Genomic DNA, 72089 nt, shown 5'->3' on the forward strand with positions numbered 1-72089 from the left:
TACTTTAAGTGTGATTTATATCTTATACATTTGCATAAATTTTTTGAATAAGACGAATGGTCAAACATATGAGAAAAAGTCAACGGCGTTATCTATTAAAAAACGGAGGGAGTAATTAATAACTTAAACGTAGTGTCTAGGTTAGAGATTACCTTTGTTTGTTGTGCATCCCACCGATTTGTCGGAGGTAGACGACAGGTGGTGACAGCCCTGAATCCCGTCCTAGTAATCCTCCACGTTCAGATACATCATAGAGTTATAGCCGGAACCACGTTGGCAGACCAGCAGGGGTCGGTGTCCAAAGCTACTGATAGGAAATTACCTTTACTTAGTTTAGATAATAAAAACACATAGAAAGTTCTCTCTAGCCTAGCCAGCCTACCTATAATTGTTGTCCTTAGATCGTCTTAGCCTTAGGCAGATTAGACACATTCCTGAGTTTGATTTCCTTTTGGGGTCACCCGAAGGTGAAGTGCTACAAATGTATTCCGTGCGTTTGCGGATTTATCTATGGTCATAAGAAATACTAGGCTTAAGCTTCATCTGTTTTTCATCTATCTCTTGCTGGCCATTAAACGATTTCATCACCTCACAATTCTCCTTTTGGTCCTGCCCCATATTTATTAGCACATGTGGTAGTTGATATTTCAAGGCTGCTAATTGCTGTATAGAGTGCAAGCCATGTTATTTATCCTGAGATACAACGATGGAAGGTGAAATGCCGGTTGCTGGCTTCATATTGTAATCACGAGCTAAACTTTGCAGTAGAAATCACTTGACCGTGCTGAAATTGCATGAGTTATATGAATATTGATGGTAGGAGACTTGAAGCTTTACCTCAGGTTTGATTCCTTGATCTTCATTTTAGTCCATTGCTTGTTAGCTTTATGTTGTGATGAAAGTTTTGAGCATCATTTGTAAAATTATGTATTTTAGAAAGTTGCCTTGGACAAGCACTTCTAGATATTGCTACCTTACTATATCCAGGAGAAAAGAAAAATTGAATGAGTAGACCATGATTTGGCAAGAGGCCTTCAGACTACCTAACTATTTTCAAGCCGATTGAAATCCAGAAATGGGTCACAGAGTGCATGTCGCAGAATAAGAGCTAAACTTTTCATTTCAGAACCCTGGCTGTGACACAGGGTAGCTAATGAAATACATCACATTAGTTAATATGCCAAGTGCAGTAGAATCTTTTTCATGTGGCCAGAAATTTTCTCGGTAGTAAAAATATTCATGTGCCTGGAGCATGAGCTTTCTTTTGCGGCCAAAATGTTTATATGCTATACTAAGCACCATTTATTGGTAGAAGTTTGGCTAATGGTGATGAGGATACAACTAGCTCGGATATAACCATGCCTGCCTTATGTATTTGATACCACATGATGTGCACTAGGGTTCCCGATCATCCGAAAGGTTCTGATAAACAACGATTTGGGCGGAGTCGCGACACAAATCGATCCGGCTTCTTGAACGCGCACGCTCTTGAGCCCCACAATCACAGCACCACGTCTCCTCTGGTTATCACCCATGTCGAAACGCGGATGACCTCGCCGAGAAGACTAATCCCTATTTGCCAATTGAAGAACACAAATAAGAACAAGATAGAATACAACCAAAATTGCAGATGAATGATTAAGCTCACAAGTTGGGATCTTACAAACCGATCTAGCGGCGAAACTGTTCTCGACAGAATAATCTAAGCAAAACCCGACTCTAAACGATGACGGGTACTGAATAAATATGATTAGGGATGTCCTAGGTTTGCCCTAGGGCGCACACCCCCATGGGCTAAGCCCACGACATAATTAGAAGACCCAAAACCCAAATCAGATTCGGACTGGATGAGATACGTGGCTTGTTTTGCAGATTCCTAGCAGCTCGGTTGGAATTTTGACGTGGGACCAAAACCATCTGAAAGTAGACTCCATAAGCTTTCCAACAAGTACTCATGAGACCCAAAATTTCTTCTAGATCAGAGGCTAGGTCCGTTTGAAGTTGATGCTGTCAGGAGGCCCGAATCCGAATCCAAAACGTGTAGAACTTCCTCTTGTCTTCTATGCACCAAAAGTGACGTGGTGAGGTAGAAGTAGACTTGGAGAAGGTCTTGGTTTGGTCCTCAATCAACTTCTTTAATTATCCATGCATTCTTTATGCACGGTTTCTGTTCTTTCTCCTAAGCAAGTATCTCTGCAAATGAAAACACACAAAATTCGTTGTGTAGCAACGTTTGTTCAAATATATAACAAGTAAATCTAATATAGAACATATGCACCTTTGGTTGATTAATACATAAGATAGTCATGGTTATATCCGAGCTAGTTGTGTCCTCATCAAATGAAACTCATATGCTGAAATATTCCAGGATCTTCATTCTTCAGAAGGGAATAGATCTTGGTGTAGTCTCACCTGAGATGCCACCGAATATTTATTTGACCTTGAGATTCCCTGTTACTGATTCACAGATTTCAGGTAAGAAACTGTTCTATTATTTTTGTTTTCCTTCTTAGATCTTACCAATTCTTAGGCTTGTGAACCATCATGTTTTAAACATATTTATGCCTTCATTTTCAGGCATAATTCCTTTAGGTTTGTGTGAACGATTGCTGGGCAGACCCCAAATTCTCTTCTTCTTTTTTTATTTTGGCTCTCCTGTTCTTATGCATTGACAAGGTTCTAGGAGGGAACCAATCCTTTCCTTGGAAGTCCGATTGTAGGGATCTAAGTTTCTTTCTTCTTGTTATTCCTTTTTTTTTTTGCTAGATTTCAAAGAGTTCGATACATAGTTCCTCACATAACTGTATATTCTCCTACGTAGATCTAGGCTGGTCAGTATTGGATATAATTACATGGTCAGTTCTTCACTTCTATGGTATAATCCTTGCTTTTCGCAAGTTCATTTTTTTCCAAGTTTAGCAAACCTTCTGACACAAGGAAAACTAAACTGCATTCGTGGCAGGTTTATATTAATAAACATGAATATGTCTATACAAACCACTTGGTGTTTATGATGAAAATCCCACATAAAGATGTCACATGTTTTATTATTACACATAGCAAGGATTTATTTTTTCTAGATTTAGCAAAGTTTATGTCTAATGTTTAGTGCTACTACAATTACCTAATTAAATCCGTAAAACTCTTTGTCATAATCATAATTAGCATGGTCGTACTGAATGCTCATAATTCATTTATCTATCCCAGTGCTCTCTATTTGTTTAAAAACTATTCTGATAGCGCATGGATTTCTTATTATTCAGGATGGTGTCTTTTTGGGAAGAAATATCAATACATCTTTTTGCTGCTTTAGCTATGTTTTTTTAGTTTAATTCAGCGCACAGTAAGTTTAAGATACTTCCATTTGAATGCAAGGAAGTAAAGTTGGAATCTTTTTAAGTTATGTAAACAGACCTCGGATCAAATGAAATATGATGTAATATACTAATTATGTGCTCCAAAACGATAGCTTCACAAGGACAGTTTGGCATTATTATTCCTGTTAGCAAACCATGGCGACCACTATAATTGCCCCGAGACTCTTGGCTGTCTAATCTTTTTGTTTGGTGCATCTTGAGCAGCAGTCCCTTGGGTTTTTTTAAAGCTTGTGCGAAAACATGGATGGGGGCATAATAACTTGAAGTAATTATGGTTTATATATTCAATAAAAAATTGTTTGATGTTAACGTTAAATCTGGAAACTTAAAGCAGATTTCTGAAAGTGTATCTGGATTCCTGGATGTCCCTCTGCTACAAGTATCCAATATATGGACGGTACATTGCATAGTAGTACATTTTATGGCAATTGCTTCATGCCGTACATGCTACCAGCCACAAAATCATACGAACTGTTCACAGGCGGCGCACCAAGGCGCGCGCCCCAGCATCTAGTCATGATCCAAGACCTGCACCGGCACAAACACCTTGATCCTCGACAAATTAAGTGCAGGCCATCCAGTCCCTATGTGACGCTCATGCTTCCATTTCCTACACAACCAATGCCGCACTGCTCCATCTGCATCTCTACTTAGCAGGCTATTAACCAGCTATAAACATATTTTAATGAGATAAAAGATGAGAGAAGAGCAACGGCCTACAGATTTGTAGCCAGCTGCAGCGCGGACTTCAAGACGCAATGTGTGTATGACAGGTGGGACCATATATTAGTAGTATAGTAAGCAACTATTGTATGAATTGGCTATTAGATTGGCTATAGATGAATTGGAGCTAGTAGTGGGCTATACTACTAAACTTGCTCTTAAGCATACAATCGATCAAATGCATTGGTCCGCATCCAATGTCAAATGCTATCACTACTGGAGAACTCCTCATCTCTCCCAGTTCGCAACCCCCTCTACTCCCGGGTAGCGAACCGGGAGGGAGAATCCGGGACTAAAGATGACGGCCTTTAGTCCCGGTTCAAATATCTGGGAGTAAACTGGGACTAAAGATGGCTCAGCTATCTACTAAAGATATTTTTTTATTTTTTTAAATTTGGTTGTATTGTGTGCTACCTATACATATATATGCATAATATATAAATGTATATATTACACATATACATATATGTGTACACTATATGTATCTATACATATATATGTAATACATATATATGTGTACACTATATACAGTGTACACATATATCTGTCATATTTTTTTCTCCTATTTTTCTTTTATTATTTGAAAATAAAAAAAAGCATGCATATGCACTTAAGTAAATATGGCCATTTAGCCGTGTGCATAGAACCAGTTCCTTGATCGTTCATGCCATTTAGTCGTGGCCAGCTTGATACCCTTTTCTATCAAGTCGGCTTCCAATTTTTCCCACTTGGGGATTGCCTTACCATATCCGCCTGACCCTAGCCGGTGATGGTATTGGTTCCTAGCGGCATTGGCTTTGTTCTTTTCTATCGACCCTTGTCCTTGCGCTCCTGTCTTGTATGCGACAAACGCATCCCAGTGATCCCTTAGCTTCGGATGCTCGTTGAAATCAGGTGTCAAGCCCTTAACGATGTATCTCTTGTACAAATCTGATTTGTAGCTCTAGAACTGTTTTGCCATTTTCTTCAGTGTCCATTCTTTGCATCTGGGCCGATCTGCCTTAGAGACCGTGAATGTCTCGAGCATGGTGGTCCACAGCGTCAGCATACCGGCCGGGGCTACTAGTTCAACGTCTGGGGCAATATCAGTCACAATGTGCCTTCCCTCCAGCTTTCTCGCGGCGCCTCATTTTCCGCGTGGCCTTTCCTGTCCGGCAGATGGTTGGCTATCAATCCCCTCATCGTTACCCTCCTTGTTGTCCTCGTCGTTCAGGCATTGGTTGCCCTCCTCATCCACCCAGTACAGACTGCTGCCCTCTGCTATCTGGTCTAACAGGATTTGTTCGTCATCGCGATTTGCCATATGTTCGTTCAAAGAAGAAAAAAAAGGTAAGCAAAGGATACCACAAAACAAATATACTCAGAGGAATTAAATAATGTAAAACATTGCCTCTTCTTTTGCGTGGAGGTCTTGGAACAACTTATGTTTTAGCGAAGGTGGCGGACCGCAGATGGAACAAGTAATTCTGAGAATGACAACAAAAGACAGTCAGGACATGTACATAGAAATGCTAATACAATTGTAATAATGGTCCTATGTCTAAATTCGACAAATATAGATATATATGTATTAAGTGGTTCAACCCGCTAAGTCGTTAAACTCGTGAAAGTCGCTAAGTTGTTAAACTAGTGAAACTCGCTAAGCCGCTAAGTCATGAAACTCGCTAAGTCTTGAAACTCGTGAAAGTCGTTAAGTCATTAAACTAGTGAAACTCGCTAAGTCGCTAAATCCTGGAAATCACTAAATCCTGAAACTCGCTAAATCAGGAAACTCGCTAAGTCCTGAAACTCGTGAAAGTCGCTAAGTCCTGAAACTCGTGAAAGTCGCTAAGTCGTTAAACTCGTGAAACTCGCTAAGTCGCTAAGTCGTTTGTTTGGTCCTAAAACTCGCTAAGTCGCTAAGTCGTTAAACTCGCTAAGCCGTGAAACTCGCTAGGTCGTTCGTGACAGTCGCTAAGTCATTAAACTAGTGAAACTCGCTAAGTCGCTAGGTCGTGCAACTCACTAAGTCGCTAAGTCGTTAAACTTGTGAAACTCACTAAGTCACTATGTCGTTCGGGAAAGTCGCTAAGTCGTTCGTTCGGGAAAGTCGCTATGTCGTTCGTTCGATCGGGAAAGTTAGTAAGTCGTCGTTCGTTCGGTCGTGAAAGTCGCTAACTATGGGGACGTTCGTTCGTTCGTGAAAGTCGCTGCTAAGTCATTAAAACGTTCATTCGTTCGTTAGACCGTTTAGGGTTTACGTCCCATCCACTAAGTCGTTTATTCGTGCTCATGGCGGCGACAGTTCAAACAGCGGCTGCGGTGGCGGCACCGGCGGTGGCGGCAGAGGCGTCGGCGCGTGGAGTCCAAGCAGTATCGGCGATCACGGCTGTGGCAGCTGCGATGTTGGCCTGGTGGTGGCGATAGTGTAGTGGCAGGTGTGGTGACGGCGGCGGCGGTGGCGGCGGCGATGACGATGGGGCCGATGGTGGCGGCGACGGCGATGGGGTAATCGTTGTGGTGGTGGTGGCCTGGTGGCGCGCGGGGAGGCGGAGTCTTCGGCGGCGGCGGCAGCGATGGGGGTGATGGTGGAGCGACGGCGTTGGTGCCGGAGTCATCCAAGAGAAGAAAAGAGATAGAGAGATTGATCTAGATCGATCGGAGGCGCAAGATTGGCGCCCCTCACCTTGAGGGAGGAGACGACGGCGGTGGTGTCGGCAACGGCGGCTAAGTGCGGCGAGCACGACGACGATGACGGTGGCGGTGGCGGCAGCGTCTCGGGCGGTGATGGCGCGCGCAAGAAGAAGATCGTGTAGGAGGTGCTAAGTGTGGTGCGGGGCATCTTTAATCCCGGTTCGTGGCTCTAACCGGGAGTAAAGATATCATCTTTACTCCCGGTTGGAGCCACGAACCGGGACTAAAGATGTTTTCCCGCTATCCAAAAATTTAGTTTGGTACCGGCTAGGGTTAATTGCAGGACTAAAGATGTTTAAATGTAGTCATATATAATTAACATATGGTCGATTTAAATGGTTTAAAAATCCTAATAAATACCAATAATCATATATATTGTCACGCCCGGAATTTGTATCCAAAATTCCAAACGCTTACATGTGTGTAAACCCTCGTCCAGGAATCAGCCGAGGCACACAATAACAAATTGATAATAGAGTACAATTATTACTCTAATTAATAAGCGAATATAAAGTCATTACAGAGGTAGATAGTTCCTCTCAAACAATAAAAACCTAAGCAGCGGAAAATAAGATAAACGGCGCAGACGACTCCATCCCACAAGCAACTTGACCAGGGCTACGCCTAATCCTCCACACCTTCAGCATCACTGTAGAACTACTCTTCTGATGAATGATTGCAAGGTGAGTATATGACATATTCAACAAGCCACGCAGCAAATATGCAAGTGCAGGGGATAACAAAGGATGGCATAATATAGTCTCATTTGCATAAATGGCATTTAATAAATACTTCATAATTTAATAAAACAATAAAGTATTTAATTAAACAACATTAATCCAACGCTATACAACATACCCGTTGCATAGGCCCAACCATTCTGGACAACCATTTCCGGCTGCACAGTTCTATCTCCAAACCAGAAATATACCATTCCAAACCAGGTGCTAAAAAAATTTTTATCATCATCATTTATTATGGTGAGAGGTTTGAAACTAATCACGAAAGACATTGTTAGACCCGCCCATAACCGCGGGCACGGTTATTCGAATAGTTTTACTCTGGCCAGAGGTGTACCACTGTATCCACAAGACACAACCTCAACATCATGTCAACCGTGCGTCGCGATACTTAACAAGTACCTGAATAGAGATTGTGACAATACCCTTCGCATAACACAATTCAAAGCAGTGCACTGTTCCTAGATCATAATCACCCCCTTATAAACAAGGCATGGACTCCCCAGCGACCCCCGTGGGCTTATCTCCGCCACTTCACAGTCTGGTGCTCTACAATGAACCACATTATACAAAAGGTAAAGCCGTTGCCCACACTGGCTTGTGGTTGGCACGGTTAATGTTTCACAACCGAAAATCGTGAACCGGTCCTTAATTGTCATGAGCACGACCATCAAAACCATGTGCTCACAACCCACCATTATCAAGTTTTAGTTGACAAATTAATTAATTAACCAATCACGATTAACCATCGTGAGCTATGATTAAGCCATCATTAAATAATAGTGAATCATAAATTATCCCATTTATATGAGCTAGTGTCTCTAAGCATGGCTAAGCATCCTAAGCACTTTAGCTAAAACCATATAATGTTCTAGCTAATCCAATTATTAACCAAGTGACAAAGAATAGGTAATCAATAACAAAAGGCTATAACAAGGCAATAGGTTATTCCCACCCAGTGACATTCAAAAATAAATGCAATAGTTGAATAGAAACCATAGCTTTAAACGGGATCAACATGCGGATCTGTGTGACTTGCCATGCTGGCCTTGGAACTCTTCAAAGTCTTCTCCTGCAAAATCGGACTCTCCGGGAACGTCGGAATCTAAGCATAAAAGAGCAAAATCACCAAAACAGCACATAAAAAATCATGAACAGTACATGTGGATATTTTTAACATGTAGATCTCAATTTTATAAAAATTTAGGGACTTGAACCAACTAAATCCGAGCTAAGATGAATTAGTTATGAATTTTTAAAGATTAAATCGGATTAAAACATTTATTTAAATTTTAATTGAATTATGACGCAGTAAAGAATTGTTTTTGAAAAGGAAATAGGATTTATTGCGTCAGCGGCTTGGGTTCACGGTGGACCGGGTGCACGGGGACGGTCTACGGAACGAACGGCCGAGATCTAATGTTATCCAAAACGAACGGCCAACATCGAACTAATCCACCACGGGTTAACGGATGACGTCATCACCGGCGGCGGCTCAGCAACTCACGCTCGCCAGCGAACGACGGCGCGGCGGTGCAAACGGAGGGCACCTACGTGTAGAGGGCGACGCGGCGAACTCACCGAGGGCTCGGACGACGGCGGACGGCAACGGACGGCGACGGCGACGAGGTCGAAGCGGCGGAGGCGTTCGGGTCAACGACGACGGCGGTGCTCCGGCAGTCTTCGGCGGAAACTGAGGGCGGGACGAGGACGGCGACGACTTGGCGATCCCGACGGCAGCCTTCCCGAGCGACGACAACGACCGGAGCGGCGGCGACGCACGGCTGGACTCGCGGCGGCGACGGCGGCGCACGAGTTGTCGTGGAGGCGGCGCTACAAGCGGCGGCTAGCTGAGGCAAGGGTGGTGGCGGATAGAGGAGGTCACGGGGGTCTTTATATAGGGGCTAGGGGCGGCGATGGAGGCCCACGGCGGCCGGCGACGGTGATGGAAGGTTTAGGGTTAGGAGAAAAAAAACGAATCCGAATCGAGCTCGAATCCAACAATTTCCAAACGAAATTAGCGAAAGATTCCAAAAGAGAAAAGGAAGAGGAGATCCCAAGGATCATTTCCCCTCTATTGATTTGATCGGAGGTGGAAAGACGCGGGCGAATTTTGGAAGGGGCGGCGGTGGCTTGCGCGGCTAGGGCGCGGCTGGGCGGGAGGAAGACGACGGCCCTGACAGGTGGGCCCCACCTGTCAGCGAGAGAGAGGAGGGGGAGCGGGCAGCTCGGCTCGGCGGGCTGGTTGGGCCGGCGCAAGCAGGCCGAGGAGAGAGAGGGAGAGAATTGGGCCGACTTTCGGCCCAAAGCCAAAAGGGAGATTTTAAAACCCTTTTCTATTTAAATTATTCATGAAATGCAATTCCTTTTATTAAAAATATTTTCTTGGCTCAAATAAATCCTAGAAAAATCTAAGAACTATACAATCAAGTGAAGTATTTAATAAAATTTTATCTGGCCCACTTTTATATTGGAATTTATTATTTAAAATTAGATATTTTCTTCTAGGCTTTTAAAATCATTTCTAATAATTCCATTTAAATAACAATTTATAAATTTAGGATTTTTAGGGTGTGACAAACCTACCCCCCTTAAACGGATGCGGATGAGCTGACTTTAATTCATCTTCTTGTTCCTAGGTAGCTTCTTCTTCCGAGTGATTACTCCATTGGACCTTGCAGAAACGGATAACTCGATTTCTGGTTCTTCTCTCATCTGTCTCCAGGATACGGATTGGTTTCTCAACATATGTCAGATCCTCTTGGATTTCTATCTGCTCAAGATTGGCTTCTTCAGTGGGTACCCTTAAACACTTTTTCAACTGTGACACATGAAACACATTATGAACACATGCCAAGGATTGAGGTAACTCCAACTGATAGGTGACCTCACCTCTTCTACTGACAATCTTATAAGGTTCCACAAAACGCGGTGCCAATTTCCCTTTGGTGTGGAAGCGATGAACTCCCCGAAGAGGCGTGACACGAAGGTACACATGATCTCGTTCCTCAAAACTTAAATCCCTGCGGTGATTGTCAGCATAGCTCTTATGACGAGACTGGGCTATATGCAATCTCTCTTGAATGATCTTTACCTTCTCTTCTGCTTCCCTCAGAATATCAGTCCCAAAAACCTGACATTCTCCCGTTTGATCCCACAAAAGCGGAGTATGGCACTTCCGTCCATACAATGCTTCATAAGGAGCCATTTGAAGACTAGCTTGATAACTGTTGTTGTATGAGAATTCCGCGTAAGGCAGATTCTTATCCCAACTTCCACCGAAGTCTAAGCACAAGCTCTCAACATGTCTTCCAAAATCTGATTTACCCTTCCAAATTGTCCGTCTGTCTGCGGATGATAAGCGATACTGAAATTCAACTTAGAACCCATCTCTTCCTGAAGCTTCTTCCAAAACTTTGAAGTAAACTGGCTACCTCGATCGGATACTATTTTCTTAGGAACACCTTGCAAACAGACAATCCTTGCCATATACAGTTCCACCAAATGACTTCCGGAATATGTTGTCCTCACAGGGATGAAATGAGCCACTTTGGTAAGCCTGTCGACTATCACCCAAATAGAGTCATAGCCCGATGACGTTCTGGGCAGACCAGTGATGAAATCCATCCCAATTTCCTCCCACTTCCATTCTGGTATCTTTAAAGGCTGCAGCAAACCTGCAGGTTTCTGATGTTCTGCCTTGACTCGCTGACATACATCACACACAGCTACATATTCTGCTATCTCACGCTTCATATGCGCCCACCAAAATTTCTCCTTGAGATCTTGGTACATCTTGGTACTACCAGGGTGAATGGAGTATAAAGTGTCATGAGCTTCCTTTAGGATTGCATCTTTCAACTCCTTGTTCTCTGGGACACAAATTCTCTCGCCCAACCATACGGTTCCTTGCTCATCTTCCAAATACCCGATAGCCTTTCCCCTTCTCATGTTCTTCTTAATCTCTTGAATATCAGGATCATTGATTTGAGCTTCTCTAACCTGGTCGATGAGAGTGGGCTTCGCTTCTAATGCTGCAACGAAACCTCTACTGACAATTCCCAAATTCAATCTTTCAAATTCCTTGTATAATTCCCACGGCAACTGTCGTCCTTCCGTAGCATTGCAATAGCCTTTCCTGCTGAGAGCATCTGATACAACATTAGCCTTTCCTGGGTGATAATGAATTCCCATGTTATAATCCTTAATCAGTTCCAACCATCTCCGCTGCCTCATGTTCAGATCTGGCTGGGTGAAGATATACTTCAAACTCTTGTGATCCGTGTACACCTCCGTACGAGTACCAAATGTAGTCATATATAATTAACATATGGCCAATTTAAATGGTTTTAAAATCCTAATAAATACCAATAATCATATACAATTAACATATGGCCTATTTAAATCGTTTCAAAGTGCAAATAAATAGAAATAATCATATATAATTAACATATGGCATATTTAAATGATTTAAAAGTGCAAACAAATAGTAATAATCGTATATAATTAACATATGGCCAATTTAAATGGTTTAAAAATCCTAATAAATATCTATAATCACATATAATTAACATATGGCCTATTTAAATGGTTAAAAATCCTAATAAATACAAATAATCACATATAATTGTTTGACCTTCAATACGTTACAAATAATTTACATCGTCCATACAACAACGTATGTCACTGTCTTCCTCACATGCTTTCTCCTCACTATTGTTCCTTCGCTATCATCGTTTCGTGAGTAAGGAATGTCCTCCTTTGGTAGGAGGATGCTCGGGTCAATCGTCACTACGAACGGAGGTTGACCCTCAAACAGGTCGTAATTTTCGTCAGTCTTATCCTCGACTCCATCTATTTTCCTTTTGCCTTGGAGAACAACGTGGCGTCTTGGCTCATCGGGCCCTTTCCCCTTCTTTGGTTTGCTAGCCATGTCCTTCACGTAGAAAACTTGCGTTACATCATTGGGTAGGATAAATGGTTCGTCTGAGTATCCAACGTTGTTAAGGTCAACCGTTGTCATCCCGCTATCATCAATCGTTACGCCTCCACCAGTCAGCCTAACCCATTGGCACGGAAACAGAGGGACCTTCAGGGGTCCATACTCTAGTTCCCATGTGTTGTCGATGATACCGTAATACGTGCTAGTTGGACCATCTTATCTTATGGCATCGATACGAACACCACTATTCTGGTTCATGTTCTTTTTGTCTTGGGCTCCTGTGTAAAATGTGTATCCATTGATTTCATAACCTTGGAATGTCGTTACCTAGCCAGATGGTCCCCTAGCCAAGAAGGCTAGTTGTCGGTCAATCGTCTCGTTACCCATGAGGTGTTGTCGCAGCCAAGTGGGGAAAGTATCAATATGATGGCGTGTAAACCAGGTATCGGACTTGCCAATGTTTTCTGAGCGCACAATCACCAGGTGCTCCTCAATGTAAGGAGCAACCAACGAAGATTGTTGCAAAACCGTGAAATGTGCTTTACGGAATAAATCGTTGTCTACAGTCAGAATTGCTCTCCTTCCAAGAGTGCCCTTTCCCTGTAGTCTCCCCTTATGGATTAATTCGGGTACCCCGATTGGCTGGAGGTCTTCAATAAAATCTACATAGAACTCAATGATCTCCTCTGTTCCATACCCCTTGGCGATGCTTGCTTCCGGATGAGAACGGTTACGAACGTACTTCTTTAGAACGCCATGTACCTCTCGAAAGGAAACATGTTGTGTAGGTACATAGGACCTAGAATACCGATCTCTTTCACAAGGTGGCATAGAAGATGCGTCATTATGTTGAAGAATTACAGTGGAATGATCAACTCAAAGCTGATAAGGCATTGCACCACGTCCACCTAAAGAGCAGCTAAACTTTCTGGATCGATGACCTTCTGTGAAATTGCGTTCATGAAAGCACAAAGCTTCGTTATTGTTGCCCGGACATTATCAGGAAGGATACCATGAATTATAACAAGAAGCAGCTGTGTCATCAGCACGTGACAGTCATGAGACTTTAGGTTTGTGAACTTCTTATCCTTCGTGCTTCTTATTCTCTTTATATTCGAGGAGTATCGATACAGTACCTTGATGCTCTCTAGGCATTCAAACATACTCTCCTTCTCTTCCTTGCTCAGAGTGTAGCTCGCTGAACTCAAGTAATGGCTTCCTTTCTCAGTCGGTTCCGGATGAAGGCCCTCGCGTTGTTCCATATGCTTGAGAACATTGCGTGCTTTGAGTGTATCTTTAGACTTCCCATATACACCTAAGAAGCCTAGCAGGTTTACGCAAAGGTTCTTAGTGAGGTGTATCATGTCGATTGTGTGGCAGACGTCCAAGACTTCCCAATAGGGTAGCTCCCAAAAAATAGAGTTCTTCATCCACATCGTCGCGTGACCATCTTCGCTCTCTATAGATTGGTTGACAGGCCCATTTCCAAGTACTACTTTCGGATCTTTCACAATAGCAAGCACTGCTTTCCCGTTGCGATGTTTAGGCTTAGTACGATGGTCTACCTTCTGTTCAAAGTGCTTTTCTTTCTTCCGTACAGGGTGGTTTGCAACAAGGAATCGACGATGGCCCATGTTTACAACCTTCCTGCAATGCTTCAGATACGTACTTTCAATTTCATCCATACAGTGAGTGCAAGCCTTGTAAACCTTGTTTGATTGTCTGGATAGGTTACTAAGTGCAGGCCAATTGTTAATGGCAACGAACAGCAACGCTCGCAGATTAAATTGCTCCTGCTTGTCCTCATCCCACACGGGGACGCCCTCTTTCCTCGACAGCACTTTTAGATCTTCAACCAATGATCTTAGGTACACACCAATATCGTTACCAGGTTGTTTCGGGCCTTGAATAATAATCGGCATCATGATGTACTTCCGCTTCATGCATAGCCAAGGTGGGAGATTATAGATGCACATGGTGACTGGCCAAGCACTATGGCCACTGCTCATCTCTCCAAACGAATTCATTCCATCCGTACTTAAACCGAACCTCACGTTTCATGCATCCTCTCCGAAGTCTTTAAATGTTATGTCAATATTTCACTACTGCGACCTGTCAGCGGGGTGTCTCAGCATCCCGTCTTGTTTATGTTCTTTTGCGTGCCACCGCATCATTCTAGCATGTGATTTGTTCCTGAAAACCGCTTCAGTCGTGGTATTATAGGGAAATACCATATCACCTTAGCAGGAACTCTCTTCTTCGAAGGCTGTCCGTTAACTTCACCTGGATCATGTCGTCTAATCTTGTATCGTAGTGCTTTGCAAACAGGGAATGCTTCTATGTTCTCGTACTCCTTACCACGATACAAGATACAATCGTTCGGACATCCGTGTATCTTCTGTACTTCCAAACCTAGAGGGCAGACTGCTTTCTTAGCTTCGTACGATAAAGAATGTTCTTTACAACTTTCAATAAATCGCCAAATGCCTTGTCACTCACACCATTTTTAGTCTTCCATTTCAAGAATTCCAGTGTGGTACCCAACTTATTGTGGCCCTGCTCGCAACCTGGGTATAACAATGTTCTGTGGTCCGCTAACATGCACTCCAGTTTCTGCACCTCCTTTTCACTTTCACAGTCCTCCTGTACGTCCCACAACATTTGACCAAGTTCATCAGCACCGTCATTACCTTCAACATCCACCTCCGCCTCGCCCATTGTTTTTTCTTCAAATCCCCGTACTAAGCCCAGTCTGGAATGTTCTTGTCTTCTACTTCATCTTCTTCCATTGCAACCCCTAGCTCTCCGTGCGAGGTGCAACAATTGTAGCTAGGCTAGAACCCCCACTGAAACAGGTGGGAATGAATAGTTTGTGTAGTGGAATACTCCTTCAAGTTTTTGCATTTGTCGCATGGACAGCTTATAAAACCGTTACGCTTGTTATCATTGGCCACACCCAAAAAATAATGCACGCCGTCAATAAACTCTTTCGACCGCCGGTCTGCATATATCCATTGTCGATCCATCTACATGAAATGCATATAAATCGTAAATATATAAAATCCATGAAATACAAACTCATTAAATAATCATATAATAATTGAATATAATTATTCATACAATCATTATTATAAAATAATACCACATATTATTCATGTTTTAATTATATTTAAATTTGTAAACAAATATTTAGTATGTTGAACTTATTTTAATTTTAAATTAACTTAGTTTTCTAACCAAACAATCATACAATAATTATATGTAATTATTCAAACAAGTATTTATAAAATTCTAAATAAACAAATTGTCTATATTCTTTATTCCCTACATATACTTTCTCTCTCATCATCTTCCATCACATTTTCTAGAAGGAAAAATATGTAAAAAAAACCTCTAAATGTAAATGCTATGCAAAAAAAATATAGGAGGATGAAGTTGCTAACCTTTTAGAAACCTCAAATTTTTTATTAACACAAAAAAAAATCGCTAAAAATTTTGGCAGCACCTCCCTCCCTCAAAGGTTTATTTTGTAGCAATGGCTCGGGCTGGAGGAGGAAGAAGGGGGTATATAATGTTGTGTCACCTAAAAAATCGCTAAAAATTTTGGCAGCACCTCCCTCCCTCACATCATTGCCTATCTCCTTGCTTCTAGTAGTTTTGATAACAACCTTCAGATTATCTCTATTCTTCTTTGGCATATTTGGAAAGCTAGAAATGATCACTTCTTTAGAAAAAAAGATTGGGAACCTTTACAAATTTGTAATGCCTCCAATGCCATGTCTAAAAACTACATTACAGCTTTAACCAATAATGAAGATAATAATGACACTCCTATCATAAATGAAAATCCTACTGTCTGTCTAAACTTTTTACCAGGAAACAGATGCTTCTTTGAAGGACAATCTGACATGTGTTGGCCTTTTTCTTCATAATCCGGTTAATCATCAAGATATCTTTGTGCAGGGCAAATCAAGTCTCTACAAATCACCCATGCAAGCACAACTTGCAAGCACAACTTGCAGCTTTCAAACTTGCTCTCATCATCTGTAATTTTCTTAATATTGCAAATCCTCTTTTTCTTTCAGACAATCAAGAGCCAACACTCTTACTTCAAAATACGTACTGATTACATCAATCAGAATTGCCACGAGCCTTTTCCTCTTCTTGCACATTTAAAACATTTTCGCAGGTGATGGCCCATTCAACATCAAATGGATTCCCAGAGACATGAACAAAATGGCTGACTACCTATCTAAGAAAGATAGAACATCTTCTGAATCTGAAGTGCTGAATTGTCAAAATATTAGTCATACTTGTAATAACAAAACTTGTCCTACAAAGCAACTCTTAGAAGCTGCTCTTTGGAAAGACAATCATGTATCTACAGTGCACATTTTGTGCTTCTACTGTTTAATATATTGAATGTTAAAAAAAAAGCAAATACACCATCTATTCTAATATAATTTGGTCATACTCAAATTGTGGAGATTATGGGTACCCCATACCCACACGGCATGGTTATCCGACTAGTAATAGGGGATAACATATATGTATGGAATATGTAACAGATCATGACTTGGGTATTACGTTTCCCTGTATATTATGGAACGGCCTAAAGTCCTGGTTTGATAAGATTGTAAAGTAGATTTAGGAAACCGATACCGTATTGGTTAAGGTTTCTATCTTGTAACCCTGCCCCCCAACCTATATAAGGAGGGCAGGGAGCCCCTCTAGGGGCATGAGACAACCTGATCGTCAGATCTATACTACACCCGGCGGATTCAAATCCCCAAACAGGAGTAGGGTATTACCTCTCATTGAGAGGGCCTGAACCTGTCTAAATCCTTTGTCTCTGCATCCATCCACTTTAGGTCTCGTACGCTACCCCCTTTTATTATTGCCGAATTCATGTTTCGACAGTTGGCGCGCCAGGTAGGGGTGCATCGAGTTTCTATCGACAAGTGCGATGGAATAAATTTTTAGGAGTCGCCGGCATCATCTTCGCATCTGTAGCGTGAGATCCGCTGCCGTCGACACACCTTCATCGTCAGATTTGAGTCAGTCGTCAAGTTGTCTCCCTGATCATCAGAAATTAAAGTTATCGGCCTCTTCTTCGCTCTAGCCTGGGAGGATTAATCTCGGCAATTCTGATGGATTTAATTTCCGCCACCGCTGAGCTCTTTTCTTGATCAGCAAAGACCAGAAGCCTCTACAACAAGCATGCAATGCAATCTGAATTGTTCGTCAAAGGAATCATTATCATCAACGCTACAAGCTGCACGTGCCCACAGACTGCAGACGAAAGCCACACGTGAATTTCTCCATCAATTGCCACAGGTCCCTGATGGGTGTCACTGCATATAAAGGAGATCAGACAATCAACGACGAATACATCGCCGCGGCGTCCTACCTCGTGGTGTCCATACACGATCACCACGCCGGCACGCCCGAGTTTCCAATCTATTCAACAGCAAGATATCGTGCCGCCGCTGATATCAATACCGACGGCAGCCGTGCACATGCGGGTCAAGCCACCTCACACAATGATCACAGTTTGATCTCCGGACCAGCCCGACTACAAATCGGCAAACTACGTTCATATCCAGGAAGAATCTTCGCTTCAAAGAGTTGGATTATGCCACGGCAATTAATTTGAGACTATCAACCACGATGCTTCAGATTGGAAATCTTGAGACAACTGCCATAGTTTGTCCAGGATGCCGTAGCCCACCGAGCAACCGTGCCGCCGAGTACCAGAGCGATCCGTTTACTTGCATGTGTTCCAATCCGGCACTGTCGCGTTCTCATGCAAAGCAAGGAGCTATGCCTGGAGGCTGGATGTCACGTCACGATGCTAAGTCTCATATATCATATACAGGATCACTCCAAACAGTACACATCAGGAGTAATATGTTGGCTGAGAGGGGAGATAGGCTGCTTCTATACTGGAGTACTGACCTTCTTGGTTGGTCTACGTCGCCGCTGTTGGGTGTATACGACTTCACCGCCGGCCTGCCTCTGTCGCCGCCGACTAGTGTCCTCGCCTATACGGTTGGTTGGTCACACCACCGTTCATGGGCGTTCATGTCTTCACCGATCGGCTGGCCTTCGCCGCCGCCGACTGGTGTCTCCACCTATACAGCTGGCCTATTATGCCGCCGCTGTTGGGCGTCTACGACTTCACCGCCGGCCTGCCTCCATCGCCGCCGACTGGTGTCCTCGCCTATACGGTTGGTTGGTCACACCACCGTTCATGGGCGTCCACGTCTTCACCGACCGGCTGGCCTTCGCCGACTGGTGTTTCCGCCTGCACGGCTGGCCTATTATGCCGCCGCTGTTGGGCGTCTACGACTTCACCACCGGCCTGCCTCCGTCGCCGCCGACTGGTGTCCTCGCCTATACGGTCGGTTGGTCACACCACCGTTGATGGGCATCGTCATCTACACCGCCGGCCTGCCTCCGTCGCCGCCGACTGGTGTCCCCGCCTATACGGTCGGTTGGTCACACCACCGTTCATGGGCGTCCACGTCATCACCGACCGGCTGGCCTTCGCCGACTGGTGTTTCCGCCTGCACGGCTGGCCTATTATGCCGCCGTTGTTGGATGTCTACATCTTCACCGTTGGCTCACCTTCGTTGCCGTCGACTGGTGTTTCCGCTTACACGGCTGGCCTATTATGCCGCCGTTAGTGGGCATCTTCGCTTTCACCGTCGACCGCCTTCGTCGCCGCCGACTGGTGTCTTCATTGTTATTGATGGACGACTTTGTTCCCACATTGGCCACTTCTGCCATCACCAAGGGGAATATTACAAAGCTAAGTCATCATTTATTTTATTCTTTATATGATATTTTGTCTTTTCCTTTGCCTCACTACATCAACTGGTTCGCCGTTGACTAGTGAGTCGGGGGCTATAGATGTTATATCGTATTTTTTAAACAATTTTCATAATATTTATCTTGATTGCTTGCGACATAATCTGAGTACAAAAGTACCTATCGAGTTATGAAGTTCTATCTTCCTATGCTTTCCGTTTGGTTTGCCAATGGATGGTTGCCTTTGGGCCGATTCCTAGCACCGGGGGCTCGTTGGATGGACCGAGTAACGCAAGGTGCTAAGTATTATTCGGAATAAATCAAAAGCATAGAGATGAGATAAATTTATTTTCTGCTCTTAATAATTGCAAAAGTACCCGAGTAGTAAACTCCGATCCGTGAAACTTTGTTCCATTAATGACGAACTCATGTCACTCATATGCATGTTTGGGAAGTGCTTAGGCCGACTCCCAGTGCTTGGTGGCTATGACTAGTCGGGCAGAGTGTTTAAACGTAATGAGTCATCTGCTCGGGGAAATCAAAATTAACAAGAGAAGAAATACGTATTTATAAACTGCTTGAATTTTTCTCGAGTATTATATTTATATCAGATACTACTCATCCTATATGTTTGTTCTGCAGGATCCAGATCCAGATATGCATAAAAGGGATTCATGGCTTTAAGCTTATCTCTTACGCTCCAGGAATGGATCAGTCAGAACATCACCACCGGCTCGCCTCGACCGCCGCCGACTGGTGTTTCCGCCTGCACGGCTGGCCTTTATGCCGCCGTTGTTGGGCGTCTACGTCTTCACCGACCGGCTTGCCTTCGCCGCTGCCGACTGGTGTTTCCGCCTGCACGGCTGGCCTTTATGCCGCCGTTGTTGGGCGTCTACGTCTTCACCGACCGGCTTGCCTTCGCCGCCGCCGACTGGTGTTTCCGCCTGCACGGCTGGCCTATTATGCCGCCGTTGTTGGGCGTCTACGTCTTCACCGACCGGCTTGCCTTCGCCGCCGCCGACTGGTGTTTCCGCCTGCACGGCTGGCCTTTATGCCGCCGTTGTTGGGCGTCTACGTCTTCACCGACCGGCTTGCCTTCGCCGCCGCCGACTGGTGTTTCCGCCTGCACGGCTGGCCTTTATGCCGCCGTTGTTGGGCGTCTACGTCTTCACCGACCGGCTTGCCTTCGCCGCCGCCGACTGGTGTTTCCGCCTGCACGGCTGGCCTTTATGCCGCCGTTGTTGGGCGTCTACGTCTTCACCGACCGGCTTGCCTTCGCCGCTGCCGACTGGTGCTTCCGCCTGCACGGCTGGCCTATTATGCTGCCGTTGTTGGGCGTCTACGTCTTCACCGACCGGCCGCCTCGTCCGCCGCCGACTGGTGTTTCCGCCTGCACGGCTGGCCTTTATGCCGCCGTTGTTGGGCGTCTACGTCTTCACCGACCGGCTTGCCTTCGCCGCCGCCGACTGGTGTTTCCGCCTGCACGGCTGGCCTTTATGCCGCCGTTGTTGGGCGTCTACGTCTTCACCGACCGGCTTGCCTTCGCCGCTGCCGACTGGTGCTTCCGCCTGCACGGCTGGCCTATTATGCTGCCGTTGTTGGGCGTCTACGTCTTCACCGACCGGCCGCCTCGTCCGCCGCCGACTGGTGCTTCCGCCTGCACGGCTGGCCTATTATGCTGCCGTTGTTGGGCGTCTACGTCTTCACCGACCGGCCGCCTCGACCGCCGCCGACTGGTGTTTCCGCCTGCACGGCTGGCCTATTATGCTGCCGTTGTTGGGCGTCTACGTCTTCACCGACCGGCCGCCGCATCCGCCGCTGACTGGTGTCACCACCTGCATGGCTGGCCTGTTATAACGCCAACTGATGCTATCTTCTTCACGGCTGGCTACATCGCTGTCACTACTAATAGGCATCAGTATCTTCAACACAAGCTGCCTACGTTTGCCATGGCTGCCGACTGGTTTCTTCACTTCCATGGCTGCATGATTCTGCCAGTGTTGATTGGCCTTACCATCTTCATCGCCGGTCGTCTCGTCTGTTGCTGACTAGTGCCCTTACCTCTACGTCTGGTTTATACAGCTACCACTACTGATGGACATCATCATCTTCCGTCGCCGACTGATTATGCCGCCGCCGACCGGTGCTTTTATCTTCACAACTGCGCGTCTTCACTACCGGTTTGCTTCTGTTGCCGCCGACTTGTGTTCACTTCATTACGGCAATACAACTTTGTCATCATGGTGGAGCGACTTCATCTTTATTATGTTCGGCACCGGCAAACTCTATTGCTGCTACTTCGCAAGTTTTACTACTTCACCAACCACGACGTCTTTGTGAACCTCGACATCTCGGCATGCAATGCCATGATATTTTACTACAACAAGTGACTCTCCAATATTCAGGATTTCTACTTGGACACCTTCAACACATATCTTCAATCAAGCAATGACTACTCGACGACAAGAAGCTATAATTCTCGACTCTATGTTCAGTTGTTTCTCAACTAACCAAAGAGTCGGGGGCTACACAAATATAAGGCTCAAAATTTGACAAATTTTATGTCAAGCTGAAGAAATCAATTAATCAGCCAACGAGTCAACTCCAGGAGTCATTATCTTCATCTTTGCTTCGGAACAGACATTATACTTCAACAACTTCAAATATTTCGGTTTAGACGAGTTGGGCAACAACATCAACTCTCCTCCAATTATTTGTCTTCACGGTTGGCCTACTACGCAACTGCCGATAGAGGATCTCATCGTTATCATCGGCTGCTACATCGCTATTGACTGGATCACCGACATCGTCATCTTCATCAACATCTTGTCAAGCCTCATCAACATAGCCTACTCTGCTGCCGTTGATGGGAAACTTCGTCATCATAGTCGGCTATCTCTGTTGCCGCTAATCATCATTACCGTCGGATGCGTTTGTCGCCGCCGATTATTTTCTTCATCTTCATGATTGGTGGATTTCGCCATCACCGTTGATGCGCGTCTACGTCTTCATCGTCGGTTTGCTTTTGTCACCACCGACTGTTCTTTCGTTGTTGTTGGGCGCCTACATCTTCACTGCTAGCTGACCTGACTGTTGCCGACTGGTTTCTTCGCCTCCATGGTTATGCAACTTCATTACATTTGATTGGTGGCATCTTTACTACCACTGACATCTTCCGTTACTTCTGATGAGCAATTTCGTCTTCATGTTGGTCATTTCATCTCCATGCCGACTGCGTCAGCTATTGCCAATAGACAATTTTGACTATGACAGAAGGACAAGCTATATGCTCAGGGGCTCATCAACTCAAGCGTGAGGATTATATCTCCAATTTGGACTTGTTCCGGATACATTCCACATGGATTCATAATCATGAGTCTATTTTCTATGCTCAAAGACTGGACCAATTATTATTCCCCGTATGGGCTATCAACCGAATACTTGCGCCAGTCGGGATTCAATTATTATATATATTTTGGAGTATCTCATAAGGGATAATCACTCAGATCAGAAGCTATTCATATGAGCTACACCTGGTCTATATCACCCGGAAGATTTATTACTCGAGAGCATGTTACATGCGTCATCCTTTAAAGGGTGTCGAAGGCATATTTTTTGGTCTAGGCCTAATATGTCTGCAGCCCATATTTTCAGGTGTGGCCTGTCACGTTCTTTTAGGGACTTAGGCACTTTTTGCTTAGGCCAAAGTGCGCGTGATCAAGTGCCCAATACCTTAAAATCCTTTTATACCGCAGTTACTCAACTTTTTAGGAGTTGGTACAATGCATCTTAAAAGGTGTCAAACAGTAAAGCTTTATATAGCTGCCCCGCTGACTTTTTAATATAGTCATGGTGCTGTTTGGGTTTTTAAGCAATTGATTGGATACAATATCGTTGCTTTTTGCCACGTAAGTGTGCATTTTTATTGACCAATATTATGGCTTAGGCTGATTATATATTGTGGTCATTTTTCAGGCGGTTGGTAAATCCTTTATGAGTTTATTTACTCGGATTTTATACCACATATGCCATATATTTCCAGGTGTGGTGGAACCATGTGTCTTCTAGGGACTTAAGCACATCTGTTAAAGCAGTGTGCGCATGGCGTATGCCCAATACTTTGGAAATTTCTTTATTCACAGCATTCAAGCTTCTTTATAATTGTTTTGCTATGTGAACTTTCAAAGATGTTGTCAACTTTAGGTTGTACGCATCATATTTTGCCAAGCAGTCGGTATATCACTTGGATCATATTATTCGGGGATTCACACCGCATATGCTATATATTGGTATCAAGTCACTTGGTTGACTATAATTATCAAAAACCACTCGGTTAATTGGATAATTTATTCCTTGACTATATGTTTAGTTTGTTCAGCTAATCACATAGTTAGGGGCTACACCTATTAGGTGCATCTATTCGATGCACCTGACTTTATTTTTCAGCCCTCCACAGTCTTCAGATTTGGTAAAAGTACTCGGGAGACCATGGCGAAGATGATTGAAGCACTCGGCTTTAGAGTAATCTAGTTCGAGAGAAGATTATATTTTCGACTGTGAAGGTCTCAGGGGCTACTGTGGAGATTATGGGTACCCCATACCCACACGGCATGGTTATCCGACTAGTAATAGGGGATAACATATATGTATGGAATATGTAACAGATCATGACTTGGGTATTACGTTTCCCTGTATATTATGGAACGGCCTAAAGTCCTGGTTTGATAAGATTGTAAAGTAGATTTAGGAAACCGATACCGTATTGGTTAAGGTTTCTATCTTGTAACTCTGCCCCCCAACCTATATAAGGAGGGCAGGGAGCCCCTCTAGGGGCATGAGACAACCTGATCGTCAGATCTATACTACACCCGGCGGATTCAAATCCCCAAACAGGAGTAGGGTATTACCTCTCATTGAGAGGGCCTGAACCTGTCTAAATCCTTTGTCTCTGCATCCATCCACTTTAGGTCTCGTACGCTACCCCCTTTTATTATTGCCGAATTCATGTTTCGACACAAATAAAGCTAACTATTAGCTAAATTATGGTACAAACAGAAAAATTGAATAGTTAGTGGTGTGAAAAGGTGAGTACATTTTTCCATCCTCGTCGATTCAACTGCAAATAAACAAATAACAGTATTTCACTTGTCACGGGGCCAGGACCGTGACCGGGAGCCCTACAAGCAAGATCGCCGCCACGGGGCCAGGACCGTGACCGGGAGCCCTACAAGCAAGATCGCAGCGATAGATTTCTTAACATATAATACCTTGTATACTTTGTTTCTTTGTGATCGTTTCCACGTAAGCAAACGGTCCACTTCTGACAAGGACACACCTTTTGTAGTGATGTTACAAGGTGGTTATGCAACAAGCTAATCCCTCCGTGCTGTTGTGACATTCTATGTCTAATATTAAACCGTTTGTTTTACTTAAAACTTTTATGATTAATATTTTTATTGTCATTAAGATTATAAAACATAAATACTTTATATGTGACTTATTTTATATGTGACTTATATTTTAAAATTTTAAATAAAACGGATAGTTATATGTTGAATACACCAGCCTACAACTATATTTAAAATGGAATGGAAGTAGTAATAGTCGGTGTTGTTGTGACACTTATGCAGAGAAATATGCCAGCGCTGCATACGACTGCTTGCAGCTGCAGTGGACAGTTAATAATTGGTAACCTATGCACTGGACACGAAGATTTATCGAATCTTCACAGGTGCAGATCGATGCGTGTAGAAGTATACGAGCTGAGTCTCTGTTCAGAGTTGACACATTGATTGCGTGAAGCAAGCAACAACGACAGGTCGACACAAACCATTATATAGCGTCAATATAAGAAGTTTTGGAGTGAAATACGGTTATTAGAAAATATAGGTAAATTAAATAAGAGTAATTATGATTAGTTGATAAATTAAGGTAGGCGAGATAATTAAATAGTGGAGGATTGTGTTTTTGTTAGAAAGAGAATGTTGGTGGGTTATAGAAATTACTCCCTCCGTTCCAGAATATAAGAAGTTTTAGAGTTGGATACAGTTATTAAGAAAATATATAGAAGTGAGTGGTTGAGGGTTGTAATTGGATGAGCAGTGAAGGTTGGTGGGAAAATTGAATGGTGGAGGGCTGGGATTGGTTGGCAAGAGAATACTGGTGAAGAAGTTGTTATATTTTGGGATAAATCCTGAGATCTAAAAGTTGATATATTTTGGGACGGAGGGAGTATTGTGTTTTGGACAAAAGGAGTATCAGTCAACAAACCAACCCTTTCACCGTGCATTCATACTGTCAATAGGGCATCACCATTGTATAGGTCAAAAGTTATCAGGGTTATGGATACCATATACCTAGTAAGTAATGGACTAAGCTCGGCAGGGCCCACCACATACATATCTTATACGGAAACAAACTTCGTATATAAAAAGAGTTCTGAATAAGGAAAGATGAGTAAAGTTCTATATGGAAACGACAAGGACTACTCGAATCGTATCCATATTTATTTCCTTAGTCTTACTTGGACAAGGGGGCAACTATGGCTATAAATATAAGCTCCCCTAGAAGGAGAGGGAACACACCTACGCCACAATCTACGACGCTACAAAGCCAGAAGCCAAGACGCCGCAGATCTCAACATCGGAGATTAGCCTAGCCATACCCTATCCGGTACCTACAGAAGCCAGCAAGAGGGATCTAGCGCCATATCTGATCTCGCCGAGTACGGATTCAAGGAGGAAGACTACCATGTCATCAATTACGAGTTGAGTTCATGCTGCCAAGTCGACAACGGCTAGATGAGTTATCCCAAATATTGTATTTGTGTGATCCAGATGAATAAAGAGCAACACCGGCATCAGCTAACAGGATGTAGGGTTATTACCTGTAAGATAAGGGACCCGAACCTGTATAAAAATCCATGTCTCCATCTCTTTTACCTCGATCTCGCATATATCCTGGTACCAATGATCCCCATACCATCCAAATACTCTAGTCGTGACTATCAAACGTCGACAGTGGCGCGCCAGGTAAAGAGATTTTTGGTGCTTCAAGGTTTTCGACGAGATGGGTTTAAGAGACGGATTCTCCAACAACAAGCTACTCGACAACTTCGGACCAGGGAGATCCAACCCGGCCAAAGTACGTCCGCCAACGTGATCGGAATCACTATCAACAATTCAATCTACAGAGCCTTGTCTTCAATCGAGTCCGATTGCCATCCGGTTGGCTGGTGGAGCAATATCTCTTGGATTGGATTCGGACAAGTCACAGGAGGGAATACATGCCCTGCATGTACAACACGTACATGCACACGAGTGCTGTACGCATGGCTGTGCACGTGGAGGCCATATATGCATCAATATACGGTCTATTATAAAGTATAAGTCAATAAAGATATTTAGTAGATTGATTCTTTAAATTAATCTACTAATTTCATAGATACGTCCGGCATGTTTTTATAAAGCTACGCAATATTTTATATACGGTTTACCGTACCTATTTTTCATATCATACGATACTGTCAGATTCATAATTTATTATGTTTACATAGAGTATATTTTTTATACGATATCTATTACGTGAGCATCCCCTATATTAGGCCGACAACGGTTTAATACTGGGGCTCGCTCTATTTTCTTCATTATAAATCATGCTTTTTTGCGGTTTACATAATGCCTGATATTTAATCTGCTCGTTATATCCTGATAATACTAGAAGATTCATGCAGTTTTTTGAGTACATACTCGATATTCTCTGCTATATATCTTGTCTTCTAGAAAATATTCTTTAGGAACAATTGAGCACTCGAGTAGGTTGTGGTCGAGTACACCCCATTGTCGAGAACTTTCTCGATAAAGGCTGAGTCGTCACACCCAACCTACCAATGAAGACTGACGACTTATCTCACATATATTACCAGCCACGTCCAGACTATGGGAGAATATGTCGTTAACGGGTAATCCCTCGCGAACGACATCGGCTTGATCAGCCGACATGATTGCGAATGGGCATCCGGATATGCTACGAGTTGGGTATGTGAGTCATGCTGGCCACATGAGATACACATGTAATCACCAACTCTAGCGCCCCTTCAGGTGATCGAGATACGCCTACACCTGGTTCTTGACCGGTAGATTGTAACGATCTCTCACCATCTAAAACTTCAGGTGATCAAGATACGCCTACACCTTGTTCTCGACTGGTAAATCGTAGCGATCTCTCACCACCTAAAACTTCATCTTCAGGCGATCGAGATACGCCTACACCTGGTTCTCGACCGGTGGATCGTAGCGATCTCTCACCATCTAAAACTTCTGGTGATCGAGATACGCCTACACCTGGTTCTCGACCGGTAGGTCCTAGAGAACTCTCACCACCTAAAACTTCAAGTGATCGAGATACGTCTACACCTGGTTGTCGACTGGTAGATCGTAGCGATCTCTCACCACCTAAAATTTCATCTTTAGGTGATCGAGATACGCCTACACCTGGTCCTCGACCGGTAGATTGTAGCGATCTCTCACCACCTAAAAATTCACTTCAAATGGTCGAGATGCGACTACAACTGGTCTTCGATTGGCAACGTAGCGGTCCTCGCACCATGACTTCTGATGGTCGAGGTACGACTAAACTTGGTCTTCGACTGGCAACGTAGCGGTCCTCGCACCACGACTTCTTATGGTCAAGGTACGACTACGACTAGTCTTTGACCGGCAACGTAGCGGTCCTCGCACCACGACTTCTGATGGTCGAGGTACGACTCTGACTAATCTTTGACCGGCAACGTAACGGTCCTCGCACCTTAATTTCAAATGGTTGAGAAGACTCCTACTCCTGGTTCTCGAACCAGTAGGTCGTAGTGATCTCTCATATCTCCACTTCAAGTGGTCGAGTTATCGCTACAACTGGTCTTCTTCCAGCGATGTAGCGATTCTCCCACTACCTATGTGATTTGTTGGGCACAACTATACACCTGGTCTTTGCCTAGTGTGGTGGTCGTCTCATCATTTACGTCAACTTCTGTAAGTGCTTGTATGTGCAATATTTGTCCAGAGATCCCTTACCACGATAACACCTACTCTTGAAATCGAACCTATTGTCCCTTTACGCCAGTCTGACAAGCCTCGGAGAAACCTAAGGGAATTTCGGCTGGGGACGCCCAACGCAGATAAGGTCTTGTTAGATCCTAAAGAGCCAAACGACCATGTAAAACATGGTCATGTAAGAGTGCTCCATAATGCGTATTAACCAAGCCGTGTAATCGGAAATTGGTTTTTCCAACTTCATGGCTGGGGGCTAGGTAAATCGCAATTTCAGCTAGGCAAGTTACGGGTCATCGAGCCTTCTCCTCCGAGAAGAGGCTTCCCCGAGGACAAGGCTGGGGGCTAGGAGGAGTACCGAACTCTGATTGCTGAGGGCAACTCTAGCGAGAGTACTCTTTATTGTTACGCGCAGATTCAATTTATTTTCAATTTTTCCATACATATTATATCATGTTACCCTTGAGCGTTCGCTCGGGGGCTATTTCCATTTAATATTTTATTCTAAGTATTGATTTCAGGAAGGTCAGACATTAGAATAGCCAAGTCAGATTTCAAGGTTTTGTCGCAGACTTTGCACCTTCTCGATTATCCGAGAATGGCTGCTGGAGTTCGACAAGCAATGGTGTACCCACCGAGATGGAATTTCTTGACTTCAATCCAAATTCTCGATTACAGCGAGACGGGAGACTTAGTCGCATGCTCCCGTGACTATCAAACGTCGACAAAAGTGATCATATAAACGAAATCTACATATATTGTGTGGAGATTATGGATACACCATACTCACACGGCGTGTATATCCGACTGGGTATAGGGGGTACCATATGTAGATTGAATATCTTTAAGGGACTCGAGTTAAATTCCTAACTTGTGTATCAAGGAAATACCCGGGGTCCTAGTCGATTACGATTGTATTTTATCTTTACTTGCCTATTCCGTCAGGAATATGGGCTGTATGTTGTAATACGGACTCCTTCCACTATATAAGGAGGGGTCCGGGTACCTCTTGGGGCATAACTTTTCTCCCAGATGATACGATCAATAACACACTCCGCGGATCAATCCCCGGACAAGAATAGGGTATTACTTCTTATTGAGAGGGCCTAAACCTGTATAAATCTCTTGTTTCCAAACCCATCAACTTTTCCAGCATGATAGCCACCCCCTTTTCGTATTGCTGAAATCTTGTTTCGACAGTTGGCGCGCTAGGTAGGGGTTGCGTCAAGCTTTTCGCCGATCAGTGCGATGGGATTCGTTTCTGGCATCGACGACTTCGCCTTCCCTCCTAGGCAGGTGTACCGTTTCGGCAGCCTCGACTTCATTACTGACGACTTCGGCAAGATTTCTCTCCTCAAGTAGGATTCAAATCAGTCGGGAAGAGATGCGGTCTCCGCCCCGTTCTGTCTCCCGAACTCGGCCGAGTTCTACCCAAAGATTATCTTGTCCGGGTTGGCCTCAAACCACTCGGACGAGATCTCATCTACTTCGACACGACTAGATCAAGACGATGTGGCCTATCCACCGATCCTGATGAAGCTCCCCGACGATTTGGCCGCTGTTTTCACCACAAAGGCGTCTTCTCCCCGGAGGTCTAGACGGGATCTGGCCTCGGCCCCGATCCAATCTAGCTTCAGGGAAGTCGGCGTCATACTTCAGCCCCTCGGGATGGTTTCAATAGAAGAGTTGGACGGCTACCTCAACTCTCCATGCGTCGGCTCATGGCCAACGGAGATCCTCGACTATGATGACTTCGGCACAACTACGACTTCAGAAACCTTGACGATTTCGACGACGGCTACGAAGATAATTACATGCCTCTCTTTTTGGCATTTTCATGGCCAATAACGAGATGGCAAAATAGCGTCAGCTTTGTGAAGCAAAAGAACAACGCACACGACAAGAAGCCGAGCGTCACTGATTGGAAGAGGAACGACAAGCTCAAGAGCGAACCCGGTTGCAGCATGAGCAGCAGGAACGCGAGCGGGCTGCGAAGGAGGCTAAGGATCAACGACAATGTGCATTCAAAGCCGGACGACGACCATGTGACCTCATTGGACAGCAAGACATCGAGGGGACAGCGGTTTTTCGCACCCCACAGCAGAATGTGGTAGCAGCAATCACCCTTTTAGATACTCTCCTTCAGGAAGATGTGCCCAACCAAGTTGTCAACATCATCAACCAGACGAAGACCATGATCGCTGCCTCGGTTCCAGTTAACTCAGCAAGTGTCCGCACGCCTACTAGCAGTTGGGTTCCGCCTCTTCGATCTCTAGATAATCACCAACCAAGCCTCAGCGTAGCTGCTTCAGGATCTAATCGCAGGAGCAGGGATCATGCTGAACGTTCTGTTCACTCGCCTGCCGATAGACACAGAGAGCGCTGTGTTGAACAGCTTCGCTCTCCACGTCATCGGCAACCCGTCGATCTTCACGAAACACTCAACCGACGTTGCGCAGAAAGAGGCTACCAACCACACCGTTCACCAGATCGCTATGACGACGATGAAGATGGAGTCGCAGCTTTTACAAGTGACCTACGTCGAGTGGATTGGCCGGCTGGTTTCAAGCCGACTGGTATCGACAAGTATGACGGCAAAACAAATCCCGAGTCATGGCTCACCGTCTACGGCCTCGCAATCTGCGCAGTTGGAGGATATAGCAAGGCTATGGCAAACTACTTGCCTGTAGCTCTAGCAGATTCCGCTCGGTCCTGGCTTCACGGGTTACCCCGTAGTACGATAGGATCTTGGGCAGAACTTCGTGAGCACTTCATCGTCAATTTTCAAGGCACCTTCGAACGTCCCGGCACCCACTTTGACCTCTACAATGTGATCTAAAAGCTCGGTGAATCCCTTCGGGACTACATCCGATGTTTTTCTGAGCAACGCAACAAGATTTTAGACATCACTGATGATGTCATCATAGCTGCATTCACCAAGGTTGTTCGTCATGAACTCCTAGTCGGTAAGTTTGGACGTAAGCCTCCCAGGACAGTTAAGCGGATATTTGAAAAAGCCAATGAGTATGCCAAGTCTGATGATGCGGTCAATGCTTCTAAGCAGTCGGGCAGCAATTGGAAGTCCAAGAAAGATACGCCAGCCGCCGGTGGGAGTGGAAGTAACAACCATAAGGATCGCAAGCATAAGCCTGAAGACCTCGTGGCACTTGCATTACCGTCTTCCTGACCGCATTCACGCGTCAACACCTTCGACAAGATCATGAACGCTCAATGCTCACATCATCCAAATTCCAACCATGCAGCCAAAGATTGTTTCATCTACAAGCATTTTGCGGAGCAATACACCAAGCAAGCAAAGAAGTCTACAGATGGAGATCAAAACACCTCAAAGAAGAAGGATGATGAACATGACGACCCGACTGGTTTTCAAGATTCCCGCAAAGAGCTCAATCATATCTTCAGTGGACCGCAAGCTTACGAGTCCAAGCGGAAACAAAAGCTGATTGATAGGGAGATCAATGTTGTCCAGCCGACACACCGCAATACCTTCGTCGGTCAGAAACAACAATCAAGTTCGACCGCTCAAATCATCCTGACCGAGTGGTCCACCCGGGGCGGTATCCCCTGGTACTAGACCTAGTGGTTCACAATGTCAAGCTCCGACGATCCCTCATTGATGGTAGCAGTGCACTCAATATTCTTTTTGCCAAGACTCTGGATGATATGCAGATCCTGCGTACTGAGCTAAAGCCGAGTAGCGTGTCCTTTCACGGCGTCATCCCAGGGTTGTCTTCTACTCCACTCGGCCAAATCACCTTGCCTGTCACTTTCGGCACTCGGGAGAACTTTCGTACAGAGAATATTTGCTTTGAGGTTGTGGACTTTGAGACGGCGTACCACGACATACTCGGACGCCCGGCGTTAGCCAAATTCATGGCAGTCCCACACTATACCTACATGATGATTAAGATGCCAAGGCCTCAAGGAGTCAGATCTTTGCAGAGCGACATCAAGCAAGCCGTCACCTACGACGAAGAAAGCTGTGAGATGGCTTGGTCTTGTGAGATTGCACTCGCTCAGGATGAGATCTGACTGGCTGCATCAACCGCAACCGCAACCGAAGGAGAAGTGCCTGCAACCAAGTTATTGAAGATCGGAGAAGGCGACGCCAAGACTACGAAAATTCCCCTTGATCCGTCTGACCTATCCAAAACTACTGTAATAGGCGCTGAGTTAGATTGTAAATAGGAAAGCATGCTCATCACCTTTCTTCAAGCTAATAAAGATATTTTTGTGTGAAAACCATCTGATATGCCTGGTATTCCTAGAGAGGTGATTGAGCACTCCTTAAATGTTAAAGACGCTAATCCCATCAAACAACGACTCTGCCGTTTCGTACAAGATAGAAAAGATGCAATCAAGGAGGAATTAACCAAGCTGTTAGCAGCAGGCTTCATCAAGGAAGTTTTGGTTTGGAAGAAGACAAGATAGTGGCGCATGTGTGTTGATTACATCGACTTCAACAAATCGTGCCCTAAGGATCCTTTTGGGTTACCTCGCATTGACCGGGTAGTTGATTCAACAGCCGGTTGCGAGCTACTCAGCATTTTGGATTGTTACTCGGGTTATCACCAGATTAGCTTGAAGGAATCCGACCGCTTGAAGACCTTGTTTATCACACCATTTGGAGCTTATTGTTATATCACCATGCCCTTCGGATTAAAGAATGCTGGAGCAACCTATCAACGCATGATCCAGAGATGCTTTTCAACTCAAATTGGTCGCCATGTGAAGCCTACGTTGATGATGTAGTTGTCAAGACCAAGCATCCGTGCCTTCGGGATGACTTAATTACTGATCTAGAAAAAACCTTTGCTAACATCCGTTCCTTCAGGATGAAGTTGAATCCTGAAAAGTGCACCTTCGGAGTACCGTCAGGGAAGCTGCCTGGCTTTATGGTGTCTCGTAGAAGCATATAATCTAACCTGGAGAAAATCAATGCCATCCTTAACATGGAACCACCTAGTTCCCAGAAAGATGTTCAGAAGCTGACTGGATGTATAGCGGTGCTCAGCCGGTTTATCTCGCGCCTCGGCGAGTGGGGGATACCCTTTTTCAAGCTACTCAAGAAGACTGACAATTTCCAGTGGGGACCCGAAGCCCAGCAAGCTTTTGATGATTTCAAGAAACTTCTCACAACTCCGCCGGTCCTAGCATCACCACATCCACAAGAGCCGCTGTTGTTATATGTGTCGGCGACATCACAAGTTGTGAGCAAGGTCCTGGTCGTGGAGCGAGAGGAGGATGACCATGTTCAAAAAGTTCAACGACCGATCTACTTCGTTAGCAAGGTTTTGGCCGACTCCAAAACAAGATATCCCCAGGTACAAAAGTTGTTATATGGTATTTTAATTACCGTCAGAAAATTATCACATTACTTTCAAAGTTACTAGGTCACGGTGGTCACATCGTTTCCACTCGTAGATATACTTCACAATCGCGAGGCTAACGGGCGAATTGCGATATGGCCCCTGGAGTTAATGTCTTTGGGTTTATCCGTCAAGCCACGCACTTATATCAAGTCCCAAGTTTTGGTAGGTTTCGTCGCCGAGTGGACCGAGTGCCAGGAAGACATGCCTGTGGAGAAGCTGGAGTATTGGACTATGCATTTTGACGGGTCAAAGAGGCTTTCATGTAGTGGAGCAGGGGTCGTTTTGATTTCCCTGACTGGAGAAAGGTTAAGTTACGTGCTGTGGATACACTTTTTTGCATCACACAATGTGGCGGAATATGAAGCGCTTCTTTTATGGACTGAGGATTGCAGTATATCTAGGGATTCAGCGTCTAATAGTCTACGGTGATTCCCAATTGGTTGTCAATCAAGTTATGAAAGAATGGTCCTACCTCGATGATAATATGGCTGCATACCGACAAGAAGTGCATAAGCTAGAAGACAAGTTTGATGGCTTAGAGTTAACTCATGTGCTTCAGCACGACAACGAAGCGGCCGACAGACTAGCGAACTTTGGTTCAATACGAGAAGCTGCTCCTTCAGATGTTTTTGTTGAGCACCTTTATGAGCCATCAGTACCAAGAAAGGATGTAATCGAGACAGCAGGTACTCAAGAAGTCAGCATGATTGACACCGACTGGAGAGAGCCTTTCATCAAATTTTTGACTAAGCAAGAGTTACCTCAAGACAAAAATGAGGCCGAGCGGATTTCTCGACGCAGCAAGCTTTATGTCATGATTGAGGCTGAATTGTACAAGAAAAGTTCATTAGGAATTCTACAATGTTGTGTTTCTTTAGAAGAAGGAAGACAATTGCTACAGGACATACATTCTGGCATTTGCGGAAACCACGCTGTTGCACGAACAATTTGTTGGCAAAGCTTATCGATAGGGTTTTTTCTGGCCCACTGCAATATCCGATGTCGAGAAAGTTGTGCGGACATGTGAAGGTTGTCATTCTTTGCCAAACAAATTCATTTACCAGCTCAGGAGTTGCAAACTATCCATCTTTCCTGGCCTTTTGCGGTTTGGGGGCTTGATATGGTTGGTCCTTTCAAAAAGGCCACCGGTGGTTTCACTCACCTTTTTGTAGCTGTGGATAAATTTGCCAAGTGGATTGAAGCTAAACCAATCGTCACAATCACTGCTGACAAAGCTCGAGACTTTTTCATCAACATCGTTCACCGGTTCGGGGTGCCTAATCGTATCATTACAGACAATGGAACCCAATTCACTGGTGGTGTGTTTCAAGATTTTTGTGAAGACTTTGGTATCAAGATTTGTTACGCATCCGCAGCGCATCCTATGAGCAATGGAAAGGTTGAACGCGCGAATGGTATGGTACTTCAAGGCATCAAAGCACGGGTTTTTGACCGACTGCGTCCCTACGCTGGCAAGTGGGTTGATCAGCTGCCGTCAGTACTTTGGTCTCTGCACACTACACCTAGTCGGGCTACGGGGCAATCACCGTTCTACTTAGTTTATGGTGCGGAAGCAATGTTGCGGAGTGAGGTGGAATTTGAATCCTTACGCTTTCGCAATTTCAAACAGGAGCGCTACGGAGAAGACCGAGTGGTTGATCTCAACCGACTGGAGGAAGCTCGCAAGGCAGCCTTAATCCAGTCGGCTCTGTATTTACAAGGATTGCAGCGCTATCACAATCACAATGTTCGATCACATGCATTCTTAGTCGATGACATGGTCTTGAGGAAGATTCAATCTACACGAGATCGGCATAACTTATCCCCCTTATGGGAAGGACCATTTATAATCTCTGACGTTACTCGGCCGGGCTCTTATCGACTCAAGCGTAAAGATGGTTCAGTCGTCGACAATTCTTGGTATATTGAGCATCTTCGTCATTTTTATGCTTAGGCATTACTTTTGTATACTTTTTCCCTCTTCGACTGCCAACATCAAGTTATTTCTTGAGTTACCAGTTCGGGGCTATTATAATAATAATGGAGTGTGTTTTTTATCAATTCAATTTGCTTACTTGATTTATCATTGCTTTGTATGATTTTTTGGCTTAGTTAATGAAGACTGAAAGTTTTTTGACAATTTTTGCAGGTTTTGGGCTCAGCACAATAAGGTTTGACAAAAACTTTTAAGAAATCAACAACTAAATTTAAATCATCAAGCACAACATAAATATATCAGTATTGTACAAATTGAGGCTCCATCGTCAAAGATTACATCATTTGAAGTCAGTCAGACTCAGTTTTTTCATCGTCGCATTCATGAGACCCAGTCGGACCAAGATTGTTATCTTGAAATCTTTCTACAACATCTGCAGCAATCTTGTCGGCGGCCTTCACTTGATAAGGTGAAGGGCATCCTCTTCACTTGTTCCATTTGCGAAACCGTCAATGGCATCAATATCAATCTTCGGATACAATGATTTGGTCATTCCCAGCGCCATGCTTGCTCCCATGCTCCCAGCCTCCTTGATGTTCTTAAAATACATGTCCGGTGCAGCTCTCAATTTGTCGAAGACTTCAACTGCCTCAACAGTACTTGGACCATTGTTATTATAAAACATGTCTTGGATCAAAGGAGTGGCAGCATTGGCGACTTCATCTCGCGCCCCTTAAGGCTTCTTAATTTTATTAATCAAGACGTCAAACTGAGCCTGAGATTTAATTCTGTGATCTACACGAGCATTTATGTTTGTATCAGTATCAGGATGCAAAGACCGGTTTACTTTTGGAATTCTAATTGAGATTACCTTCGACGTCTTTTATAGCCGAGTCTCTCTCCTTAATGAGATCACCCTTGTATTTTTCAAGAGCTTTAATTCGCTCCTCCAATTCGGTGATCTTGGCAGCTTGGACTATTATGCACTCGATGGTTATTTGATGTCACGTCCTGATAAATTCATTCCGAAATAAAATTCATTTTCTAAAAGGAATAATAGAATTAATTAAAATTCGAAAAGAAATTGGCAAACACTAAAATACGTACAAGAAAAATTCGAATGTGGCCCGGAGAATTTTTGTTAAATTCTCCTTGGTCTAAAAGGAGCCCTCAAATTTTACTTGAATTTTCAGAGCACCGGAAATAATTATTAAGCAACAAAAACAATTATCAAAGTTTAATAAAAAGAAAAATCTAAAATTAATCCTCCTTTTTCTTTTGGGCCAAATCTGGCCCAAAGTCCTCCCCTCCCCCTCTCGGCCCGCGGCCGAAGTCCTCCTCTCCTCCCTCTTTTTCTCTCCCTCCCCCTCCCCTCTCTCTCTCGGGCCGTTCCTCCCTCCCCTCCCGGCCTGCCCGGCCCAGGCCGCCCTGCCCCTCCCACCTGGGCCGTGTCCCGGCCCAGCCGAGCCTCCCCTGCCCGAGCCGCCCCTCCCTCCCGCGCACGTGCGTTACACGCGCGCTGAGCGCGCGCCCGCGTGGGGCCCACGCGCCAGGCCGGGCGTCGTCTTCCTCCTCCCGCGCCGGCCGTCCTCCTCTCTCTCCCGTGAACCCTAGCTCCTTTCCTCCCTCAAATCCGTGTGATTCGCTCATGGGATTCCAAAATTAAATAGGGGAAATTAATCCCTATTGAATCCTCTTCAATTTCCCCCAATTTCCCCCTTGAATGGCGCCCCCAATCGTCGGGAACGGCCGCACTTTTCCCGGCCACCAACCGTGGCCGCCGGCCGCCATTCCCGTCGCCGTTCCGCCCTCTCCCGTGCTCGGTTCGCTTCCCTCCGCTATAAAATGGGATCCCCTCACTCCGTTCTATCGTTTTAACCCCATCCCGAGCCTCCCCGTGGTCCCTAGCCCTCTCCCCGCCGCCCTCCTCTCTCTCCCACGCCGCCGGCCGCCTCCAGCCGCCTGTGCCGCCTCGACCGTGCGCCGGCCGGCCGCGCCGTCGCCTCCTCCAGCGTCGCCGCCACATCCTCCACCCCGGCCTGCCCTCCGTTTCGCGCGGTGACCGCCGAAGGCACGTTCCCGCCGTCGCCCTTCTCTTTCCTCCACGCCGGCCGCCTCCAGCCGCCTCTCCCTCCTCGCCGGAGCGTCGTCCGGTCGCGCCGTCGCCGCCAGCAGCGTCGCAGCTGCTTCCCCTCCACCGGCGTCGCCTCCGTTTCGCGCGGAGACCACCGGAGGCGCGTCCCCGCCGGCAACCGGTGGCATTGCCGCCACCCACTCCCTCCAGCCGGCTGCTGTTCGTCGCCGGTGCGCCGATCGACGCCGCTGTCTCCTCCTTCGACACCGTGGCATCGTCTCCTTCCCCAGCATCACCTCCTCCTCGCCCGAAGTTCGCCGGAACGCCGCCGCCGCGCCAACCACCCATTCCTCCTCGTCGGCTCGTCGCCCCGCTGCACCACCACCTTCTCCAACATCGCAGCAGCGCGTTCCACGCCGTCCCCTCCTCCGCTCAGCCGCTGCTGCCTGCCATCATCGTTTCCTCGTCACCGTTCGTCCTCGCCGATCGACGTCCCGTCGGTCGCCCGGCTCGTCGTCTCGCGGCGCCGCCTCCGTCATCATCATCGCTGAGGCGTGTTCCACGCCGTCCTCGTCTCCGTGCAGCCGCTGCCGGCTGTCCTTGTCGCCTCCTCGCCGGTCCCGGTCGTCGTCGTCGTCGTCGTCCTCTCGTCGTTCCCGGTCGTCGTGGCGTTCGTCCCTCCGTCGAGCCGTTCTCGTCCGTCGTCCGCATCCGTCAAGCAAGCCGCGGCAGCCCCGTCCTCGTCTTCGTCCTCGGCTCCGCGTCGTCAAGCCTTGTCCAAGGATAGCCGCCGAAGTCGTTCCCTCGCCGTTCGCCTCCGTCGTCCCCGAGCTGTCTTCGCCGCGCCCGTTCGTCGTTGTCGTTCCCACGCCTCATCGCGTGGTGGTAAGGATCCGTCCTCTCGCTTCCCCGCCCTCGTCCTTTCGGTGTCGCCCCGTACCCGTTGTGCGGTTGTCGACACCGGTACCCGTGTACCGGTGTCGGTAGTCGTTCGCTTGTGCGTGTGGTGACCGTGTTAGTGTGCCCGCTCGGTAGCCGCGTGGTTTCTACGTGTGCAGCCCGTGTGGTGTCTAGTGGAGTCCGTTTGTTGGCCACTCGCCTCGGTTGACACACGGGGTCCGCTTCCGTCGACCCGTGGACCGTCTCTGTGTACTCGGTCTACCGTGGTCCTTTAGGTTGACATGTGGGGTCCGCATGTCAACAGCGCAGCCTTCCTGTCTCTTCCAGGCTAGCGCTTACACATGTTTTATAATTGCAAAGCTTAATTATAATAATCCGCAAATCTCCATATAACAGCATCAAACTTCGGATGATCATATCTTGGTCATACGAGCTCCGAATCGACCCGTTCAAGTCTCTTAATGTTTGTTATAACCTAAAGAACTGTGTGCTTTCTTTTTATGTGTTGTTATTGCTTCTTTATAAGCTTGTAGCTTTGCTTGTGTGCTTCGCGTAGCTTTCGTCGTTCCGGAGGTTCCCGAAGCGTGGTTCGCGGTCGTCGCTGAAGGTTCGGAAGGCCGTTCTCTCTGAGCAAGGCAAGTCACATCATCCTTGAACATATTGAATCCCAGTTTATAAAATTATTTTGATTTAAATTATTGCATTATTGCTTTATTTAAATTCCCGCGTTATCACTGTTTTATTTAGCCATGCCTATTTACCTTTGTTAAGACATTATTATTGCTATTGTTATTATTACCTTGTTCACCCTAGAATAAACAAAACCCCAACTAGTGGGTACTCTATTCGTGGTTCCACTAGTATAAATTTAGGTAGATGCTTCGCTGATTAATTAGGCAACATTAGGTGGTTTTATAACTTTAGACTTTGGGAATTCTCATATCATTTGGACACTATGGAATTGTTGGATTATGGTGGAATTGGACATACACCTCTCTTCCTCTTTCAAAACCCCTAAAACCTGTTTTCTGGTGGGGTTTGGGTGCATGCCAGTTGTGGGAAGTAGCACCCCGGCCACTATAAGGATTAAGCTCGGGCCTCTGTTGCAAAGCACTACCGTACTTCCACATGTCTAGTGGGTAAGGCTTAGTTTGTGGCTCAGTCTGGTTATAAACAAAAGTACACGGATTGGAGATGGATGAAGTCGGGGGTCGATGGACATTCTCCAGGGCAAATGAAGGCTACACGAGCTGCGGCCCGGTAGTCGAGATGTCATGGCATAGGGCCGGTGTCCTGCTGCTAGGGGGCTCAATCCTGCCTGCCTGTCCCGGGGGTTCCGGCCGTAGGTGGGGTTGGGTCGGTACTCTTGTTTATGGCTAGGATGGGTTGGGAACTATGTCACGTCTTCCGTCCGTATACCGTGGTGGTATGTGGCATGTGGTTACACGTGAGTAAGATGTGTCTTGTGGGTAAAGATGTACACCTCTGATCAGAGTAAAACCTATTCGAATAGCCGCGCCCTCGGTTATGGGCAAGCCGAGCAATGTACCCAAGTTAGTGTTTTAATTCTTAAAATTTGCTCAACAACTAAAATGTGGAATGGTTGGCCTGGGTTGGCTTGGGACGAGCTGGGACCCAGGGTCGGGTTGCCAGTTCGGTCTGAATCATCGTAGGCCTTGGGTTAAGGCAGGTTCGTGCGGGTTCACGACCTTGATTAATAATATTGTATAGCTCTAGGATCGTGTTTACAAAATAGCTTTGGGCAACTAAGTGACTTTTAAATGCTGTTTACTGCAAAACTTAACCCCTATATTATTATCCCCTTGTACCCCCCTTACATTAATCATGCATCTGCCGGTGTGGCTTGCTGAGTACTGTGGTTGTACTCATTCTTGCTCTATCTTTCTCCCCCCTTCAGTAAGAGAAGCTTTGGAGAAGAAGTCTTAGGTGGAGTCCTGGCTTATACCCCAGTTGAGCGCCTGTGAAGATGGAGCCGTAGGCCCGCTAGTCCGCTGCTGTTTATTTTTGATTGTCAGGCCTTAAGTGCCTTTGTAATAATGTAAATATTATCGATATAACAAAGATGTGCCTTTTGTATCATGTTTGTGTGGTGTACCCCGGCTTTTCCTGGGACGGGGATTAATACACTAGCGTTCGGGAAAAGGCAATTTTCTCGGTCGCGACAAGCTGGTATCAGAGCCATCTCGACTGTAGGATAAGCCAAATGGATAAAACCTAAGGACATATTTTATAAATGAAACTATTTGCGAAAGTCCCTTTTTCCTCCTTTCCCCTGTGCTATTTGCAAAATGTTTATTCTCTTTTCTTCCTCCTTCGGATTTTCCACTAGTACTAGATGGTTAGTTTTGCAAAGAAGAAGATGTCGTCAATTGTCTGCCGAAGTTCCAGAAGGCTGCAGGATCCGCTAGTGAAGTGAGGGAAGCAGTGAAGCCAGCTGTGAAGCAGGAGTGAAGATCTTGGGAACCCGTCGCAGAACCTAAGCCACCCTGTAGGGTAGTGTTGTTAGTCGTGTGTTCCTTGCTTGTGCGTGTAGCGCGTGGTTTGCATTGGTGGGTTGTGATGTAACCATGCTAGGTTGTTTGCTTAATCAACTTGCAGAATAAGTAAAACAAACAGCACATCAACAAGAAGAGTTAGTTCCTTTAAGGTCCTGTCTCTAGTTCTGGTCTATTCTTTCCTGGCTTGTTTCCTCCCTCACCTCAATCCCTGTAACAGATGTTTAACAGAGAAAAAGGAAAGAATGTCAGCGGGTATGCCTCCAGTAACTCAAGGTTACAACTCAATCCACCACTGGCCTCAAGAGAGTTAACCAGGGCACACCCTTGGTCCATTCCAAGCATGCTGCATAGTTCACAGCAACCATTGGTTGGAAGTCAAGACCAAAATCAGTATGTGTTTGATCGAGCATTTGCCACCCAGGTCAATGAGCTTCCAATGCCAGAAGAGGATGTCCCCTTTTGTCATGATTGTAGAGAACAAGGACACTATGCCCTGAATTGTCCATGGGTATATGTCAAAGAAGCCCCTTCCTTTGGTTTAGCAGGGCAGACATCGCTAAACCAGCCTCCTCACACCAAGTCAAGCTTGCAGCCTAGTGTGCAAAGTAGAGAGCCCAATGGAGAGAATCCATTGAATCCCGGGAAATGCTTTCCTCCTAGCCTTTCGTACCACGTGGGGTCACGTACTAAGCAAGCCAAAGGCAAGAAGAGTAAGAATCAGAAGAGAAAAGCACCGATGCGAACTGAAGAAGAAGTACGTAAGGTGACTATTACCAGCACCGAATGGCCTCCAGCTGGGATAACTATTCCTAGACGTCAAAGAGGAAATACTTTCCGAGGTGCACGACAGTTGACCCAGCACCTCCTAAGCCATGGTGGCAGAGTATCTGATAGTGAAGGGTCAGATCAAGTCTCCTCGGATTATGAAGATGAGTCTCCCCGACATCTCGGCGAGGAAGAGATGGAATCAAAAGCATGCCCCCGTTGTGGAGAAATTGGACACGTTGCTAGCAGGTGTCTCACACTCTGCCCTTATTGTGAAGAAGACCATCCACCAGGGGAGTGTCCCACCCACAAGGTCACATGTTTTCTGTGCGAAGGTACAAACCATGTGCCCAAGGATTGCCAACTCAGTGTGTTGTTGACCAAGACCGCAGAAATCCAACGAACAACCCTACGATTGTCTCATCAGCTAGTCAGCTCCAACAACAACATCGACGATATCATCCACAGCACCAATGCTCCTCCTGCTGCACCTGACTCTACAATGAATCATAGCAATAATACCTTCAGCACCAACCATTCTCTGCACCGACAGCCTCAGCAAAGAATTGTCGTCGATGGAAGAAGTTGTTTCTCTCCCCGACCTACTCCAGGCCGAGCGAAGGGCAATCAACCTCAGGAGGGCGATACCAAGCAGAAGACCGTCATCTGCTTCAAACAGCAATCAGAAGGAAGTTTCTCCTGTGAATGATAGCAATATGCAGTCCTATCACATCATCACAGAACCAATCAAGGATGCAGTCACTGGAACAATGCCAGCTATGTATCCATGTTTGTGATTTTCAGTTCGCTATTTATCACTGTAATCGGGAGTTTGCAGCAATCATGTAATAAATAAATATATTCATGATTATAAACAATGAGTTTGTTATGTTTATGGAAGATTCATGTTGAGGATGCAATGTACCAATGTTAAGCACCTTCCCTTTTTGTTTAAGGCAGTGCCTCGTATTCATGTAATATGGGAGAAATGTGTAATAAAAACAAATTCTATGAGGACTCTTTCAGAAGATGCTGATATGGGATTATGTGTATAATCGTTCACTGTCAAAGGAGACCTAGGGTCTCATTTCAGAGGAACTATGTTCTAACCTCGAGTTAATAACCAACCTGATAATGGAAAAGAAAATCAAGCGATTAACCAAAGAGACATTTGTTTGGACTAAGAGTTTCAGATGTGTCTTTTTCGGATCAAAGGCAAAGACAGTCAGTACAGCTTTTGGCGAAACACTTCAAGGTTTCACTGAAAGGCAGCAGACCAAAAGACCACATCGTCACCAGAAGCATCCACAACTCTCGGAGTGAAGAGTACTTGGTTGACAAAGTTCAAAAGGTTATTGATAGAAGATACCAGCAAAGGTGTTTATGATCAGGCAAAGAAGTAGGTCGAAAGGTGATTGATAAGAGAAATCTGGAAAGAACACATCAAGGTTAAAGGTGTAAAGGAATACGTTGAATGCTAACTGAGGACAACCTGAAGAGAATAGTGGAAAGTGAATCCGAGTTGTCTGTTCGTGGGAACTATTCCCAGTTATGAACCAAGTGATATGTTCGAAGATAGCCTATAGAGGTCAGATTAAAATCGCATCTAACAACGAAGCTTCAGAGTTGGCTGGATAACGATCAAACCATAACAAGTCCAGCAGTAAAGTCATTTGGGGAGACGTCAAAGCATGTCAAGTGGGATAAGTTGGTTCTGTTGAGGAACATAATTTAAAGGCAAAGTTATCGACCCTTGCGTCAAATAACAGAAGTAGCTAGCACCCGGAGACCAGGAAAGTTAATATGAGGCAGTTGGTAGCAAGTTAGAAGCAAATGACAAGCATGATATTCTTATGATGACAAACATGGTATCCTAGTAATGACGAGCTGATCTCGACGCATGACATGAAGTGGGTAACTTGTATGAGGTTGACTCCAAAGATATGAACTATGCGAAGTTCTGGAACTGAGGCCCCATCTTCAAGTGCCGCAACCCAGTCGAAGTCAGCTAAAGGTTCAACCAGGGACAAGTCAGGTGAAGAGAAGACTCCATCTGCAACAGGAGATCGAGCCAAGCAGTCCAGAGTGGAGAAGTTGTGCTAGGCAAGTTTGTTATAAAAGACGGAGCGGAAGAAGTCAGACAAGAAGAGAGGACCGCCCAACCTATCTTCTTGCTAGCCTCCTCGAATCTCGGGGACGAGATTCTTGTAAGGGGGGTGGATTTGTCACGTCCTGATAAATTCATTCCGAAATAAAATTCATTTTCTAAAAGGAATAATAGAATTAATTAAAATTCGAAAAGAAATTGGCAAACACTAAAATACGTACAAGAAAAATTCGAATGTGGCCCGGTGAATTTTTGTTAAATTCTCCTTGGTCTAAAAGGAGCCCTCAAATTTTACTTGAATTTTCAGAGCACCGGAAATAATTATTAAGCAACAAAAACAATTATCAAAGTTTAATAAAAAGAAAAATCTAAAATTAATCCTCCTTTTTCTTTTGGGCCAAATCTGGCCCAAAGTCCTCCCCTCCCCCTCTCGGCCCGCGGCCGAAGTCCTCCTCTCCTCCCTCTTTTTCTCTCCCTCCCCCTCCCCTCTCTCTCTCGGGCCGTTCCTCCCTCCCCTCCCGGCCTGCCCGGCCCAGGCCGCCCTGCCCCTCCCACCTGGGCCGTGTCCCGGCCCAGCCGAGCCTCCCCTGCCCGAGCCGCCCCTCCCTCCCGCGCACGTGCGTTACACGCGCGCTGAGCGCGCGCCCGCGTGGGGCCCACGCGCCAGGCCGGGCGTCGTCTTCCTCCTCCCGCGCCGGCCGTCCTCCTCTCTCTCCCGTGAACCCTAGCTCCTTTCCTCCCTCAAATCCGTGTGATTCGCTCATGGGATTCCAAAATTAAATAGGGGAAATTAATCCCCATTGAATCCTCTTCAATTCCCCCCAATTTCCCCCTTGAATGGCGCCCCCAATCGTCGGGAACGGCCGCGCTTTTCCCGGCCACCAACCATGGCCGCCGGCCGCCATTCCCGTCGCCGTTCCGCCCTCTCCCGTGCTCGGTTCGCTTCCCTCCGCTATAAAATGGGATCCCCTCACTCCGTTCTATCGTTTTAACCCCATCCCGAGCCTCCCCGTTGTCCCTAGCCCTCTCCCCGCCGCCCTCCTCTCTCTCCCACGCCGCCGGCCGCCTCCAGCCGCCTGTGCCGCCTCGACCGTGCGCCGGCCGGCCGCGCCGTTGCCTCCTCCAGCGTCGCCGCCACCTCCTCCACCCCGGCCTGCCCTCCGTTTCGCGCGGTGACCGCCGGAGGCACGTTCCCGCCGTCGCCCTTCTCTTTCCTCCACGCCGGCCGCCTCCAGCCGCCTCTCCCTCCTCGCCGGAGCGTCGTCCGGTCGCGCCGTCGCCGCCAGCAGCGTCGCAGCTGCTTCCTGTCACACCCCGAAGTTTTCCTCCCAAGCCAAATTGTAAATTTCAAATGACCCCAAGAAAATGCAGAGGAAATCAAGATAAAACCCTAAGAAAACAATGCAAATAATAATCGGATTTGACATGTGGAATTTTTCTTGAATTCTACATGTCGAAATTCATTAACAGGATTTTTAGTGGAATTTTCAGAGCTCTAGAAATAATTTTTAACCAATTAAAAAAAAATCACTAAAGTGCAATTTTTAATTCCAGGGAAAATCCTTTTCCTTTTTCTTTTTCTTTTCCCTCCCTTTTTCCTCCTTTTTTCTTTTCGGATGGGCCGCCGGCCCATTCCCCTCCTTCCTCCCCCTCCTCCTTGCTGGGCCGGCCGCAGGCCGAGGGCCCAGCCTGGCAGCCGCCGCCCGCCTCCTCTCTCGGGGTCGCCGACAGGTGGGGCCCACCTGTCGGGTCCTTCCCCCACCTCCCGCCGATCCCGGCGCGCCGCCGCGCCGAAACCGCCCCGCGCCCACGCCTCCGTCTCTCCCGGGCCACGTCGGCCACGCCCGCGCGTGCGCCGCGTCTCCCGCGCCCTTTCCCCTCTCCCTCCCGTTCGCGCCCGCGCCCGAGATGGCCGGGATTCGAAAACCGAATCCCGCCTCTCTCTCCTCCCCACTCCCCCACGTCGGCCGTCGAATCCCGCCGCTCCCGGCCACGTCCGGCTCCCTCTCCCCCTTTTTAAGCATCGCCGTCCTCCTCTCTCGCTTTTTCCCCATTTCGCCGATCTCTCCCGAGCTCCCCATCGCCTCCGCGCCGTGCAACCACCCGCCGCCGCCGCTTTTGCTCCTCCAGCCGCCGCTAGCCGCCGCTAGGCTCGTCGCCGTCTCGCGCCGTCGCCGCCGTTAGCTTCGCGGGGTCGAGATCTACCTCGGCCGCCCCTTCCCCGTCGAGGTTCGCCGCCGGAGACCCATCCCCGTCGTGTGCCGGCAAGTGGCACCATGGCCGCCGCCTTCGGCCGGCGCTCTCGCCCTCCCACGCTCTTTCCTCTCACTCTAATCCCTCTCCTTTTGTTCGTTAGGAGGTTCCGGAGCTCGTCCCGCCGTCGTCGTCGTCCTCCGTCGGCCGCCGTCGTCGACCGTTGTCGGTGAGGCTTCCCCCTCCTCTTTCTCCTTTTCCCCGAACCGTGTAGCCGCGTGCGCGCCGCTTAGCCGCGTAGCCGCCGCTCCTCCTCTAGCCGCCGCTCCCCGCCGCCGGTCGGTCGCCGTCGGTCGCCGCCTTGCGCCGCTGCCGCATGCGCGCCGCCGCCGTGTGAGCGCCGCGCCGCCGGCGCCATGGTCGCCGCCGTCTCGCGCCGCGCCCGCGCGCCCCGGCCGCGAGGTCCCGCCGCCGTCCGATCTACCCTTGGGTAGATCGGGGCCGTCGGTTCGGCCGCCACGTGGCGCCGCTGACCCGTGGGCCCGCGCGCCGCCACCCCCTTTCTCTCTCTCCCGGTCGCTGACCGGTGGGTCCCGCCTGTCGGCGCCGCGCCCCCTCGCTGACGTCAGCCCTGGTTAATATTGCGCAATAAATTATTTAAGGATTTCTTTTATAGTAATAAACACAGTGAATCTTCTAAAATTCATAACTAATTCATCCGAGCTCCGTTTAATCCCATTCAAGTCTCAGTAAATCAAGAAAAATGTGTAGAATCCATTAAAAATGGTTTTGTTCTCTGTTTCAGTAGTCTTATAGCCTGTTTGCAATGTTTGCTTTGTATGTCGCTAGATTCCGATCCCTCCGACGCTCCGGTGTACTTCGAGATAGTCGCCGAGGTCCCTCCAGCAGCAGAGCAAGGCAAGTCATGCTTGTCATTTGAACATGTTGATCCTATATTGCAAATGCTCTATTGTTTTCTTTCAAATATTGCATTGTTTTATAATATCACTATGGGATGGATACCTATTGTTACAGCCATGCTTTTGGATATCATGCTCCTTTGTTAGCTTGGGTTATAACATGATTAGACTTTGGACTAGGAATTGCTTAGCCATGCTTAGTTCAACTAGCACACATTGGGGATCTCATTTAAAACCTAGACTATAGGTTTATGTGATAATGTTGGTTTAATACCACCGCTCTGGTGTTGGTTAAATAAAATGAACCACATGGTGGGCTGTGGGTGCATGGTTTTGCTAGTCGCACCCATGGCAGTTAAGGACCGGTTCGCGGGATGCCCTGGAAGAATTTATCGTACTTACCACAAGCCAGCGTGGGCAACGGCTGGGCTTGTAGTGTAGCTTTCCTCTAGTCGACGCATCCAGGCAAGGGTGGGCGTGATGGAGCGGGGCGGGCCCTGCGACGGCCTCTGTCGCTTCCGGATTCACCTAGGCACGAGAGGGGACTGCCCGTCGCCCGCTGGGGACGGGGGTGAAACCTGAGGTGTGGTGTGCTTGGCTAGAGGGGGTTATGCGAAGGGTCCTGTCACGGCCTCTTTCCGGGATGTCGTGGTGACATGTCGGCGCACGGAAACGTGTCGTGGGGCTGTGTCTTGTGGGTACAGTTGTACACCTCTGATCAGAGTAAAACTATTCGAATAGCCGTGCCCGCGGTTATGGGCGGTCAACCAGATTCACCGTGATTAGTCTCACCCTAGTGTAATCTGTTGAATTTGGATAGTTTAGGTGGATGGTTGGGCCTGTCGCAACGTGGGTTAGCGTTGGACAGCGGATGTTTAATACTGCTTAATTATTACAACTGTTTTCGCATTCAATTCCTGTTTATAAATGCCAGTATTTATGCAAATGAACCTGCTTAGCTATCCCTTGTTAAATCCCTGCATCATACCTCTATTCCGGTATGACTTGCTGAGTACAGTGGGTAGTACTCAGTCTTGCTCTACTTTTCCCCCCAACCTCAGAGCTCGAGTATGTGTCCGATGGCGGGTTCTCCGAGGAGTAGGCTTCGTCCGTGCCGTCGAGGATGCCTGTGGAGTGGTGTTCCCGCTGCAGTTCAAGTCAAGGATTAGCTCCGGTTATCTTTTGTTTTCCGCTGCATTTCTGTAAGACCTTTATAATGTTTGTAAGACGTGGATCTGTATGTCAACATTGTCGTTTGTGTACCCCGGCTGGTCCTGGACGGGGGTTTTAATACACATTCTGCTTGGAATTCTATTCGGGAATTTCTGGGCGTGACACTTCCCCTCCACCGGCGTCGCCTCCGTTTCGCGCGGAGACCACCGGAGGCGCGTCCCCGCCGGCAACCGGTGGCATTGCCGCCACCCACTCCCTCCAGCCGGCTGCTGTTCGTCGCCGGTGCGCCGATCGACGCCGCTGTCTCCTCCTTCGACACCGTGGCATCGTCTCCTTCCCCAGCATCACCTCCTCCTCGCCCGAAGTTCGCCGGAACGCCGCCGCCGCGCCAACCACCCATTCCTCCTCGTCGGCTCGTCGCCCCGCTGCACCACCACCTTCTCCAACATCGCAGCAGCGCGTTCCACGCCGTCCCCTCCTCCGCTCAGCCGCTGCTGCCTGCCATCATCGTTTCCTCGTCACCGTTCGTCCTCGCCGATCGACGTCCCGTCGGTCGCCCGGCTCGTCGTCTCGCGGCACCGCCTCCGTCATCATCATCGCTGCGGCGTGTTCCACACCGTCCTCGTCTCCGTGCAGCCGCTGCCGGCTGTCCTTGTCGCCTACTCGCCGGTCCCGGTCGTCGTCGTCGTCGTCGTCCTCTCGTCGTTCCCGGTCGTCGTGGCGTTCGTCCCTCCGTCGAGCCGTTCTCGTCCGTCGTCCGCGTCCGTCAAGCAAGCCGCGGCAGCCCCGTCCTCGTCTTCGTCCTCGGCTCCGCGTCGTCAAGCCTTGTCCAAGGATCGCCGCCGAAGTCGTTCCCTCGCCGTTCGCCTCCGTCGTTCCCGAGCTGTCTTCGCCGCGCCCGTTCGTCGTTGTCGTTCCCACGCCTCGTCGCGTGGTGGTAAGGATCCGTCCTCTCGCTTCCCCGCCCTCGTCCTTTCGGTGTCGCCCCGTACCCGTTGTGCGGTTGTCGACACCGGTACCCGTGTACCGGTGTCGGTAGTCGTTCGCTTGTGCGTGTGGTGACCGTGTTAGTGTGCCCGCTCGGTAGCCGCGTGGTTTCTACGTGTGCAGCCCGTGTGGTGTCTAGTGGAGTCCGTTTGTTGGCCACTCGCCTCGGTTGACACACGGGGTCCGCTTCCGTCGACCCGTGGACCGTCTCTGTGTACTCGGTCTACCGTGGTCCTTTAGGTTGACATGTGGGGTCCGCATGTCAACAGCGCAGCCTTCCTGTCTCTTCCAGGCTAGCGCTTACACATGTTTTATAATTGCAAAGCTTAATTATAATAATCCGCAAATCTCCATATAACAGCATCAAACTTCGGATGATCATATCTTGGTCATACGAGCTCCGAATCGACCCGTTCAAGTCTCTTAATGTTTGTTATAACCTAAAGAACTGTGTGCTTTCTTTTTATGTGTTGTTATTGCTTCTTTATAGGCTTGTAGCTTTGCTTGTGTGCTTCGCGTAGCTTTCGTCGTTCCGGAGGTTCCCGAAGCGTGGTTCGCGGTCGTCGCTGAAGGTTCGGAAGGCCGTTCTCTCTGAGCAAGGCAAGTCACATCATCCTTGAACATATTGAATCCCAGTTTATAAAATTATTTTGATTTAAATTATTGCATTATTGCTTTATTTAAATTCCCGCGTTATCACTGTTTTATTTAGCCATGCCTATTTAACTTTGTTAAGACATTATTATTGCTATTGTTATTATTACCTTGTTCACCCTAGAATAAACAAAACCCCAACTAGTGGGTACTCTATTCGTGGTTCCACTAGTATAAATTTAGGTAGATGCTTCGCTGATTAATTAGGCAACATTAGGTGGTTTTATAACTTTAGACTTTGGGAATTCTCATATCATTTGGACACTATGGAATTGTTGGATTATGGTGGAATTGGACATACACCTCTCTTCCTCTTTCAAAACCCCTAAAACCTGTTTTCTGGTGGGGTTTGGGTGCATGCCAGTTGTGGGAAGTAGCACCCCGGCCACTATAAGGATTAAGCTCGGGCCTCTGTTGCAAAGCACTACCGTACTTCCACATGTCTAGTGGGTAAGGCTTAGTTTGTGGCTCAGTCTGGTTATAAACAAAAGTACACGGATTGGAGATGGATGAAGTCGGGGGTCGATGGACATTCTCCAGGGCAAATGAAGGCTACACGAGCTGCGGCCCGGTAGTCGAGATGTCATGGCACAGGGCCGGTGTCCTGCTGCTAGGGGGCTCAATCCTGCCTGCCTGTCCCGGGGGTTCCGGCCGTAGGTGGGGTTGGGTCGGTACTCTTGTTTATGGCTAGGATGGGTTGGGAACTATGTCACGTCTTCCGTCCGTATACCGTGGTGGTATGTGGCATGTGGTTACACGTGAGGAAGATGTGTCTTGTGGGTAAAGATGTACACCTCTGATCAGAGTAAAACCTATTCGAATAGCCGCGCCCTCGGTTATGGGCAAGCCGAGCAATGTACCCAAGTTAGTGTTTTAATTCTTAAAATTTGCTCAACAACTAAAATGTGGAATGGTTGGCCTGGGTTGGCTTGGGACGAGCTGGGACCCAGGGTCGGGTTGCCAGTTCGGTCTGAATCATCGTAGGCCTTGGGTTAAGGCAGGTTCGTGCGGGTTCACGACCTTGATTAATAATATTGTATAGCTCTAGGATCGTGTTTACAAAATAGCTTTGGGCAACTAAGTGACTTTTAAATGCTGTTTACTGCAAAACTTAACCCCTATATTATTATCCCCTTGTACCCCCCTTACATTAATCATGCATCTGCCGGTGTGGCTTGCTGAGTACTGTGGTTGTACTCATTCTTGCTCTATCTTTCTCCCCCCTTCAGTAAGAGAAGCTTTGGAGAAGAAGTCTTAGGTGGAGTCCTGGCTTATACCCCAGTTGAGCGCCTGTGAAGATGGAGCCGTAGGCCCGCTAGTCCGCTGCTGTTTATTTTTGATTGTCAGGCCTTAAGTGCCTTTGTAATAATGTAAATATTATCGATATAACAAAGATGTGCCTTTTGTATCATGTTTGTGTGGTGTACCCCGGCTTTTCCTGGGACGGGGATTAATACACTAGCGTTCGGGAAAAGGCAATTTTCTCGGTCGCGACATTTGAGCACAAACATCAACTCAAAATGGATTGAGCAGGAATAAAGTCACCTTTTGAAGAACCACTCAACTCGAAGTTGGCGTCTTGAAGCTCAGCAACCCGGTCCCTAAGATCATGATCTGTTTTCCTAGCTAGCTCCCTGGTTTCATGGAGTTTAGTTCTGGTTTCTTCCAGAGTTGCAAGATGACGGACCAGCTTCTCGCGGGTTGTGGTTTTTGCTTCGTTTCGAAGATGAATTCTCTACATTATATACTCGATCATTTCAGTAGATCTATCAATTGGATGAGTAAAACTGCGGGTAGAATTCTTACATTAACAAGACGAATGGCTTGGTTAAGTGTCCTTGTTAGCAGAGACACTTCCTCGTCTTGTTTCTGCTTATTTATGACTATGCCTTGCGACTGCATCTCGTCGTCCCACCACTTAACTAAGATAGGTGGTCGTGAGTCTTCAGCTGATCGGATCTGAAGAATTTCTTCTTCATCACCAGTCATTGTGCCTTTACATGTATAAAGAGAACAATAAAGCAATTGAAGAAGATTTTCTAGATGCAAATATACACGGAGGATTGTTACCTGTTATGATCTTCGGCGGTGGACGAGCAGGCCCCTCTACCTTGTCAAAAGTACTGGTTTCTGCACCAGCATCAATGTCATTGAAGGGAGGGCTGCTAGCGTGCCCCTCCGTTTCAGGGATATCTTCATCTTGTTGTTCATCACCTGGCTGGTTTCCAGTCGGAGCTCCTGGTTAGCACTAGTTTCGGCGTCCGCCGACTGGTTTCTAGTCGGAGGCGTATTTCCGGCTTCTGCATCACCGGTTGTCGACTGACTACCTATCGGGCAGTTTTCTCTAAAAGTTTCGGCCTCAGCAGCAGTAGCAGAACTAGTTTCTTTATCACCTGTCTCGGAGTTTACAGCCGAGTCAGAGTCCTTTCCGGATGGATCGATGTCTGATGGCTTCCTGAAGATTGAAAAGATGTTATCGATGTTGTTTCGGAAGATGCATGTTTAAAAAAGAAAGAGAAGATCACAGCAAGCTCGTACCTAGAAGACTTTCTGATTTTGGGTATTGGACGCCTGGATGTTTTCTTCTTTGGTGGATTAGCCTGTTTAGGCTGTTTTCCAGTCGTCCCTTTGCTGCTGGCTTTTTTGACATCGTCACCCTCGTCATCACTTAAGACCAGTTTCCTCTTCCTGGGGCCTGTTTGATCAGTTGGCTTTGGGCTGCTAGTCTAAGGGTGTCGGAGAGAAGAACAACGCTGAGCGGTCAGTGGATCGGACTTCATCAGAGCGAATTCCTAAAGATGACATTTCAACTTTTAGCCATAAAAATTGCAGAGGACAACAAAGATCATGAGAGAGTTCATATGTTTCCATACTTACCGGAGGAGGAGGGTTGAAAGCATGATATGGGACCACTGGCAATATATGCGAATAGCTAACTTCAATGGCCGATGAGAAAATTTTATATATCCTCTCCTTCATAATCTTGAATTCGAGGGACTTAGGATCTGAGGGAGTCAGGATCTTAACAATTGGGATCATTTTTTCCATCGAACTCGAAGGCGGTACGAGACCTCTCCTTGATGGGCGCCAGTCGGCTTTTGATAAAGCGCTGAGTGATTTGCTCCCCTTGCAGACCTTGCTCCTTGAGCTTCAGCAGACGATTTAACAAGGTGAGGGCTTGAGCGGCTTCATCTCCCATTGAAAGTGAGTTCCATGTTTCCTGATATTTTGGGGGAAGACAAGAGTACTCGGGAAGCGCCGGTTCAGGATTTTGGAGATAGAACCAGTTTGCGTGCCAACCCTTGTTGGATGTTTTAAAAGGCATGGAGAAGTATTTTTGGCTCAAGGTACCCCGTAGTTGGAAACCTGCTCCCCCGATAACACATTGCAACCCCCATCGTTTGGCTTTATCCATAATAAGCCAAAACGGCTTATTAGGAAATACAAATGAATTTGTAGGTAAAACTTTTATATGTGTTCTTGGTGATTTAAAAACCAATGTTGTTAAAGAAACTACGTTGAAAATATCTCAAAATCAATCTCAAAATTAAGTTTGAAAATTTTAAAATTGGCTTATTCTTTGGCTGTTTAGGCCATATGATGGGAGCCGGCTTGTTTTTATTTGGTTGGGGTTTCAAAAAGAAGATGCGACGGAATAGGGCGAAATGCGGCCTAATTCCCTGGAAGGCTTCACATACATGAACAAAGTTTGCAATATGCACAATGGAGTTCGGGTTAAGGTGATGCAAACTGATTCCATAAAATTCAAGAATCCCCCAAAGAACTTCGAAGTTGGAAGGGCAAAACCACCATAGAAGTAGTGGGAGAATACAACGACCTCATGAGTGTCGGGGGTCGGGAAGGCTTCGCCATATGCTGGACGCCATCCGATGATTTCCTTCGCCGGGAGAACGCCGTGCGCCACCATTTCCTTCAAGTTCTTCTCTGTGACATCGGAGGGTGCCCATTGACTCTCAAAGCTTTCTCTCTCCTCTGCCATAGATGCGAGATGGATGATGAGATTTGGAGCGAGGGTGGCGGAGATTGGAAGGGAGATTGATGCGGTGGTTGTGCGGAAGATTTTCGCAAAAGCACGAAGCTTCGGACGAGGCGAATTGGTGTGTGTTTGTGAACCCTAGTTTTCGCCGGCGCAACTTTGGCACTGTAGCGAGAAGTGGGGAAAATGGATGAGATCGCGGCGGGGAAGACGAAGTAGCGTTCTATTTTTGCGATTATTTCACTAGGGTATCGGGAAATACTAATGGGCCTGGGCCTTAACAGTATTTTCAGCCCAACTTCACTTTAGGTGTGGCTGGTTGTGATCCTTAGGGACTTAGGCATATTTTTTGCTTTGGCAAAAATTGCTCACGACGAAATTGCCCAATACTGTTAAAATCCTTTTTGTGCGGTTAGATAATTCTTTGGAATTACTACGATGCAAATAAAAAGGTGCCCAATAGAAAAGTGTCATACTAATTTTGCTGGCCTTTGTAGGGCTGCAAAGTTGTTCGGGTTATATTGAGATGACCAATTTCAAAGTTGTCATCCTCTTGGCATGTTAAATGCTTAAATTGATAATGGTATGAGTCATAGCTTAAGCTATCTAAACTCGTCGTTTATCATTTTTCCAACATTTCATAAATCCTTTAAGAGTTTTTACTCGGATTTTTCATCATATATGTTGATTGACAGATCTTTGAAGTGTTTTTACTCGGATCTCTATATACCTCTCAGGTATAATAATCCAATTAAAGCAGTCGGCTGAATATTTCATCAAAGGTCGCATATGCTTGGATATGTAATTACTTCGGTAATTGATTCATAAAACCACTCTGATGGATGTTAAATATACCTTGACTATATGTTTAGTTTTATTCAACTAATCACATAGTCGGGGGCTACATCTAATTAGGTGCATCTAGTCGATGCACCTAATTTTATTTTTTAGCCCTTCACAGTCTTTGATTCAAGCACTCGGGAGACCAAGGCAGGAATAATTGAAGCACTTGGGATCATCATATTGAAGACTCAAAGAGAAGATTATTTTCGTCGACTGTAAAGGTCTCAGGGGCTACTGTGGAGATTATGGATACCCCATACCCACACGGCATATATATCCGACTAGGTATAGGGGAACCATATGTAGATAGAATATCTTTAAGGGACTCAGGTTAAATTCCTAACTTGTGTGTTAAGGAAATACATAGGGTCCTAGTCGATTACGATTGTATTTTATCTTTACTTGCCTATTCCGTTAGGAATATGGACTGCATGTTGTAATACGGACTCCTCCCACTATATAAGGAGGGGTCCAGGTGCCTCTTGGGGCATAACTTTTCTCCCAGATCATACGATCAATAACACACTCGGCGGATCATTCCCCGGACAGGAGTAGGGTATTACTTCTCATTGAGAGGGCCTGAACCTGTATAAATCTCTTGTCTCCAAACCCATCCAGTTTTCCAGCTTGATTGCCACCCCCTTTTCGTATTGCCGAAATCTTGTTTCGTTATATTGACTTTAAATATAGGCATTTCCACATATATACAAGGCAACATCAGTAGAAGAGAAAAGTAGAGATGGAGAATATTATTTATTCTATATGGATATCCCATATGCATATAAGTACCTTTTGTTATCTTCTTTGGAAAAGGTACGAATTACCCCCCGAACTATCATGGCCGACCGAATTACCCGACCCCCCGCACCACAAAACCGGATATTCTTCACCCCCAACTATGCAAACCGGACGAATTACCCCTCTCGACCCAATCCACGGTGGTTTTGGTTTACGTGGCGTACGCGTGGCAGTCCATTCAGTATTCTATTTATAAAAAAAAGTTGGACCCACCTGTCATACTCTCTCTTCTCTCTCATTCTTCCTCTCTCTCTTCTTTCAGCGTGGGGTTTAGCAGGCCGGCCTCTAGGTCGATGCAGGAGGGGTGCCAGTGTCCGGCGGGATCGAGCTACAGTAATGCTTTAAGTTTCTTTAGTGATAAATCATGCTACAGTAAAAAGAAAGATGTTTTGAGTAAGATGGACAGTCAAATATGATGTAAAAGTTTAACGGTAAAATAACGAAGGTAGTATATTTTTGGACAAATGCAGTAGCTTATAGTTAGGCAAGCTTGTAAGAATTTAGAAGCAGTGGTGTCTTTCTCTTGGGAAGGAAGCATCGGTGATATTGTTATGTCTTCCGATGATAATAAGCTACTGGTTCAAGAAATCTATTTATTTTCTGTCGATTCTCCTTCATGTCTACATCAATCTCTACAAACAAATAAAATCCTAGTACAAGTGGAGATAGATTATTCTAAAACAAAATATGCATTGCAAGCATACCTAGTTCTACTTTATTCCGGGTATATTGACGGTCGTAATTGGTTTATAACAACCGTCAACGCGGCCATGTATTTCACTCTATTGTAATCTTGAACCGACATGTGGGGTATGAGGGATTAGGCCGCCCTTATCTTACTTGTTAAGTAAAACGAAGATAGCGACTAAAACCAAACATGAAGTTAATTTAAACAAATAGACTAACTTGCTAGAAGAATATTCCTTATTTGTTTTTTATGACGTCATTGATATAGCGCGGTACACCTTTTGGGTTAGTATTTTTTAAAATAAAATTATTCCGATGACAACTATATCATCAACTATGTATATCAAGCGGCTTCTGAATATAATTTGAACCTATATTCAATGTAATGACTACTAGAAGTCCCTGCTGCTTACTATGAAGGGCAATAGCAAAACCATTGTTTTTTGTCCATCCCGTGGTAGTAAGAAATCAGACGATATACGCATGATGTCAACATGTTAGCTCAATCGCAGGTCGAGGCGGCGGTTCTATGATTGGAAGCTCGAAAGTCTCACGGGGCACCGCTTCCTCTTTAATGAAATCAGGGACTTCATTTTCTAGAATGGACTCGGGAGACTCGTGAGGGAGAACTGCCGTCACTTCGTCCGCGCACTCGTCTTCTGGAAGGGAATTCATTCCCTCCTAGAGCTATTTCGAGACTATCTAATTGGGGTGTGTTTATAAGGAGCTGTTCTATTGGGTGCCCGATCAGAATACCAAATTCTTGGATTTCAAAGACCTGAAAATCCAAGATTGCCGCCTTGTCTTCATAGCATACAGGCATATGTTGCACAATCCCAAATCCTTCAATAATATTTCCATTGGGATGTTTGATGAATTTGTTTGTCGGGGTTATTGCAAAAGACTCAGAAACGAGATTAGCCCCGACAGTTGGACTATAAAGAATACCGACATTGTTTCCTTCCAAATGACATGGAATGACTCGGGGGCGGTATTTATCCAAATTACTTCCGATGAAAGCTCTACCTACTCAGCCATTCGTCACTCATTATGGATGTTGCCGTAGGATCAGGAGGTGGCAAAGGAACAAGTGGTTTCTTTTTACTGAAATAATTCAGGGTGTTGTTGTAGTCTTCATCGAAACCATCCCTAAATAAAACTAGAGCTTGATCCGGAGTCCAAATTTCTTCGTCCTCAACGGATGATGGCTCAGGAGCTAGTTCGTCAGTTGAATTGGTTGAAGTGGAAGGTTTAGGTTGTAATTCGACTATCGATGGCTCCTCTATCTTAGACACAGATGCCTCTGGAGGTGGTTCATCACATTGCATCATGAAGGAAGTATTTTCTAGAATTCGATCTAGAATTATTTTTCCTTCTGACGGAGTTTTGTGCATGAAAGATCCTCATGCAGTTATGTCCATATAAAATGCAGACTCCTTATCTAGACCCGTATGAAAATGCTGCAAAAGCACATATTCGGGTATAGACAAGGTTCGTTCGGACTGCACTAAATTAGTGAATCTGGACCAGGCTTGACCAATTGATTCTTTATTAATATGCTGGAAACTGAGAATTTCTACTCGAAGGGCGGTAATACACATAACTGTAAAGAAGGCGAGACAGAACTTGTCTCGTAACTTTTCCCAACTACCGTTTACGCATCCTATGGTAGATGTGTACCATTGTTTCGCTCTCTCTTGCAGAGAGAACGAAAACAACTTCCACCGTACAGTTTCTTGCTTCATGCCCCGAATCTTAAGGCATGAGCAAATTTGCTCGAAGTCCCGCAGATGATTGTAAGGTATTACCTACTTATTAGGTTCACCGAAGGACACCAAGCTATGGTGGGAAAAGGGTAGAGAGGATTTCCTAGTGAGAAACAGTGTCTAGGGTATGCGTAATTTTAATGCTAACGCGATACTTCATGTACTGGCAACCTGCTGTTCCCCGATGTCGCTCTACTATGTACCTAGACAGGGAGGACTTAAGTGCTCTTGAGGGCTATCACCACCTCTACACCCACCTCAATCGTACTGTGGGACACGCAACAATTACTGGATATAAATTACCTAAACACCTCGTCTAAGCATTATAACTCACTAAAGTAATCACTATATTTTAGTGAACAATAATCCAGTATGATGATTAGGAACTAACCAAGAGGTAATTCTCACAAGCAAATCTAAATTACTCGGAAAGATATTTCTATTGAAAACAGAGTAATTAACATAATAAAAGAAACATGAGAGGATTACCGACAACTCCGGAATCCCTCCGACTTCTTCTACTCTACTCTCTTCCTAATTCTAGTATAGAAAATAGTACAATAGAGCCTCTTATAATTCAGCTCAAGTGTGTTGAGTGTGAAGGAGTGAAGCTTGTTTTATAGGGTAGGTAATGACGGTTGTAGAAGGGGAAATGTCCGAAGTGCCCTCCAATCATCATCAAGGAGTGATCCGGAGCATCCATGCCAAACCTCACATCAAACGGTGGAAAGGATGGTTTGGCCAAACCCTAGCTAGGTCGTCCTGGCCTGGCCTTCGGCCCATCTCTCCCTCTAAGCCTGCTTTATCCAATTCTCGAAGTTTTGGGACTATCCTGTATAGATTCAATTAAGTTTAAGAACCAACTCTTATATGGATAGGACTCTCCTTCACTTTTAGTCTGGATTTCCTCCAAACTTCTGGGTTTATCACCTGCATACAAATATACACCAACACTTGTGAAATATATTAGAAATAAATCCTATCACTATGTTGGATGTCTTGTTATTTGAATTTTATGCAGATGTTGGCGGTATAAAATGAGTACTTAACAGCCGCCAACACTAGGCACCTTTTAAAATGCTTTGTGTCATCTCCTAACGAGTTATATAACTGCGGTATAAAAGAATTTTAAGGTATCGTGTACTTAATCATGCGCGTTTTATGCCTAAGCAAAAGACGCCAATGTCTATAAGAGAGCATGACAGGCCACACCTGGTATTACGGGCTGAAAACATTTCACAGGCGTTGACCCAAATGAACAGTATCTTTTGATACACTAATTATAAAAATTTCTTTGAAACAATCATCATCTTCTCAAATCCCATTTCACGCTCCTGTTCACGCACAGCGCCGCCAAAGCTAGGGTTTGAGATCCTCAAGCCTTCCGCCACCAAAAATCCACGCCCTTAGCGAAAATCAACTATGGACCTACCTATCTGCATCCTACCTCAATTCTCCCCATCAAAAAATCCCTGCAAATCATCCATTCCAGTGACCTAGAAAATAACCGGAGAGAGAAAATAATCCCTCCAAATCAACCGTTCTACGTTTTGTGTCGAACAGGTGAAAAAATGTGTAAGGTAGCCAGTGCAACGGTCGAGGCAAGGCACCCAGCCGTATAAACTACAACAAATCGCCACCGTATGGCCTTTTGGACGTCATCGGCTCATTTCCCATAGCCAGGAATGGGTATTGCTTCACCAACGTTGCCATAGTGTACTTCTCTAGATGGATCAAACCAGAGCCCCTTGGGTCAATCACTTCGCCAGCTGTGCAGAAATTTGTGTGGAAAAACATTATCTGCCAATTTGATGTGCTGAAGGAGTTCATCACTGACAATGCGAAGTAGTTTAAGTCTGAAAAGTTCAAGGAGATGTGTGAGGGGCTAAACTTCAAAATCAAATTTGCTTCGGTCATACACCCACAAGCGAACGGGGCGGCTGAAAGAGAAAATGGCAAAATTCTGGAAGCCTTGAAAAAGATGCTGCAAGGAGCACCGAAAGGGTTGTGGCGAGAGGAAATGCTTTCTGTCCTTGTTGGTATTTCTTAACGACATTACTAGAAATATGATTCCCAACAATGGCGTAGAAATACTCCTGGTATATTATGGTAACAGAGTTTTTCTGCAAGCGCACGGATATACCATTGTAGCATTTGACCCGAGAGTATTCCAAGGGTATCGTATTTATTTAATCCCGTGAGAAGATCATAATAGAGAGAACCGTACTAATAATTTATATATTACTTGTAATAATCATAGTCAAAGCAGGGGTTAATATAATCCAAAGGGTAGAATGACACACAAGAATGAAGCTACTCATTCTCCTACTAAATTATCTAAGCTAAGTGGAAAGAAAATAGAAAAGAATATATTCCTATACTTCTAGTATACATAGTTGTTGGTGTTTCTTAACAACATTACTAGAAATATAATTCCCAGCAATGGCATAGAAATACTCCTGGTATATTATCTTTTGGGAGATGAAGTAAGCACAAAGGAGTAACATTTTCTTTAATTTTCTTCACATTTCCACCATATATCACAGACACACTTTGCACGATCTTGATCTTGAGTATGTTTGGTAATCTATTTTAGTCTATGCTTTTGACTTAGTAATAAATGTGAATGTAAGTATGCCATGTTTGATCCCTTCCAAGCTCCACATATCAAACCTTAGAGTAGGAATCAAAAAGGTAAAAAGGTGAGGAATTCATATTGATACATTTGGAGAGACATAGTGAATCATTTGAGGAACTTGGATTTCTTTTGCAAAATCATTTGAAAACTTCCGGAAAAAAGTTGAATAAAGATTGGGTGATTAGTGCGCTAATTGCTATTCTGTCTTTCAACCGCTCAAGGCAAGGATATGCAATGTCTCGTGAGAATCAGGGGTAAGGGTAAGCCACCGTGCCAAAGATTATTTAATATGAGAAAGTACATATACCTTGCACCTGTACATTTGAGACATACAGCATACTAACAGCACCTAATCAACAACCAAGTCTTTGTTTCCTTTCATCCTTTACTCGGGACGAGCAAAGGTATAAGCTTGGGGGGTTTTGTTGACGGTCGTTAGCGATAAGTTTCGATCGTCAATATTACCAAAATAGAGGAGAACTAGTTATGCTTGCAATGCATATTTATGTTAGAATAATAATAGTCCACTAGTATTAGGTTTACTAACCTTTTGCAGAGAATGACCATAAAGTGAAAGAGAATCAACATCAAATCAGACGATAAATCAATCGGACGATGTCAAGAATCAGACTTATGCATGAATGGGCCAAGAACTCAGAATTGACACAATGAATTGGGCCAAAATTCACAAGTCTATGGAAAGGAGCAGTAGAGGAGGCCACCAGCCAAATTGTGAGCTGGATGGGCCAGCCCCTGGTTCGGTCGAACCAGTGGGTTCGGCCAAACCCACCTAACCACCGTTGGATCCAGTTTTTGGCTGGACGGCTGAGATGAAGCCCCTATGACGGTAGGAGGGTAATTCCTACCATTCCAACCGTTGTAACCGTCATAGTTCAGCTATAAAAGGACTTCACCTCCTCACTTCCTCCACACACTCCAAGCAAGATCTCTCTCATATTCTCTCAAGTTAGTTTAGTATTCTTAAGCTAGTGGAGTAGGAGTAGAATAGAAATCGAAGTCCGAAAGCCTTCGGAAGAATTCGGGTATGGCTCTAGTAGCTCTCCTTTCCTCTTTTGTAAGCTTTGTACTTTATTTAGAATACTCTTCTTTATACAATTCTGGTATTGAAATACTTTCCGAGTATATGAATGCCAACTTTGCATTATGTTCATGCTATACTGATTATACTGCTAGCTTATCTGGGAGATGCATAGGTACGGGTATAATGTTTTCTATTGCAACTACTCTATGTCATGACGATGATATTATAGTAGTATTTAGTAGTTTAGGCATGGTGTCTAGATTACCGGGTATCATTATTTGGGGTTATATGCTGCGGATGAGAGGTGGGCTGTTGATGGTGACAGCTCAGTACTGGTGTTGACGGCTGTTAAATACAAAATTTACATCGTCAATACCTACATAAAACCATAAATGTAAAACATCAACCATAGTGGTAGGGTTTATTTCGAATGATTTCCACTAGTGTTGGTGTATATTCATATGCAGGTGACAAACTACCAAAGTTGAGAGGAAATATACATGAAGGAGGAGGAGAATCAAACCCGTATCCGAACATATGGAGTTTTGGACCCAGAAACCCAATTAAACACCTCCAAATGGGCCAAACATTCATACCAATGAATCGAGGAGCCTAAAATGAGTGTCTAGGACGAAAACCAGAGCTAACGGGGCCGTCCCGGGTTCGACCGAACCCTGGCAGAGGCTGTTCGCCCCAGCCCAAGTCCAGTTCGGTAGCAATCAGCCTCCCAATGATGATTATGGCCGTTTTCACTGGTAGAAACCGTCATAAGATTGGACACTTGGCAACACAAGAGAGAAGATGCTCTTTGGATGCTTGGAGCATGTCCACACTCCCAAGGCACTTCTCCACCTATAAATACCCCTCTCATCCTCACTTGTAAACACACACCAAAGCTTGAGCTGAAGAGGCTCTGGCGTACTTTACTGTATATTAGAATAGGTAGAGAGTAAGGTAGAAGAAGTCGTAGGAATTCCGAAGTTGTCGGTAATCCTCTCTTATCTCTTGTACTTTGTTTATAACTCTGCTTTGATAGAAATATCATTCTGAGTAATTAAGGTTTGCTTAGTGAGAATTACTTCTTGTTTAGTTGCTAATTAGCATACGGGATCATTGTTCACTATAGTCTATTTATTTATAGTGATTGCTTTAGTGTTTGATCGGCACTAGAGTAGTTATTAATTGCGTAGACGCGGTGTCTGGGTAATTAATCTCCAGTGGTTACTGCGTATCCCAAAGTACGTTTGAGGTGGGTGTAGAGGTGGTGACAGCCCTCAAGAGCACTTAAGTCCTCCCTATCCGGGTATGTAGTAGAGCGACATCTGGGAACAGCGGGTTGCCAGTGCCTGAAGTATTGCGTTAGGATTAAACATAAGCTTTGCCTAGACACTGTTTCTCATTAGGAAATCCTCTTTGCCCTCTGCCCACATTAGCTTTGTGTCCTTGGATGAACCTGACGAGGAGATAACCACACACGTTCCCTTGGATTCGATACCCATGGAATACTCTGTATAGGAAGTGCTACATCGTTATATCCGTGCGCTTGCGGATTCTATCTGTGATCGTATGAAATACCAACAAGCATTTCTGGCACCATTGCCGGGGAACGGTTCTTGTTTATCTCTGAACCTTGTTCATCCTCGTATCCTTTTTATTTTTCTTTCTTCTACCTTCACCCCTGCTATCCTAGAGAAGAATTCCTGTAAAACCTTCTCAACCGATGGAGCCACAATCAATTTTCCAATTATCTGCTCCTCTGGGCGAATTTTACGAGCCACCTCCTTCATCGGATCCTATTTTAACACCTAGCAACGAAATTCGTCCTGAATTCATCAGTATGGTTAGGGAGATATCTTTCTCTGGTTTAGGCCAGGAAAACCCCTACCATCACCCGCGGGAATTCGAGCAGCTTTGCTCGTGCCTTAAGATTCGAGGCGTGAAGCAAGAGATTGTTCGGTGGAAATTGTTTAAATTTTCTCTTCATGAGAAAACGAAACAATGGTACACATCTACCGTCAAGTGTGTAAACGGTGACTGGGAGAAATTGCGAGACAAGTTCTGCCTCACATTTTTCCCTGTAACCCGTATTACTACTCTTCGTGTAGAAATCCTGAGTTTCTAGCTGATAAATAAAGAATCGATTGGTCCAGCCTGGTGTAGGTTCACTAACTTAGTTCAGTCTGGCTCAACTCTGTCTATACCCGATTACGTGCTATTGCAACATTTTCATACGGGTTTAGATATGGAGGCTGCACTCTACCTTGACATAACTGCTGTAGGGTCATTCATGCACAAAACTCCCGCTGAAGGCAAGGAAATTCTCGATCGCATATCAAAAAATACCTCATTTGTCGGGTAGTATGTTGAACTCCATCTAGAAACATTTGTGTCAGGAAGGGAGGAACCTTCTTTTGCCAAGACTGAACCCAAGCCTTCAACATCTTCGGGTCTGACTAAAGAGTCCTCCGTGGAGCCATCGCCGGATTCCAAAGAAATTCAAGCTCCGGGTTGCGCTCCTAAATTCAGGGATGATCCTCATACCGATTATGAGAAAACCTTGATGGGCATCCTCCCTGATAATACGCCGATAGAGGAAGTAATGGCGGTTCTGCTTCATGAGTCTCCTAAGTCTATTCTAGAAGAGGATGATCTTCATTTCATTTAAAAAGATTCTGGTGAGACCCTTGAATTGCACTCCAAAGAACCACCTTCACAACCTCTTATCGAGCGTGAACCTTGTCCCTCTGGCCATCAAAATGTTGTTCTCGATATTTGTCAAGAAACAACCTTGTTCTTGCATGATGCATCTCTTGAGAAGGAGAACCTGCAGGCCATGGACAACCTTGAGACATCAACTTTGGAGGATGAGAACGACACTTTTGAGCATGAAGGTTTCTCTTTCAAATTTCCTCAGGAATCATGCTCACATAAAGAATCCTCAGAGTTTTGTCCGATTAGTACCACTTACTTGTGCGAGAACCATAACCACCTTATGGTCCTCATTTCTAAAATGATTAGAAGTGTGGTTGTGGATGCTTTTATTTATCATAAATATTGCAAATCTCGTATGTATTTGTGGCACTAATCTTGTAGCGAGATGTCTCCATGGTCGAGCTTGTGACCATAAACAAAGCACTGCCGGGAGACACCCCAGATTATCTTGGTAAGTTTTCTTTCCAATAAAAGCAAGAACCAGTTTTTAGGATATTATGCACCTTCGGGTATTGTTGGCGGTATGGCATGAGGCCCTTCGACCAAACCTGCCGAAACCATGCGACCAATGGGGATTCAAGCCTGAGACGTCAAGGTTAGTCAAGGCGAAGCCCCCCCATGGTGAAGACTATGGAACAAGGACGGTGAGAGGCGGGGAATCGCGCGGGTACCTCGCCAAGCCAGAGGCCTCTTGGGCGAAGGGTGTAGGGCGAAGAGTATATGCCGAAGGGAGACGACTTCGCCATAGCAAGTTCGGTCCCGCAAGGACCAAAGAAGCCATCCTGGCCCATCAAGCCTAGGGGCTATTGGGCCGACGATCGCCTAATGGCCCATTAGGGGCCCATGAACTACAGTTACACTATATACCCATGTAAATGTCCCTTTCATAAGGGCAACCATGTAAATTCCCCTGTATAACCAAAACCCTAGTAGTAAGAACATGTAATGAGGCTATAAATAGTCTCATAAGGCCATGTATTAGGGGGATCCCAAGAAAAATTCTCAATTTAATACACTTTACTTCTTTTCCAAATACTGTTGAGTAATCATGTCTTTCGATGTATGCAGTTGTCGCTTTGACAACAGCTGGCGCCGACCGTGGGGACCTCCGAGCGAAACCACTGAGAGCGAATGCCACCGAAGAGGGTCGTGAAGGAGAAGGTTACAAGGCAAAAGGAAAGCGAAGCTGGGGGAAGATGGCTGCCGAGGAGGGAGCAGAGCCTTCGGTGCCCATCGCCGAAGATGGAGGAGCGCCGTCTGCCTCCGCGCCTGTGCCATCACTGCCACCTTCGGCTCCTGCCGCCTCTGGCCAGGTGCCGAACACGGCTGACATGGCGAAGGCAGTCGCGGTGGCAAGGGCACTCCAGACCAGGGCGGAGATCCTTTTGGCAAGCAAACTACTGGTGCCCCAAGCCGCCCCGTCGTAGCCGGCTGCGGCCTCGACTGCGCTTGCTGCTGTACAAGTCAACCATGACTCTGAAACACAGGCTGAAGCCGACATGGAAACCATGCGACAAAACATGACATGCCTCCAGGACATGCTTCGGCAGATGCAAGAAATGCAGCAAGCGTATGAGGCAGCGAGGCGGGCCAAGGCCGCTTCGGCCCCAATCCTCCAGTATTCGGCGGGTTACGTCCCACCCCAAGTCTATCCACAAGCACCGATCCAGCCCCTTCCGCAACAAGCCACGCAAGTGCCTGTGTACTTCGCCGGGCAGCCTTCGACCGCGGCAGTATATCTGGCCCCTCACGCGCAGCTGCAAGCTCAGCCGGTCGCTGCCCAAGCACACTCTCAGCCACCTGGCCAAGTGTCACTAGCAATTGCAGAAGGGGCTTCGGCTTTGCAAGCGCAGCTTCAAGCTTTCCTTCAACAACATAGCCAACTCCACAGCATTTCAAGTACAGCCCCTTCGGCACAGCCGGAGGGGAATACAGGTCAAGGTGCGCCTAGCGGGTTGCCGTCGAATCAGCCGGGTCTGGGGGCTTCGCCTTGGAGTCAAGGACCGCAGTTCGATTTCATCAATACTGCTCCGGCACCAACCATTCGACTACAAGCACCGACACCAGGCTTCGGGGCAAACCAAGCACCAAACCTGGCCGCCATGACATGGTCCTAGCCAACGTTCGACCCATGCATGGGGGCTCACCAAGCATCACCAATCGCAACCGGGCACACGAACATTATGGCCCAACCTCACGCGCAGGCCATGACTTCGCCCTTCGCCACGCCCTATCCGCAGCAAGGTGCCGCGAACAGGGCAGGGGCGAAAAGGGGCTACTGCTGAGTGGGGGAATCAAGATCCGTCCAATCCAACCCCAGTTCAAGTTCCCACCTGTCCCACGCTATTCAGGCGAAACTAACCCAAAGGAATTCCTCTCCATCTACGAGTCCGCGATCGAAGCGGCTCATGGTGACGAAAATACCAAGGCAAAGGTAATACATCTCGCTCTAGACGGCATCGCCCGTTCTTGGTGCTCACAACCCACCATTACCATGTTTTAGTTGGCATCTTAATTAATCAACCTATCATGATTAACCATCACGAGCTACTATTAAGCCATCATTAAGTAATAGTGAATCATTAATTATCCCATTCATATGAGCTAGTGTCTCTAAGCATGGCTAAGCATCCTAATTACTTTAGCTAAAACCATGTAATGTTCTAGCTAATCCAATTATTAACCAAGTGACAAAGTATAGGTAATCAATAACAAAAGGCTATAACAAAGGCAATAGGTTATTCCCACCCAATGACATTCAAAAATAAATGCAATAGTTGAATAGAAACAATAGGTTGAAACGGGATCAACATGCTCAAAGGGTTGTTTGGGATCTGTGTGACTTGCCTTGCTGGCCTTGAAACTCTTCAAAGTCTTCTCCTGCAAAATCGGACTCTCCAAGAACGTCGGAATCTATACATAAAAAAGCAAAATCACCAAAACAGTACATAAACAATCATAAACAACACATGTGGATATTTTTAACATATATATCTCGATTTTACAAAAATTTAGAGACTTGAACCAACTAAATCTGAGCTAAGATGAATTAGATATGAATTTTTGAAGATTAAACCGGATTAAATCATTTATTTAGATTTTAATTGGATTATGACGCAATAAAGAATTATTTTTGAAAAGGAAAAAGGATTTATTGTGTCAGCGGGCTCGGGTTCACGGTGGACCAGGTGCACGGAAACAGTCTACGGAACGAACGGCCGAGATCTAATCTAATCAAAACGGACGGTCGAGATCTAACCGATCTACCGCGGGTCTACGACTGACTTGGCGCTGACGTCGACGATGACATCATCACCGGCGGCGGCTCGGCACCTCGTGCTCACCGGCGAACGACGGTGCGGCAGCGCAAACGAAGGGCATCTACACGTAGAGGGCGACACAGCGAACTCACCGAGGGTTCGGACGACGATGGACGGCAACCGACGGCGACGGTGGCGAGGTAGAAGCGGCGGAGGCGTTTGGGTCGACGACGACGGCGATGCTCTGGCGGTCTTTGGCAGAAACGGAGGACGGGATGAGGACGGCGACGACTTGGCGAACCCGACGGCGGCCTTCCCGAGCGACGACGACGACCGGAACGGCGGCGGCGCACGACCGGACTTCCTTCAGCTGCGGCAACGCACGGGCTCTAGAGGCTATGGCGCTACGAGCGGCGGCGAGCTAAGGCGAAGGTGGCGACGAAAAGAGGTCTCGGGGGTCCTTTTATAGGGGCTAGGAGGCGACGGCTAGGCCCACGGCGGCGATGGAAGGTTTAGGGTTGGAGGGAAAAATCGAATCCGAATCGAGCTCGAATCCAACGATTTCGAAACGAAATTAGATGAAGTTTCTATAGGAGAAAAGATAGAGGAGATCAAAGGGATCATTTCCCCTCTATCAATTTGATCAGATCGGGAAAGGGGCGATGGAATTTGGAAGGGCGGCGACGGCTTGCGCACGGCTAGGGCGCGGCTGGCGGCGAGAGGTTGAACACGGCCCTGACAGGTGGGCCCCACCTGTCAGTGGAACAGAGGAGGGAGAGCAGGGCGGACTGGGCCGGCTTGGGCCGGGCGTGCACAGGCCGGGGAGAGAGAGAGACTTGGGCCCACTTTCGGCCCAAATCCAAAAGAAGGATTTTAAAACCTTCTTCTTTTTAAATTATTCATGAAATGCAATTCCATTTATTAAAAATACTTCCTTGGCTCAAATAAATCCCAGAAAAATCTAGGAGCTATAGAATCAAGTGACGTATTTAATAAAATTTTATCTGGCCCACTTTTATATTGGAATTTATTACTTAAAATTAGATCTTTTCTTCTAGGGTTTTAAAATCATTTCTAATAATTCCATTTAAACAACAATTTATGAATTTAAGATTTTTAGGGTGTGACAAACCTACCCCCTTAAACGGAATCTCGTCCTCGAGATTCAGAAGAGCTGGCGAAAAGATGCGGATGGGCTGACTTTAATTCATCTTCTCGTTCCCAAGTAGCTTCTTCTTCCGAGTGATTACTCTATTGGACCTTGCAGAAACGGATAACTCGATTCCTGGTTCTTCTCTTATCTGTCTCCAAGATATGGATTGGCTTCTCCACATAAGTCAAATCCTCTTGAATTTCTATCTGCTCAGGATTAGCTTCTTCAGTGGGTACCCTTAAACACTTTTTCAACTGTGACACATGGAACACATTATGAACACCTGCCAAGGATTGAGGTAACTCCAACTGATAGGCGACCTCACCTCTTCTACTGACAATCTTATAAGGTCCCACAAAACGCGGTGCCAAATTCCCTTTGGTGTGAAAACGATAAACTCCCCAAAGAGGCGTGACACGAAGGTACACATGATCTCCTTCCTCAAAACTTAAATCCCTGTGGCGATTGTCAGCATAGCTCTTATGATGGGACTAAGCTATATGCAATCTTTCTTGAATGATCTTTACCTTCTCTTCTGCTTCCCTTAGAATGTCAGTCCCTAAAACCTGACGTTCTCCTGTTTGATCCCACAAAAGCGGAGTGTGGCACTTTCGACCATACAGTGCTTCATAAGGAGCCATTTGAAGACTAGCTTGGTAACTGTTGTTGTACGAGAATTTTGCGTAAGGCAGATTCTTATCCCAACTTCCACCGAAGTCTAAAGCACAAGCTCTCAACATGTCATCCAAAATCTGATTTACCCTTTCAGTTTGTCCGTCTGTTTCCAGATGATATGCGGTACTAAAGTTCAGCTTAGAACCCATCTCTTCCTGCAGCTTCTTCCAAAACTTTGAAGTAAACTGGCTACCTCGATCGGATACTATTTTCTTAGGAAGACCATGCAAACACACAATCCTTGCCATATACAGTTCCGCCAAATGGCTTCCGGAATATGTTGTCCTCACAGGGATGAAATGAGCCACTTTGGTAAGTCTGGGTGAAGATATACTTCAAACTCTTGTTATCCGTGTACACCTCCGTACGAGTACCAAAGAGGTAGTGACGCCAAATCTTCAAGGCATGAACCACTGCAGCTAACTCAAGATAATGAGTAGGGTAATTCTTCTCATGGGGACGTAACTGACGAGATGCATAGGCAACCACCTTCCCATCTTGGAAACCCTTCTTTGGATCAGGCAAAATCAGAATGGGCGCTGATATTAAGCGACTCTTCAACTCTTGCAAACTCTGCTCACATTCTTCTGACCACTTGTACTTTACGTCTTTCTGGAGCAGACGCGTCATGGGCTTAGCAATCTTGGAAAAATTCTCTATGAACCTTCGGTAATAGCCTGCAACACCCAGGAAACTACGAATCTCGGAAACTGTCTTCGGTTGTTTCCAATTAGTTACGGATTCCACATTACTAGGATCAACGGCAACTCCTCCGGCTGAGATGTCGTGTCCAAGGAACTTTACTTCAGACAACAAAAATTCACATTTGCTAAACTTGGCATATAGTTGATGTTCTCGTAACTTCTCTAGTGCAAGGCGAAGATGTTCTTTATGCTCTTCTTTGGTTCGGGAGTAAATAAGAATATCATCAATAAAGACCACCACGAACTTGTCCAGGTATTCCATAAACACCTTATTCATCAAGTTCATGAAGAAAGCAGGGGCATTGGTAAGTCCAAAAGACATAACAGTACATTCAAACAACCCATACCGAGTGGTAAAAGCCGTCTTAGGTATATCTTCCTCTTTAATCCTCAACTGGTGATAACCTGATCGAAGATCGATCTTGGAGAAAACGGTGGCACCTTTAAGCTGATCAAACAAATCATCAATTCTAGGCAGAGGGTCCTTATTTTTGATGGTCACATCATTTAGTGCACGATAATCCACACACATCCTCTAGGTATGATCTTTCTTCTCTACAAAAATGACTGGAGCTCCCCATGGAGATGAACTTGGTCTAATGTATCCTTTCTGAAGCAAATCATCTACTTGCCTCTTGACCTCTGCTAATTCATTGGCGGCCATTCTATAAGGTGTCTTATGGATCGGAGTTGTCCCTAGTACCAGATCTATTCTGAATTCTATATCTCTTTTAGGCGGCATACCAGGTAAATCATCCGGGAACACATCCGGGTAGTCCCGTACTATGGGAATCTCTTCCAAAGTTATTTGGTTCAGACTTGACCTTAAAGGTTCAGAATGCATTGCATGAATAGTTACAACTTGACCGTCATTGCTGGTGAGGGTTACTTTTCTATTGGCACAGTCTATCACACCTTTATATCTGGCTAACCAGTCCATGCCTAGGATGACATCGAGGTCTTTGGATTCTAACAGAATAAGGTTGGCTAGAAATGGAACACCTTGAATCTCTATTCTGACAGAGGGGCTAAGTTGTGGATAGAGTGCTTGGTTACTGGGGTACTAACCATCAAAGGACGTCTAAGATCTTCTATCTCCATCCCATGATTTCCCGCAAAACTCATAGATAAAAAGGAATGTGTAGCACCAGAATCGAAAAGCACTGTTGCAGGAACTGAGTTAACAGGAAACATACCCAAAATCACATCTGGAGCACCTTGGACTTCTGCAGCAGCAACATGATTGACACGAGCCTTTGACGTTGGTGCGTCGGAGTTATTCTGTGCAGGAACAGCCTTCACACGTCGGGGCTTCGGACACTTGCCAGAGTAATGACCTGGTTCACCACAGTTGAAGCACACCCCTGGCTTGTTTCCTTGCTCCCTCTTGACAGGCTAGTGCTGGACTGGAGTTGCAACAGGACGTGGAGCTTGGTTGCAGTTGTTGTTGCTAGCATTGTTGTTGAAGAACTGACGCTGCGGACGAACAACTGACGAAGATCCTCCCTGTGACACCGCCTGAGGTCCCATAGTGAGGCGCGGCCTCTGACTGTTCCCTTGCTGAGCTTTGAAGTGAGCAATCCTGTGTTTCTTCTATTCCATTCGGTTGTACATATCCTCCTGACGAATGGCCTTATCCACCAACTTCTGGAAATCAGAATAATCCCCAGTCATCAGCGGGTAAGAAAGCTCATCATTCAATCCTTCCAAGAACTTTTCCTGACGCTCTTCATCTATGCGCACATCCTCTGGGGCATAATGGGCCAGACGATTAAATTCATGCAGGTACTCGGTGACAGAACGAGATCCCTGAGTGAGCGCCCTAAACTTCTTCTTCTTGAGAGACACCACTCCTGATGGTATGTGAGTTTTCCTGAAAGC

General features: G+C 46.0%; 1 protein-coding gene and 1 pseudogene across 1 annotated transcript in view; both read right to left on the reverse strand.

Annotated features, from left to right (window-relative positions):
* Window positions 1–12170: 12170 nt before the first annotated feature.
* Window positions 12171–15173, reverse strand: LOC136356630 (uncharacterized; annotated as a pseudogene).
* Window positions 15174–71801: 56628 nt separating this feature from the next.
* Window positions 71802–72089, reverse strand: part of LOC136356631 (uncharacterized) — a 561-nt gene continuing 273 nt past the window's right edge. The window contains exon 1 of the mRNA XM_066310877.1: window positions 71802–72089. This exon is cut by the window's right edge and continues 273 nt beyond it. Coding sequence (XP_066166974.1) covers window positions 71802–72089 — 288 coding nt within the window.

The sequence above is a fragment of the Oryza sativa genome, chromosome 5 (assembly GCF_034140825.1).
Source record: "Oryza sativa Japonica Group chromosome 5, ASM3414082v1".
NCBI classification, from domain to species: Eukaryota; Viridiplantae; Streptophyta; class Magnoliopsida; order Poales; family Poaceae; genus Oryza; species Oryza sativa.